Below are 70,101 nucleotides of genomic sequence, written 5' to 3'. Positions count from 1 at the left end.
ATGCTTTTATTTATTACTATCAAGACCAGAGCCAAACTGAACAATCTCTCTTTGTATACAGATACTTCTCTTAATTTGTTAGGGGGCTGATCCTTTTAAAATTGCTCATTAGCTGAGCTGTTATTAATGTGACTCAGATAACGAGAAAATCTCATAGTCTTATGATCACAGGGCTTTTCAACTGACTGGTCCACAAGCACCACTCATTCACCTTGTAAGTAAAGTGATGTTTAGCCCAGAAAAAGAAAAGTAAAGTAGTATAATTGACAATAAAAGGAGTGTTCTTCATACAGCATTTAACACTTCCCATACTTGAGTAAATGCTCAGTTAGTTTCTTCAGGTAAAAAAAAAAAAACCCCACAACCAACCACACCAAAACCAAACCCAAAACGCAAACACTTACTGCAAAACTAATAGATAATTTTTAAGCAGATGAGACTTTTTGTTCTTTTATTTTTCATTTCAAGTTTCTGGGGTTGTACTGAAGCATCTTACCTGCAATGGAGATCCTGCTACAGAACATCCATCCTTGTCTGTGTTTTGTGTACTAGTGATTTACACCAATAAGTCTTTCAGTTCCTTGATGTCTGTCAGCATACCTTTGTTTTCAGTGTGTAGTCATGGAGATAAAACCTAGGCTCACATTACATAGGTATTGTCTGTAATAATTTACAAACAAATAGTAGCATACTTTGCTCCAACTCCTCTTTATGTTAAATCTGTTTTCTTTTTTTGGAGGCTTATGCTAGAAACTATTGTCATTCCTTCTCTCTTTCTCCTCTGGAGAAACAAACCAAAGCACTGATCCTGTTTCAGTTGGTAACTGGCCAGCTGGGGAGCAGGGAGTTGTGAGAAGCCTTTCTTGCCTGCAAGTCACTTTGTTGTTTCATACAAGTCAGCTGAGTTGATCTTAAATCACCAGCTCTGCAGCTGGTAGTAACTGGTGTTTATCACTTTTTATCCTTGAATCCAGACCTTCTTTTAGTGGAAACAGTTGGAATTTGGTTGTTTTCTAGAAATGCCATCTGCTGAGAAGAGCTATCTAATTGGAGCAGAGGGCAATGGGAGAAATAGGACATGCAAATACAGCTTATTGGTAAATTATAGCTTCATAACAAAACTAACTTTTACAGATGTACAATTCAGTGAACAAGGAGAAATTCTCATATAAGTCAATTGCTTTAATGCGTGTCAATCCAGAATGAGCTCATACGTAAACAGATTTTAGCTAATAGAGGAGAGCTAAATTTTGTCATGTTGCCTGACCTGAACTAATTAGATTGTATGTTGTTGTGGTTTAAATCCAGCCAGAGAGCTCGTGCATTCACTCCCCCCCTTTCCTTCCCTCTTTCTTTCCTTCCTCCCCCCCCCGCCTTTCCCCACTCCCAGAGGGATGGGAAGGAGAATCAAAAGAATGCAACTCCTACGGGTTGAGACAAGAACAGTCCAGCAACCAATGTACAACACAAATCACCACTGCTACCACCGACAACAATGATAAGAGAAAATATCAAGGGAAGAGAATACAATACCACCCGCCAAGAAACGAGTCTGACCCAGAAAACCTTGTGTCCTTCTGGGTAACTCTCAGTTACCCCCCCGAGCATGATGTGCTGTGGTATGGAATATGTCTTTGGCTGGTTTGGGTCAAGTGTCCTGTCTCTGCTTCCTCCCGGCTTCCCCTCCTCCCTGGCAGAGCATGAGCCTCACAAAGTCCTTGGTCAGGGTAAACATTACTTAGCAAAAAGCTAAAAACATTGGTGTTATCAGCACTGTTCCCAGCCTGAAAGTCAAAACACAGCACTGCACCAGCTACCAAGAAGGAGAAAAACTGACTGCTACTGCTAAACCCAGGACATACGTCACAGTTTAAATGATCATCAACATAAAAGTTACAGAGTGAAAAGTTTATTGTATTGGCAGAACTATTAATTTTATTTCTATAAATATTAAATTACAAGACTTCAACTTGTGGATGTTCAGCATTAATAACATAACTTTGAAATGCTAAAAAGGAAAATTGGTATTTTGCTTCTTTTTTGAGAGTATCTATAATGAAAACATTGTTTAATAATAGCTGGTTTTTAATACAAAATTTATCAAAATATTTTTAAATTGACATCATGCATTTGCAGTCAGACTTCCCGTTACTGGAAGAAGCTGATACAATTGCTGAATTCTGTAAATCATTTTGAGTACAAGATTTTGGGGGTTTAATACAGAATTATTTTAAGCTTGGTTGCTAAGTGGACGTATTTCAGATTACAAATGAACTCAGTTGACACTTCATTCTTTAGAAGAAGAGTTGCCACCTAAGTAATTCATTAATATGTTGACATGAACAGAAAATGAAAAGGATGACCAGAAAATCCAACAGGAATTCTTATGAAGACATGTTGAGTTTTCTGGAGGCCAAATCTGCCCACAGACCAACCAATGCATTGGCTAAATACAATATAATAACTTATATTATTTTCCCTCCAAACCTCCAGAAACTGGCTCTGCTCATTCTTCATTGTTAAAGGTGGTGAAATAAAATCATGACTTCCACCTGTTTGATTTGATGTTAAGATTCCTTAGGCCAGCAGAGGTCCTTCTGCTGGCTGTAGTCTTGTTCAGCACAGGCTACCTGGGAACACTAATAAGGGCTACCTAGGGACACCTCCTAAACTGAAACCAAGTCCGTAGAGGTTTAAAGCAGGAGTCTGCCTTTAGCAAAGCTTTTTTTATGCACTTCTGTGGCAATATAGATTTTTTTCTTCAAACTTTAACTTCTTAGACCTTGGGGAAGCATGAGCTGTTTCAAGAGATGTGATTTCTTGAGTTTCTTTGGAAGCGTTAAAAATGTACAGCATGAAAGCTTTTCAATATAAAAAAAAGAAGAGATTTATGACAAAGTTTTCAGAGGTACCTAAAGGACTTTTTTTCTGCTCTGAGCCCTTTGTTTGCTTAGACATGTCTGAGAACTCATGCAGACTATGGTTTTGTATGTGCTTTGTTGTGGCATCATGTAGTTTTGAGAGGAGTGTGTAAATGACCTAAGGATATGTATATTCAAATAATACACCATTCAAAAGAGTTTAATGAAGCAATTTAAAAGCTACTTAAATCTAATATCTCAGTAGACAAGATTGCATAATATATATGTATACTCACATATGTATTCTGCATATTACATATACATATATAAAGCAAACCCCATGTCCTGGGCTGCATCAAAAGGAGCGTGACCAGCAGGTCAAAGGAGGTGATCCTGCCCCTCTTTTCTGCTCCTGAGAGACCCCCTGGAGTACTGTGTACAGTTCTGGTGTCCTCAGCGCAAGACGGATGTGGACCTGCTTGAGTGAGTGCAGAGGAGAGTGATGAAGATAATGAGAGGGCTGGAGCACCTCTCCTATGAAGAGAGGCTGAGAGAGTTGGGCTTGTTCAGTCTGGAGAAGAGAGGGCTCAGGGGAGACCTTAGAAGTAGCTTCTGGTACCTAAAGGGGGCTTACAAGAAATCTGCAGAGGGACTTTTTAGCAGGGCTTGTAGGGATAAGACAAGGGGGAATGGCTTTAAACTGAAAGAGGATGTGTTTAGGTTTAGATATGAAGAAATTCTTCCCTGTGAGGGTACTCAGGCACTGGCACAGGTTGCCCAGAGAAGCTGTGGATGCCCCATCCCTGGCAGTGTTCAAGGCCAGATTGGATGGGGCTTGGAGCAACCCGGTATATTGGAAGATATCTCTGCCTGTGGTAGGGGCTTGGAATTAGATGATCTTTAAGGTCCCTTCTAACCCAAACCATTCCGTGATTTTATGATTTTAGGAATTTAGGCATTTTTCTGTAATATGCTAGTATTTTTAGTAATTATTGAGCCTCTTGAGAAAAAGCTGAACAGTTTATATTATGCACTGGTATAGTAAGCTCAGTATTCTGTAGGGATGTGTGAGACTTACTAGTAAGCACAGAAAGAATGACTCTACATGCAATAGGGTTTCAGCAGGCCTTGTCTTGATGGTTATCCAATGCCCTGGGGGAATAAAACTCATTCTCAGTAGTCATAGAGGCTGCTGAGGCTGTGGTTGAAATTCGTAGTTTCATACTTTAAATATTTCACATACACAGTTTAGGTTTTAGGGAACTCTCATATGGTTTTAGAGTGAGGTAAGCATTGCATACGCTTGTAGGTGGTGTGAAAATCGGAGAGGTGAAACAGAAGTAATTAGATTTGTGGCATCAAGGCTCAGGTATTCTGTGGTTTTAATTTTTTCTTTTGTTTTTACAGGGGAACTGTAAACTAAAAAGTTAATGGGATGCTGGAGATGCAAGCATGGGTGTGGTAGAGTGTGTAAAACTCTATAATATAACTCTAATATAAAGAGAAACGAAAATGAGCTCCTGGCAGTTCAAAGCCACATGTGAACAGGAGCAAGATCAAAGACAAGGGATACTGTACCTGAAACAGAGAAAAGAAACCTGTGCAAAACAGCTGAAAGGAATTATTTTGTGGAGGAAAACTAATGCAGAAAATCTTGTGATCATACTGTGTTCACACTGATCAGTTTGGTGCCTTTTTCAAGACATGCCCCTCCTCACTGGTCAGATAGAGTTGGGGAGCTCATGACTGATGTCTCAAATACCCTGAGGAAGTGTGCAAAGTAGTCTTGAAAATACAATAGGTAATGCATGCCTCAAAGCTTTTATTTTAAGTTCCATGTCTTTATGGAGTGGAGCACTGCCACAGGCATTCTTGATCCTCTTTATATAACACCGACAATGCTGTGAAATTGCTTTTCCCTTTCCTATCAAGTACAACTGCAACTGGGTAGAAGATCGATGCTCAGTAAGTACACATACATGCTTATGTTGGAATTCAGCTTTCTGGTTGTTCTGAGTGTCCTTTAAAGAAGGCTGAAGAATGAATGTATGACTAAAACTCTGATGGATCCAAGCAGGAAGTCTGAATATATGTGTGAAGATAGCCCACATGCCTCTTTAAATAAGCATCTGATTCAAGGAAATAGATACTTGGGGAACAAGTCTCTGTTACACATTAAAGAATATATTAGTCAATGAAAGAAGTCTGATGTGATAGTCCGATATTACCTTTAGCAGATCAGGCATTTAATAAACTAATCTGATTATGTGAAACAGTCATCAGGTCTAGAACCCATTGAGGTTTATAATACCAGCTGAAGCTTGAGATTAAATTTTAACATTTCGTAACGGAAACTATGTGAAAACAGTGCATAAAAATCAGCTTTCTTAAGTTTCTCTTCCTGGTGCATAATTAGTAAAGATATTATTTCTGTTTCTCTTTGCTGTATGGTCTTGAATGGGGTTACAACACTGCCAGAGGAATCATCTTCCTCTCTCGCTGATCAAGCCGTGTGTCATTCCCCTCCATTTCCTTCACCAGGTCCTTTTGACCTATATCATGTTTCTAAGAGTCACTGTTTTTTGTGTCTTTATGGACATGTAGTCAAAATATTTGTATGTCTTTTATTTCCTCCCTTTTCCTTTCCCCTAGTGTGTACTGATTCAGACACTCCTGACAGGCTGCCTCTCTTGGCAGCTTTGTTTTGCTTAAGTCCTTTTTCACTCTATGCTTGTATTCTCCTGTGTTTGTTTTTCAAATATCTCCTCTTGTAACAGCTGAGTTTTCTGTTTCTCCTCAAAGACACTCCTGACAGATGTCAGCCTTTAAAAGAAGTAAAAAGAAACCTGAACACCTTACACACTCTATGTTCAATCAAGAATAGTATTCAGTTTAATTCAACATATTGTTTCCCACAAATAATAATCTATTAAATTCATGAGTTTATTTGAAATTTAGATGCCATTAGTTGAACTTAACTCTCTGTTGTCACCTTAGTCTGGTTCTGAATTTAATTTTTTAATTCAGGCATTTGCATATGTCTTTTGAAACCACAAGTTGCTTCACCCGTGCCCCTTTCACTGCCCACACACACTTTCTGTCTGAATTACAGCTCTGCTGTTTGGAGTACTATTTGTAGTGCTCTCTCCTTCTTTCTCTGAACCATCAATCTAAAAAAAACCCCAAACAGTGCCTGGTTTATTTCAGCTTTGTGCATCATGTATGGAAAGACAAAAAATAAAATATCTACTGATTGACTGTGTCACATTAAGAATAACATTGGCAGTGCTGTTGTTATGACAGCCTAAAGACATAATCAAGACAGATTTTGTTGTTAGAAGCAATATCTTTTATTAGACTAGCTTGTGTCACGGGCAAAATTAGACAAGTTTTGGGGCATGTGAGTCCTTCCTCAGGTCTGAAATAGAAGCAGCAGATTTGAAATCTAAGTGCAAGTTGGGAGCATTATCTTATAATTATGACACTAGTTGTGTCTCAAAGAGAAAGTACCTGATGTTTCTGAAGGAAAGAGGATGCTGGAGGACAGAACAGAGAGAGGAAGAGGAGTTTGAGGGAGAGAGTCATCAGGTTGGTGGTGGGAGATTTTAATTTCTCAAAAGCACTGTCTGTGAGTTGAAGTGTTTTGGTATCTAGCAGATTAGTGAAAGCACTCATTTTTTTTCTTTGGAAAATGTAGACTTCCTTAATTTTTCTTTGGAAAATGTAGGCCTAAGACATTTAAAATGCAGTGATTATTTTCTAGGAATGTTCCCTCCTTGATAGCTGTGTGCTTTGTCCTTTACTGCTCGTATATGTTTGTCCACACACACAGTAGTTGCTTAGTTTCACCTGCATAGTTACCCTGAGAGCACTTGATGCACTTGATGAAATTTATTATGTCCCCAGAAGTACAGGCATATGGTTTGATTGCTCTTTGTTAAGGGGTATTTATTGTGAGAGAAGCTGGTCACATTTTGTACTTGGGAAGGGCCTAAATACATTCAGTTTGTTTTGGCCGCAGGCAGCTTGCTTCTTGTAACGGGTTTAGTGAGGTTGGGGCCTGTGTAATTAGAGGGGTGGTTCTGGAAAGCCCTATTTTAGACCAGGATTGTCTTCTAATAAACCTTTCAATAATTGTGTGTGTAGATTCCAGCACATGAAATTGCAAGTGGGAAGGATGTGTAAGAGCTTGATGATACTCTGCTACCACTACACTATTTCAACACTCTGTGTATCCAGCAGTCTTGCTTTTCTGCTTGTGGCAGTCTGATAAAATGTATTAGATAAATATAAACAGAAAGAATATGCCCTTGCCTTTTAAGAACCGTGTCCTAGACAAGAAAAGATAAATGATGCTAATGTTAGCTTTGTATGGTCTGCGTCACCATGTGTCAAGTATGTTGGTTGCACTATAGTTAAAACAATATTTATGCAACTGATTGAATCACTCTGTGGGGGAGGATTTGCTAATAGTGTTGCATTTAACCTACTCCCTAAATCTTTCTGTTGAGTTAGGAGCCCAACACCGTCATCAGTGTATGATCATTATTAACGTTTGTTAACCTTATCTGCATCTTGACCTTTCACACTTCTGCTACAGTTGGTCATTCTTGGTGACTACTGGCAATGCTGAAATACAATGTCACCATTTAGGTGAACAGCCCACACTGTCCTGTTCACTGTAGGAAATCCAATCTGTGTCTAAATAACCAGACATCTGTATATAGCACATTGGCCGTTTCCAAGAAATCTCCTCTGTTTGGGTAATTATTTATAATCCAGTTCTCTGTGGCTTCTCATAAGGCTGTCCCATGATGTCTTCTCTTTCAGCCAGAAGTTTTCCTCAGATTCTCCCTGAATGTCCGGATGTACCTTCTGTCCTTACATGACCAAGTTCTCCACAAGAGGGAAATCTTTAGTTTCACTGAGTACCCAGTACAGGTGAGTACTTTGCCTTTGTGTTTCTAGTAACTTCATTATTAAACTAATTAATATTAATAATATTATTTAGTATTAACCCTTGGAAGATTTATTGAAGTGGTGCCCTTGTAATTCTTTGGGATCTGGGGATGACTGTGCTTTGTAGGAGAACTTCCCTAAAGATGTTGTATTAGTGGAACACAGAGGAAAGAGCCAAATTTCAGCAGCACTTTTTCCAAGGGTTAGTTGGCTAAGAACTTAGGGTGGTAAAGAGGAATAACATCTAGACAGTTTTGGAAGATAAAGGTGGACTTTGGGAAGATACCATTCCTCCACAATAAAATAAAGTAAAATAAAATCAAATACCAAAAATATAGCATCGGAGTTGCAGCAGTTCTTAATCTAGGGCTCCCTGACCTTGAAGCTGTGTAACTTCTTACCAGCAGTCATCTACATCTTAATCAATTCATACCATGAGCCTCCAGGTGGGACAATATGTTTCCAAAATGTGTTTCCTCCTTTTTTTCCATTTTACAGCAACATGAGAAGCATGGAAAAGCCTGAAGTATTTAATAATGATATTGTTGTGTGCTGGTGTTCTCAGCATTTAGGGAATACTCATTTAGGAATAAAAGCTCTTGTGACCTGTGCTTTATTGTCTGATTTCAAAACATTGAGCAGAAATATTTTGGTCCTCTTTCACAACAAAACTTCCCACAGTATTTCCTATATTTTTCCATCTGGCTCTACCAGATACCAATACATGTATCAGACATACATTGCTAAAAGCCATTTGTAAAGCTAGTGATGTATCTTTAATACAGAATATAACATGAGACTAATACTTAGTGTTCTTTGAAAGACAAAGTCTCTAGAAAAAAGCAGTCCCCATGGTTATAGCTACAGAGGCTGTCCCAGGGTGACACCCTCAAGGGTCCTCTCCTTCCCCTTGGACAGGCTCAGGGCCTGGGTTTATGCTGTGGGGGGTTGCTCAGATATCAGGCAGATCCCAGCCCCACCAGATATCCCAGATGATGTGGAAGTTGCTGCATTACATAGTTATGTCCTATGCAGGGCACCTGAACACACCTGCCAGGCATGCTCAGGAGGATGCAGGCAAATTTCTTTGTGCAGGACATGCACTGTGTGGTTTGTCCCTCTCAGTCACCACCTTGGCCAAAAGCTTTGAGGTAGCCCTTCCCAGGGCAACACAGGGCTGTTCCTGCTGAGGGTTTGGCTGAGAGTGGAGGAATAGCTTTCCTTGGGAGCTGTGGCATGTGGTAGAACCGCAGAGCACTGCTGCACTGGTGAGGCTTTATCTTGCCATGATATAATGAAATGGGTGGTACAATTACATTGGCCGTGAACTCGGCCTCTTTGACATCCCTGCGTTGATGTATGAAGCTATACTGATGTTTTTTAGCTGGGGTTTCTGGGTAGAAAATACTCAGTAGGGAGAATAAAACAGAATATAGGCATTTTTAATGCTACCATACAGCTTTTAGAATTTAATGTTGTCACTTAGGACTGTGGAAATATTACATAAAGAAATACAAATATTTGACTGAAGAAACACTTAATCTTTTTCTTTTGCAAATAATTTTTCTAATGCATCATTTAGCTTAGTGACAAAGTACATATTCTGTTCAATTAAGTTTTTTTTCCATCTCCTCCCTGACTCATATTTCTCTTTGGGCTCCAAAGTTATGATTCAGAATATGTCTGGGTGATTATATCCTACCTGCTATATATATAAAAATTTTTAATTCCAAATAACCCATAGGGTTATAAAGTATCCAGATTTGTAACCTAGAAAAAAGCCTGTTTTCCATGTTTAGAAAACAATAGAAAACATGTAATTTTTTTATTATCTGAGAATACTACACAGTTCTTCTCTGTTAAAGCAACAGCTAAAAATCTATTTACTGTAAAAGTGCAATTTACACTAGCCCTTTCCCTTTATTAAAAGGGAGAATTTATACCAATTCTGTATTAGAAAACGGAGTGTTAGCAGTATTTAAAGAGATGTCATGTGTTATAGCTGTATAGTAATTAAAAAAAGAAGAGAAAATTTCTTTACTATTTTGTTTATTGTGTATGTAACTTATATTCAAAGATAGGTCAAACTGCAAAAAGTCCTTGGTAACAAGATAACAGGATAAGATTTTCACTACAGAAACAAATCTACCAAATATTCTTAGACCCAGTTTAAACTTTGTTCATAAAAGAATGGGAAGGAGGTAGATGGCATAAACTTGAATGTGCCATTTCTGTTTAAGTAGGCACTTTCAGATTATTTAACAGAGGTTTATCTATTGCAGTCAGCATGGATCTTAGCATTCGTCTTCAGTATACGTGGCTCAGATAAAGCTCTTTAAAGGCAGAAATCCTGAAGTGCACTGCAGAAACACAATACTGTGAACCAATTACCTGAAGAACACAAGGGTGTTCAGACCTTTAAAGACATAGTAAGCCAAAGAAAACTTATTTGATCAGTATGTGTTAGGGGAAGATGATGATGCAGTACTTGACTTCTATTCGTGTACAGTCCTGTGCACCTCTATGTGCAAGTACTCCACTCTCTCTTTTTAATCAAGCAAGTCTGTATTGCCTGCCCACAACAGTATTACTGCTGGTACCTCAGTCATGTGGTTTTGGAGCACTTTTATCAGTTGTGTGTATACAGCTTAAAATCTGTTGCAGCACAAAGTCATTAGAGTACTTACCCACTCACCCTGTTTGTGCTCACAAACTGCTCAGAATAATGTCAGTGACTGAATAAATAAAACTAATCCCTTTTCCTCTGCCATCTTATTTTTCTAATACTAGGAAGTGAGCATCTGTGTGTCTCACAGGTGGGAAGTTCTTGCCTTCACATTTACAACCTGGCTAAGAAAGTCAAACAGATCATGTCTCTTGTGAAGGACAAACCAGGAGTGGTGAGGTAGCTGGAAAGAGCTATTTTCTGCTGTTGAGTCCCCGAGCTTTAACCCTGGCATCAGACGAATGCAGGCAGAAGTCTGACCTGAAAATAGCAGGTTTTCAGTTAAGATCACTAATGAGGATTTTAATTAGTTGAGTAAGCCAGTGTCAGTGCGATCAGTAAACCAAGCTCCATGACCTAGCAGCCTACTTCTTTCTGAAGGAAACTGTATTGTGGATGTGTGAATATCGGGCCTTTCTTAGCCATTTTTTACCATTTATTGGCACAAGTATGGCTTCATTCATTTGTATTTTGATTAATTTCAAATAACATTGCTCTTCTTGCAGTGTAGATAACATGTAAATAACACAGCTTTTCTCATCTGGGTCAGCTACCTATTTCCCACAAGGGCTGGTGTGGCCGCGTGGCTCACTTGTGGGGGACCTGCTAGCCCAGCATCTCCTTCACCCCAGGCAGCTGGGCTTTCCCTGCCCAGTTCTCTGGAAGCTGCCATTGCTTGCCTTTCATCTGGTTCCAGCAGTGGTGCTCCTGGGTTACAAAGGAAACTTTCCACTCAGTGGTGGTGGTTGTGGGAAAGCCCCTTCCCCAGTATCACTGAAGGTTTTCTGGGATGTTCCTGGGAAGTGACTGCCCCTTAGATAACAACTAAAATAAACTTTTCAGCAGACCTTGCGTCCTACTCAGATTTTTACTGTTTTAACGTGACATGTTATGAAAGGGTTGGCAATGGCTATAGCATTACAGCTTTAAATTAATCTAGATGATCTAGACAAATTCTGTGATGCAACAGGGTCTCTATCCTTTAAAACTAGCAAATCACCAGTGGAAACAGTTTGCTCCGTTGGGATGATTTGTTATTTCTGTGGTGTGAAGTCATGGTCACAGCAACAGTCAGCTAGAGCTGAAAGTTTATGGATATGAAGTAAAATAGGGAGCTTCTGAACTTGCAAATAGCTTAGGATGACTGTATGCATTATAAACAATAGCCTTGCAACAATCACCAGCAATCACAAGTGCAATACGTTGTGCAAGCACTGAGCAGGAGAATTCCACATACCACAGAGCTTATAAAAAAGACTGGGTGAAAGGGAGAAGGGAGGCTGAAGTATGGCAAGAGAGAGAATAGTGTGACATTATTAAAAGAAATTAATTTTTTAAATTAAAAAAAGAAACATAATTAAAAGAAAAGGGAAAACAGGTAAAGAAGTTTTCTTGCAATCTCCCTAGGATGGGAGGGAAAAGGAAGTGTAGAAGGGAGAAAATAGTACTGCTTTGCTGGACTCTGCTGGATGAGTTGCAGAATGTCCCTGCTATAACTGCACTGAGAAAGCTATACTAGCCTGGGAATACACTACATAAAATAGCCATAGAGCAGAGCTAGTCCTGGTACCAAGAACTGTTTCACCAGTTGGATTAACTGCCTTTCTCAATAGCAGTATGCAGGAAAAGCCCCATCTGAATAAAGCCTGCACCAAACTAAGTAATAGAATCCTGCTGCTGGAAACAATATGTTGGTGAGGGCTGTGTTTTTCTGAATACAGAAAGAAATATAAACCACAGAAATATTCTCAGGAATGAGAATGCAGAGCAAGATGTCAGGTCTGATAAAGAAAAAAGTTCAGAAATAAATCAGAGCAAGAGATCTACTGACTATTGACTTAGGTCAATAAAGGACTACAGGCACAGACTACTAACTCAATAACCTGTTAAAACCTTTAAGCTGGTTTCTACATGCTATTGGGAACAAAATGTTATATTCAGAAGAGATGCTGCAAGCAAAGACAAAAATAAAAACTATTGTAAATTACTTCCTCATGTCTTGGTTATATAGACCATTAAGTGGCAATAGAGCAGTGTCAATTTGTATTAACTTCTGCCATTAACAGCAGATGAAAATGTGGTTCTAATTTTACCCATCATTTATGATGTGCTGGTAATTAAGAAATACCATAGCTTAAAATAATTTTCTAATTCAGTAACTTTTTTTCTACCCTTTTATCTGAGTTCAGAGTGAATGAAAGAATTTAAATGGTCACCAATTAAAACTTTAACCAAGTTCTGTGAAGAGTATTAGATTTATTTTTCAAGTCTGAAACTTTTTACAGAAGCATGATCTTTCTGAAAAGGAAGTAGCAGTTTTTCATGGTGTTTGTCAAACAGCCTTGGAGGGCCGAGGAGCCCACATATATATCCAGGGTTTATGCACTTTCCTAAGCACAACCCACAAGCTTTTGGAGCCTATTTTGACTGTTCTAGAGCCTTCTTTCACTTTTCTGCTCACCCTTTCCTTCCTACAGCAAACTCAGATCAATTAGTTTTAAATTTTACCTGTGTTGCAGGGCATTCCTGCAAAATCATTACCTCAGGTCTCAAATGGCTCTCTTCATTAAATGAGATGCTGCAAGGAAGTTAAGTTAGTGCAAAGAAGCCTGTGCCACCTTTTCAGTGAAGAGGACTAGAATTACTAATGCATTGTGAGGCAGAACTGCCTCTTGAAAATACCTTCGGTCAATTTTTCAGCTAGAATAAATAATTTTGACCCCACAAACATTGTTTTTATTTTTAGTTAATTTCTAATATGCTCAGAAGTATTAGTTTTATTTCAGACTGTGGTATAATTCTCACCACACTTACCCAGATAATACTCGGCAGATTCTCTTTGTAAAAGTTAAAGACATTATATGAAAGCAATAGGCATTTGGAAGACAAACACGGTTCCTTTTAGGACAGTGTACCCTGTTTATTCCTAAAATTGAACTGTTAGCTTCCTTGCATGTGAAGCTATAATGACAACTAAAAAAGGAAGTAGCAGGTACCGATTATAATAATCAGTCTGCATGCATACCAAACCTGCAATTATAATTTGCAGGTTAAGTGATCACAACACAGAAAATCTGGAAACATTATAAAGAATTTGTTCAAACTTAATTAGGACAAGTCATTAAAGCAAGTTCTGAGGGGGAGGAGGGGAAAAAGGAGGAAATGAAAAGAAATTGCAGTCCTTCATACTGTTGTGTAAGGTAAAATCACTCTCAAGTGCATCTAATTATGGCAGTGAAATGGTAAAGAAAGGAAGAGTAGGGGAAAAAACAAGGGGTAAAATTGAAAAGAAGACGTAAACCATTGATATAGGAAGGGAAAAGGGAAAAAAACAGGTGTATGGCTTTCTTAAATCTTTGTGTTTTCTGCTAGCTGCTGCAGAAAGGTTGATGTTGTCCTTGGACAACCATTTCTGGTTTCTTCCCTGGTTCCACATCAGCTGTCTGCACTCCTGTAACAACATTTGGAAGGACTTTAATAAGGTGAATGAAGGGCAATGCTGAGAAGGTACAGCCAGAACTGGCACATCGGCCAGACCTGGAACTGCAGCATAACCACAGCTGCATGCTGATTGCCCTCATTTCTGGCTTTCACAGTAAATGTAATTGTTAAAATCTGTTAATTGTATTCCTCACTTTAAACTGTTCCATGGTTTCGGTTAAACCATAACTTGACTCTTTTGATTCTGTAGTACTCTGTCCTTTTAAAACCAAAAAGTAACTAATAAAAGAATAAACCTCCTCAAACAAATGCCTTTTCCATGCACCATTATTGCAGAGGAAGGTTAAAAATGCAACTAAAGTATAAACAGAGAATCTAAAAGGCCTGACAGAAAAGAATTCAACACTGCTCTGCTCTTTCAGATCTTGTGGGTTTTGTTTGTTCTATTAACTTGAGACCCTGATTTCTGCATTTTGAACCATGAACTAAGAGAGTGCTGTTAACAAAGTACTGCTGTCCTTCCTTGTTCCCCTCGCAGTGTGCTGCCCAGCCCTGCCGACTGTCTTAGAGCTGAACAGCCCAATCACATAGTTCACCTAAGGACTGTCAGCCTCCAGTCTATCAAATGCAGGAGTTAATTAGAATTATTTCTATTCTGGTAAGCGTCAGAGTGTGGGTATTCCTGTTCTGGCTCTAGGATGCTGAGTGTCTGATTTGTGCAGAAGGCTGCTTGTGCCCACCTTCATATCCTCAGCACAGGTGCTGCCTGGTCTACCCAGCTATTCCCCCTCTGTTCACGCCATTGTCATTTATTCTTGAATGGTTGTAGCACTGCAGGGCTGCTCTGGTGCCTGTAATTAGCCAGAGCACAGCATTTCCTCTATGGTGCACTAAAGGGGAAAAAAGTATATCCTGACCCTACTTCACACAGAGAAATCATTTCCAGCTAATTATTTCCTAGTGACCATGTCTGTGTCACAGTTCACTCCTCTGACATGTCTGACATGTCAGAGAGCACCAGCACTTCAGATGTTGTGGTAGGACTGTGCCACTGGGGAGAGTGACAGACCAGTGACAATCACTCAGCCTGTAACAAAAGCCCAAACCCTGAGAGAGGTGCTCGGCTGTTTACTCTCCTTTTATTACAGTCAATCAGAAAGTAAGTTAATAAACACAGAAAGACTTCAGAAAAAGCCCATTTTGTTTGTAAAATAAAAAGAGAAAGATGGATAATTCCACAGATAATAGTTACATATGTCCACTGACTAATACTTTTCATCCACTGTGAATTGGTCTGAGCAAATCTTGCCGTATTGATACATGAGGATCAGTTAACACGTTCACCCCTAACCTAAAATAGTGTTGCTCTGAGAGTATACATAACTGAAGAAGGCTGGAATAGTTGCAGTTAAAACCAGCATGATTTTTAGCAGTTTTCATGCTGTTTATTTGCAGGTTGCATTCAATACTATAGTACTATACTTCTTGTAATTACTCAATAAACCAGATACTTCATATAGGCAGCTCATGAAATGCCTTATAGCAAAAAGAAATAGTTTCCTAATCCTTTTCTCTGCCACACACTCCTAATCATTTTAAACCTGTTTCAGCAGTCATTTACTCCATGACTAGTCCCCAGTCAGCAGCTAGATTACTTGTGAAGCTCTTTGTGAAAGTTAATGTTTTCTGCATTCAAAGGCAAAATGTTGCCTTGTTTGTCTTGATAAATTGTAGGACAAGTCAGTCTTAACAGAGGAGAGGGAGTAAAATCATGGCCACATTTCTCCTTGTGCTTCCCTGAACCTCTTCTGGGTAATTCAGTCTTACCTGATTTCTAGTGCCCTGTCTTTTGGAGAAATAAACCTATGCCTTGAGTGTGCAAGGCACTCAGTTAATTTTCTTGTTTCAGCATTTTATTGTGAAAGAAAATAAGTGCTGTTTGCTGAACAGAATAAAAATCTTTATTCTTTTTAATCTAGAGAGGTTTTATTTCCTCATTCTTTGCTGCTCGTGGGACCCACCAGAAGAGGAGGTTTACAGCAACATCTAAGGCTGGTCAGACTCAGGTGGTGGTCCAGTGGTCTCTGAAAGTTTGTTGTACAGCCAAATTCTTACCTGGAACAAGAATTGGATTATATAGACATCAAAGCTTTTAGAAAGTTTGATCACTTCTTTTGCACCATAACACACATGAAGTCTGGTAATCTGCACTATTCCAGAAAAGCAGAAACACCTTAGTGACTCGTAGGTCTCAATTCAATATTTAGCGTATCTTCAATTTGATCTATTAATTACAATGGATGCTAGGGATAAGTCCTGCTCACTAGCATCTGTTGCTAAATAGGAGCCAATATAATATCTGAAGCCAGGGCTGATGTGCTTGTAGCTAAGATCATGCAGAAGGTGAGGAGGTACAGTTTGGGTCAACCGGAATACTTCAGCATCAGTTACCTCTTCCTCAGATGGCAGCAGGTCCCAAAAGTACTGGCTAAATGTGTGTCCCACAGAAGGAGGAAGAGGCAAAGCTCATGCAGTGCAAGGTGTAAGGTGATGCTATCATGACCCAAGTGCCACCACGCTGTTAGCCAAGCCTGGCAAGCTTGGCAAACAGGGCTGTTTCTGTGCTCAGCTGACAAACGAGGGCATGAATGGTAAGCAGGAACATTGTCAAGTCTCCTACTACTTAACATGTTTTGGGGAATGAACAGATGAGATATATGGGCCAATATAGTCTCTTTACTGTCTGGATTTGTGGCAAGAACTGCAACAAATTCACATGCTCTGAGGGAAAAAATAAGTAAAATGAAGAAAGGAATATGAAACCTACATGCTTTTCTTCACTTGCTACCTTTTGCTGGCATCTGCTTATAGAGATCTTGTCTACTCTGTGCATATTACTCACTTGCAGGAGATAATTCAGAGTACCTTAATGTGTCAAGAGAATTACTGGCAGCAGATGGATATCATAACCTGAGATGAAAGGCAACGATGGCCTGGTATTACACGAAGTGGGCAGAGCTAAGGGATTACACTAAAAGGCAGTTAAAGCAGAAGTGAATTCAACAGTGTGACATGAAGAAATAACAGAGAGAGAGAGAACAAAGGCCATAGCTGCCCATGTACTTACATCATACTGGCAGGAGGTCAACAGGCAACTGATTTGACCTAAGCACTGTATTTTCCAAAGGGTGTCTTTATAAGTAGCTCTTCACTACCAAATATCAGAGGGAAGTGTAGATTTCATAAGTTTTATCTGAGAAAAAAAATAAGAAAAATGGGAAATATGAGGGTGGGGAACTCCTTTTTTTTTCATTTCCATAAAATAGCTAATTTATTATCTATTAGATATTATTAGCTTATTATTCATGCTTAATGTGGAAGTTCTGAAAAGGATGTTCATAACCCTTTTGACTTAGGTACTCATATGTGCTGTTACATACTGGAAACAGCCAGGATAATAAACTCTTGTTTTCTGCTACAGATATGAGGGTAATCCTGTAAAGAAAGAGGAATGTTTGAACTGTGACTTCATCTTCATTTGAATTTGCAGCAGGCTGTTTTAAAGCATTATTCAGAACATGCAGCTGCCACTCTTTGCTGGACCTAAGCCTGTCCTTCTTAGGACTTTTGGTATGGGCAAGAACACACATACTGGTCTGATTCTGTTCTGAGCAGGTCACAAAACTGCTGTCTGCCTTTCCTTCCTGAGAGCATCAAGCAAAGGCATTCTCCCTTTCGTGGTGTCAAATGTAATTCCACTGAAAACTGAATTCTGTTTCAATGACTGCGCACTCGCTGAAACAGACAGGACATTTTTCCTAAGATAGCAAGTGAAAGGTACTTTAATTTGCAGGTGTCCTTATGTGAGGGCGTGGTACGGGAAAAAGCAATGGCTAATCAGAAATAAGGTAATGTCACCGTAATGAGTGTATTTTCACCTGGGCACTATGTCGTTGCCACCAGCTTCTGAAGTTCTTTTGTGGTATTGTAGAAGCACATCTAAAGGGGTCAGATGTTGTGTTCAGCAGCTTGTCCTTGAAATTCTGGTCATTACCATTAAATTTGTCTTTCTTCTATTTCACTGCCTCTTTGCATTTCCTCTCTAAAGAGGAAGGCTTTATTACAGTTTTAAAGCAGTTGCATGTTCCTTTCTTTTTTTTTCTGGTTTCTGCATGTAGGTTCTTACACAGCCCCAAGGAAGTTTATTTCCAGTTTAAACTCTCTTTGTTCTCCCTCCACCAGGTGTGGCTCACAGTTGGTTTGGCTCTGTAAAATGGACATTTCTGAGCACTATGTAAATATATTGCTGAATTAATCTTTGTTCTATTTGTATGCTGAAATGTATTCAGTTCCATCACTTGCCAGGCAGCACATTTTAGGTGATCAGCTCTTTAAACACCTACTAATTTTTACTGTGTTTTTTATTGCATCAACTGGTTAATTCTCATTTATTCTTTCTGTTAGAAGAGGCTTGACTTATGAACATTTGCTTTAATGTTGACTCCTTCTGTTTTAAAACCATGGTGATGTAAACCAGATTCCTCTCCCTTCCTTTGCCTCTAATATGGACCTTTCTAGGTAGCTAACAACCAGACATTTCAGTAGCCTACTCTTCTTTCATGTTTTTCAGTGACATCAATTACATTAAATGTGTGTTCCCAAAGAAGTATTTCTAATTCCTTGTGCTTATAACCCAGGCTCCTGATGTACAAAGAAGTTCTTCTCCCTTTACTGTGCAGCATCTTCTTTAGGCTTGCATTTTATTTTCCTCAATTGCCCTTGGCAATAAATAAATAAATAAATGACTTTAGAGCTTTTGAGCCGTTGTAAACTTGTAGCACTTCACATAGTTGCTTTGCTACCAGTCCTCATGAGTCAAAAATAAATCCTGCAGAAAAAGAAAAAAAAAAAGATTTACAAAATGTGGTAGCTTATCAGCTGAAAGAACACAGACTTGATAGATCTAGTACTACAGATTCAAAGACTGTGCAATAATACTTCTAAAGTTCCTCTTAAACAATGAAAGTAAATTTCAAGAGGAAGTATTTAGGAAGTATATTCAGTTTCAAGTCACAAGTGTGGCAAAGGCACTTTGTCCTGTAGCAGAGCTGTGACCTGGCACAGTGTCAGGTGCTACATCTCTCAGAGCTGTTTCAACACTTCAGTATCCTCCTCCTACCAAATGTGTGAAGGTGCTTCTTTACCTCTATAGCCAGGGAGCACAAACAGCCCTTACGGTTCTTCTGGCTCATACAAAGCCCAGACAGATTCAAATTTTCTGTGGCTGCTAGTCTTTCCTCTTTCAGTCCCAGCTCCTGTTTACTGACACAGAAATGGAAATCTTGATACCAGTTATTCATTTTTTATTCAAAAAACTGTGATTCTTCATAAAAATCAAGACTCCTGTATTTTCTTGATTCCTAAAAAAGAGCTAGTGCGAAGCCCAAGTACTATATTGCCCCAGCTCTTGGTCCTGAAAGACCCTCCCCCAGCTCTGCATGTGGGCTGTTCTCCATGGTCTCTTGTCCTTGCCTCCTGCCAGGCTCCCATTACACATTGCAGTGCAGCCTGCACCTCCACTTTCTCAGTCTTCCAAAGGCTTCCAGTGTTATCCATACCCCACTCCCTTCCACCATGGAGATGCCAGCTGGCAAACTAGGTGTCCTCTAACAGCCTCCTCTAACGTTTTGTTATGTAATGTCGAGATACTTAGCATGGATGCCAAAAACGCCTCTGAAAAAGTAAAACTGTTTATTGTTTGACTGCATGACTGAGCATCCATAAATAATGTGAAAAAAATGTGTTTAGCCAAACAGAAAGTGTTTGGGTAAAGAATTGCTCGTAACTGCAGTGAGAAAGAGTCCCACCTGGAATAACTAGAAACTTTTCCTTCCACAAATGCTTATTTTGTTGTGTTATAGAGAATAAATATAAGAGTTAGTTATATTCTCATTCCTCTCCTGGCAAACCAACTTGCGAAGGTAAGGCAGGGCTAATTGCATTCACAGTACTATTTTTATGTTTTAAAACCACACAACTACAGCATTTGTAGGATCAAATGTTAATTTATTTAAACACTTCAGCAGCTATGACTTGCTTTAGATATTTGACAACTTACAGGTATTATTTGTAAGGAGTGAAAAAATCAACAAACACATTAACATTTCTCATTCCATAGAGAATTTCAATAAAGTTATTTATATTTATAGCCTTGCATCTGACCACTACTTTCCTCCTGTCCAAAAAGAAAGAAAATGAATGAGTTGTGCATCATGCCCAGAGAGTTAACAGATTCATGCAAAAACAGATTTTAGCAAAAAAAAAAAAAAAAAACAGAGAAAGAAAGAAGTTGCTTAGCTCACAATTCTCTATGGAAATGGTCTTTATCTGTAGCTCTTATTATACTAATCACTTAGGAACTTTGGTCCTGCAAGGAAGAACTTCAGAGGATGATACTGTGCTGTCTTGGTGTGACACACAGCTCAGCACCAAGCATGATTTTGAATTCTGTGGAGGCAAAGACTGTCATGTTTATTTTGGTACTGACTTGCAGGGTTTGTACTCTTTGTGCCCTGATACAGTCTGGGACTGTGGCTCTGTTGTTAACTAGAGGTTTGTGAGAGATGGGGCAAAAAGGCAGTATTTCTGTACAGTCATAGAGCAGGATCAAAATGGTGCTTTACTGTAAAAGGCATGTGGTATGTGGGTGGAGTACATGCAGATGTTCTTATCTGGGCAAATTAAACTACACCCTAGGTTTCTTTCCTCTTTTTGTTTTGTGATTATGATACTGAAGTGATTTTAGACCTCGAAAGTGGTGGCTTTCAAAAAGCAAAGCATGCTTCTCTGATATCTTCGTGTTTAGCTTAATTTAGTGCATTTTTATTGTTCATATTTTGGGTCAAAAGAAAACCCCACTGAAAGGAAACTGCTACAGCAGATGACATTGAAATGCCCTGTCAGCAGCCACTGTGTTGGAGATGCATGAAATTACAATCCTGGAAATGACTTTGCAAAATAGGGAAGAAATGAAGGGAGGTTTAAGTAGCAACGATTACTTATTCCATTGCTCCTTTTCTGGGCAGACATCAGTAAAAGACAATAATGCTAGAAGCTACAGGGACTTGTACAAGATTAAATTACATTAATTGGTGTTAATTGAATAGGAATGTTGAAATTCAAATTAGAAACAATGTATGCTATACTCAAATATAATTACAGAAAGGAAGTACACCTTACCAACAAGGATAACAAACACTACTACATATCAGCAAACCATATTAGAGCTGGAGCAGCTGTTTTTTAATGGTCTAGGTTGCAGGGCTGATGGCTTTTTTAAATGACAGTTATTGTCTCTTCCATTTCAGGGCACTAAAAATTAGGACTCACTGCACATTCTTGTGTGCCACACTGAAAAACTCAGTGTTCAAGAGTTCGATCCTAGTTTTTAACTGCCTTTTTCTTCCACGGCACCCACTGGTGGGTGCACTTGTCCAGTGCACGTGCCTGTGCTGGGTGTTGGGCAACAGGCACTTAGGTGACAAAAAGACCGGGCAGCCAGTGCTGGAGGCTCTTTGCATGCTCAGTAGGAGACCTGCAGGTTACTTTGCCAGCAGGAGCTGGTGAGGCCTGAAAGGGTTGGGCAGGGGCTCAAGGGATTTTGTAAACATCAATAGTTTTTAATTTTACTTTGTGAATTCCATCAATAAGTTTCACTCTGGAAAAAATCAGTACATTCATGGGGTCATACCTTTGATACTTCTAGGCAAGCAGTGGACACTATGAAAAGGTGATTTCCCTGAATATACACTAGCTGGAACATGATTCAGTCACTTACAGTTTTCCATGACATGTTGTTCTCCTGGAAAGCAAAAGTGCTTCAGTTACTGTGGTATAATTTGTTTGTTCAAAATGCCACTTCTGCAAAAGGGTAATGAATGTGGGAGATCATCAAACAAGGATTTCTCACAGAATTTCAATGACCAAAAACTTTGGTTTTATCCTTTTGGTAAACTCTGTATACAAGGAATTATACATTAGAATAGTTTAACACTAATAATGAGTTGACTTAAAGCATGTCTACCGGTTTGAATTATGAAATTTTTCCATTTTCCAGTATTTAATGATATCTTTAGAAGTACACTGTGGCTTCTACTTCCGAACTCAGGTTTTGAATCTTGCAAACATATAGTCTGTGTTTTGTTAAATTTATCTATTTATTTGTTAGGATCATGACAAGACCTAATACTTTTTCTTATGATTTTGCAATTAATGTACTATCTAGCACTTATCTGCTGATAAATGTTTGTTCATACAGTGCTGTATAGTTTCAAAGTATTACATGATAAGTGACTATTAACAGTTTTTTTTTAAACATCCTGTAAAACACAGTGGTTTATAAAACAAGCACAAATTAATGGGCATCAAACTGATGCATAGTACAGTGGTTAGTGATTTAGTATAACTGAACACATGGGGAGACCTTCAGAAGATAAAAATTACTCCAGATAGGAAATGTCAAGGCACAACTCTCAATGTCAAGGCAGGTCTATTTATTCTTAGCTGTTGTAGGTTCCATGTCTATGTCCGACAGAGCACAGTAGCAGAGCATCTGAACATACTTTGTTGTTGTAGCTGTAATAGGAAAAATGTGTGAGACAAAGTTATAATGTATCTTAGACAAATACATGGATTTTGAGGATTTGAAAGCACTACACAGATATTAGGAAAATCTTGAAATACCGTAATCAATTGGATAAGGCGCGTTATAAATAGCTAAAGGCAAAAGAAACTCAATAATTAAACAGAAAGTTGTGTTTAATCAGACTTTCATCAACATCTCCATTGAACTGTTGGATTAATAGCTGAGTTTGAACTGCATAAAAATCTTAAAGTTTTGTTTCTCAAGATTGCCTGAATTTGAGGAGTGGAAACTACCCTTCAGGCCAACAATTAATTATTTCATAATTTACAAAAATACACGTACTCCACTGATGCAAATATTCCATTCCTTGGACAGGAAGTGAAGTGGTGGTGTTCTGGTATTTCTGCCTTCCGGGGTATCAACCTGCATGCATTTAGTACTCACAATCCTACCTGGCTTTTATCGAGCCAACATGTTGAAATGGCTCAACACCACAAATATTAGATGACCATATGACATCCACATATTGGATGGTTTTGAACAGGTATGGATGCTTTTGTTCTCAGGACCATGTGATGAAGCAAACAATCTCAGACATGCCATATGCAAAAGTCTAGCAAATCTTCATAAAGAAAAAGGATTCTAGGAAAAAACTATTCTTTCTTACTTTTGAGCAAGCATTCAAAGTCTCAGCACAGTGAGTAGGACAAGAAGATGTTATCCACTGAGTGGACAAGGACTTGGCTGGATGGTTGCATCAGAGTTGTGGTTAAAGGCTCAATGTTCAACTGGAGATGGGTAATAAGTGGTGTCCCTCAGGGGTCAGTGTTGGGACTAATCCTGTTCAATATCTTAGTGACTTAAACAGTGGGATTGAGTGCGCCCTCAGCAAATTTGCTGATGACACTAAGCAGTGTGGTGCAGTGAACACACTGGAGGGTGGGGATGCCATCCAGAGGGACGTGGAGAGGTTTGAGAAGTGGGCCTGTGCAAACCCCATGAAGCTCAACTAAGCGAAGTGCAAGGTCCTGCACCCGGGTTGGGGCAATACCAAGCACAAATACAGCCCAGCAGAAGACTGGATTGAGGGCAGCCTTGAGGTGAAGGACTTGAAGGTGTTCACTGATGAGAAACTGAACCTGACCCATTAAGTATACTTGCAGCCCAGAAAGCCAACCATGTCCTGGTTGCATCAAAAGGAGCGTGACCAGCAGGTCAAAGGAGGTGATCCTGCCCCTCCATTCTGCTCCTTGAGAGACCCCGTGGAGTACTGTGTACAGTTCTGGTGTCCTCAACACAAGACGGATGTGGACCTGCTTGAGTGAGTGCAGAAGAGGGTGATGAAGATGATGAGAGAGCTGGAGCACCTCTCCTGTGAAAACAGGCTGCGAGAGCTGAGCTTGTTCAGTCTGGAGAAGAGAAGGCTCCAGGGAAACGTTATAGCAGCTTCCAGTACCTAGAGACGGGCTACAAGAAATCTGCAGAGGGACTTTTTGCAAGGGCATGTAGGAATAAGAAAAGGGGGAGTGGCTTTAAACTGATAAGAGGATGTATTAAATTTAGATGTTATGAAGAAATTGTTCTCGGTGAGGGTGGTGAGCACTGGCACAGGTTGCCCAGAGAAGCTGTGGCTGCCCCATCCCTGGCAGTGTTCAAGGCCAGGTTGGAAGGGGCTTTGAGCAACCTGGTCTAGTGGAGGGTGTCCTTAGACACAGAGGGGTTGGAACTAGATGATCTTTAAGGTCCCTCCCAACCCAAACCATGCTATGATTCTGTGTTGCTTACCAGAGAGCCACTGTAGACATTTAGGTCGTTTTTCAACTGGCAGATAGACTCCTAAATAATATGCAGGAACGCCTGAGAGGGCAATACCAATGCCAATAAGGGAACTGATTGTGTCACTGTAGAGAGGAACTATGACCAGGAAAAGGGAACATAAACAGTATACTATGGGGAAAAAGAGGCTAAGCTGTGGAGACAAAAAAAAATTAAAAAAATCCAACATTCATTAAAAGATGCAGTAAACATGTTAGGTTTTGCAGATTAGACATGAAAATAATAAAAATATAGCTATTGACTGTATTATGTACTGAAATTTTTATTGCCTACAGTCAGTACAATTTGCAAGCTTATGTGTATGGTGCTGAGAGCATCTTATTTGGGACACCCCTGGGTATCTGACCATTTTGTTGCTTTCAGGCCTGCACAAGCTGAATTTCTTTCCAATTAGTGAGAGACTGATCTTTGAAAGCAGTGTTTTAAAACTGAGCAGTAATGGGTAGTTTTCCCTCTAACTTCAATTGTAAATCTTTAATTGTAATTTTTATTGGTTTTTATTTTATCAGTATTGGCATGTTGATGCTACAGATTTACAGCCATTTCTCCTGGGCACTTAACAAATATCATACCACAAGTAAGGAAAGTTGCAATAACCTCTATGGATTTGCTTTGCACTGAACTACTTTTCATTGCCTGTAGTAATGAGCCTTCTCAAGAGTCCAGGAGTTGACATTTGAACACTAGCTGAAACTCTTGAGTGTTTAATGGTATAAATAACTCTTTTTCCTTATACAGGTTAAAAATATAAGTCAATGAAAACCAACTGCTATGCTTCAGAAAAGCAAAAGGTGTATGCGGAGTTGGGACATGGACTAAGCTGGCAAATGCTGATAGGAATTAAACATTCATTGTCTATAATCTGACTGTAATCCTTGCCTTAGTAGAGTCAGTAGTAAAACTGCCAGTAAAGCAAGATTTAACCTCTATCTTAACCATATACTGGGGGAGAGTTGGGAAATGAAATATGAACATGCTTCAGGAAAATTTGGTCTGCTCTGGAAGACTGGAAGCTCGTAGCAGTAGGTGCTTAGGATATTTTATGCCTGTGAACCATGTGGGTTTTTTATAATCAGGATGCTACACTTAAATGGAAAAAAAATGTGTTGGTAATAATGATTCCCAAGGTTTGGAAGTGAGAGTGGCAAGGAAGAAATGTTTAGATTGCATATTAATTTGGATTTCCCATAAGTTTTGCTGCATCACTGCTGCATCGAAATGCAGGTCATGGAGCCAACAGAGTGCAGTGAAATGGAAGCCAGCATGTGATTTTGTGTGCCTGGGGCAAGCTGTGCATTTCCCTCCCTGCTTCCTGAACAATCACTGTATTAGAACTAGAAACAAGTTTTAGGCACACTTTGTTTCTGTGCCAGGTGCTCTTCTACACTCAGTCATAAAATTTGCATTTTACTGTCTATGACCACTACGCAGGGGTAGGGAACAATCAAAATATATTTGATTATTCAAGCTTTTGAACTTTTGCACGAGCAGAAATTTGGGCATTTATGGGCTTTGGATTTTGATAAATTTGTTAAGTCATGTAATTTTGATCAGAGTGTTAACCTCTCTAGAGCCCACATCAATAGCTCTACTGAGTTCCTCTATGAGCAATACAAAAGGGGGTTGTTTCAGGATGGGCTAAGAACCCCAGGCCTTATTTATTTTGACATAAAGATAGTTGTGAGGTTGAATGAAAGGAAAAGGAAATGGCAAATATCATTTCGACCACACAGCAAAAGTACCAGAACAGATGTTCTTCTGGAAACTCAAATGGGGTTTCTCCTTCATTTCTTATCTTCTATGTTGAAAGAATTTTTATGGCTGATAAATTGTCTGTAACTGAACTGGAAATGTTATAGTTGTGGTATTATAGGTCACATAAACATGTGCATTAACTGGCTTTTAGGGCTTGTTTCCTCTCTTGTTTACTTACTTTGATAGGCCGGGTTCGATGTGGCTGAGTGTATCTCAAATATATTAGTCCTGCAATAGACAGACCCACAAAAAGCCAGTAGTTGAAGCAGTAGTAATTAATGAGGAGGAAAACATCTTCCACAAGGAGATAAATCAAAGTCATTAAGCCCTAGAGATAATAAAAACAAAGACTTTTTAATGCGAAAATAAAGAGGTAGTAAAGTTATTAAAGGGCTGTTTCCAACATATTTTTCTGGACATAGGATATCAAGTCCTTGTACTTAAAACTCAGAAATCTGCAAATATTCTGTGTGAAACATGCTGGTATCTCTCCTTAAACACAGCAGTGACACCACCACATTTGGCTGAAGAGGTATCAGGTTTGTTACGTTTCAGCACCAACAGAAAACCCTCCTAAGAAGGCTGGATGAGGAGCCCCAGACTATGAGATTGAAACTTTTACTAAATTATGTGTTGTCAAATAGGACTGGTGTGGTAATGTATTCATTAGCCATATGTAACAGAGGGCAACAAAAGACACCAAATAATATGTATGTTCAAATAAACAGCAGTGAAATGCTTTGAAATGATTCTACCTTCTCTGTTTGCGCACATCATCCCCCTTATTTTAATCTGCTAGATTTATGAACCGTTTATTAAAATAATTTGCAGTAATTCTATACCTTATTATTCCTCAATTTGGTGTAATTTATTGTATAGTGACAGCAGGAAAAATGTCAATATGGCTACAGGTATCTGACAACAGGAATTTAATTTTAAGTACATTGTCACTCCTGTTGTAACAAGAGTTCTAGAAAACCAGCCTATGGCAGGGTCTGAGAGATATTCCTGTCATATTCTTCTCCAGAGGCACTGAAAACTCACATATACAACTCATGTGCTTACTGTTATATATCTAGCCTTTCTCTGTTTTCTAAATAATGCTATTGTACTTCCTCCTCACTAATCTTGTTCAGAGAGCATATGAATGTAAATCAAGCTGTTCAGTTTCCACTGGAAAAACCCTGCCAGATAAAATACCACCACTGCTACCACCCTCAGTGAGCTTTAGATACTGTGGGCATTTGAGGAAGGTGTCTCCAGTGCAGGAGAAGCCCAGGAAGAGAGGTGGTGTTATACTCCCTGTGTCCGAATGTCTGGCTGCCCCAGCCAGGCACAGGTCTGGGCTGTCACTTACATTGAAGAGGAGAGCAGGGACTGGTGTGAAGCACTTTACATGAATCAAGCTCAGACTGTCAGGGAGGTGTCCTTCTCTGGCCCCAACATAAAATAGCCTAAAAAAAAAGAAAGCAAGCTTCACCAGACAATGTTGCTTTCTGACAAAGGCAGCATTCATTCTTTTATTAATCTGTTGTAAATGCTGTTCTCAAGTGGCTTTAGTTCATCAGTTGGTGCTGACCATGAGAAGACGTATCAGATTGTAACAATCCTTCCATCATAAATTAACTACTTGACATGGCAAAAATTAACTGTTATTTTTACACTTTACTGTGTAGTAAAGAATGCAGATTAATAATAAATGATTCCTTTTCAATTAATTAAAATAAATCTTGTATTTCATACCTAGATGCTGCAATTATTGATGAGTTTAAGCCACTATAGCAAGACATGGCCACTGCTATAGGAATTATCCACTTAGCATAACTAAGGGTTTCACCACCAAACGTCTGTAAACAGAAAAAGGAAATAATAGTGAGGCCTCTCATATTAAGCATATGGGCAATACTAAAATACTCTCATGAAAACACACCACACCAAATACTGTGTCATAGTCCATCCTTTCTTATGACACCCAATAATGGCTTAGGAAATTAGAATTTGGAAAACCTGATCAGTATCAAGATAGAAATGGCAGATGTATTAAAAAAGGATTTAAACCCCCCAACATTTCTAAGCCCAGATCAAGTCGATGTAATAGAAGAAAATGTATTTGCTATAACCTATTCTGACAAATAATGGCTGTAGTAATCCATGAGTTATAACTGTACTTTTGTATAAAATATTGGTAAGGTTTTAAAAAGCATTTCATTGCACCTTTTTGTGTTGAAAATATTGCTGTGATCTTGCAGCATGAAACATCACACACTATACATTAGAATGATAGCAAAACCACCCAGACTTTGCATAGCTCTTTCCCTCTCTGGCCTTAGCGAAGCGTCTTCTACAATGAAGTACTGTTAGGAGCAGAATTTGCAGAGTATGCAAGAGGTTTTTTACAAGAGCAGACTTATCTTTACATGCCCCTGCCAATGTACTGGTACTCTTACATGAAAATGAAGTTTAAAACAAAGCAATAATCTTCAGCATAGAAATATTTCAATAGTTTTGACAAGAAGTGTGCTACCTGAGGTTTTTATGCAGTGTCATCCATACAGTAATTTTCTTAATTATTTTATATAACTTACCACAGCCACTGCATCACTTGTGAGGAGAGCTGACATGTCCAACACTATGTAGTATGCTATGTTAGTCAGCAAATAAATAACAGTCACAATAGGCATTGAAATTGCAATAGAAAGAGGTAGATTCCTGCAAAAGGAAAGTGGTAAAATTATTTCTTATTCTTTAAATAAAGATTATTTAAGTAAAATTGTTCCCAAATTCAAATATTTGTGAATGGATACCTCCATAACTTTTTGTACTACATCAGCTTGTAATCATGGGGTTACAAAATAATGTGCAGCCATGTGTGGAACAATTCCATAAGCAACATAGTTGGCTGCTGTGGGTCTGTCACAAGTTTCAGAGAAAGAAAAGTACATTTATACCTTTAAATTGCATATGAAGCAATTTAAGACCGCACTTAAGCAATGAGATTTAAATGCACACTTGAGGGGCAGAGATATTTCCAGTGCTACTTGTGGACTTCTTTTTTACTTAACCTTTCATACTTAGCAAAATTAAACATTTTGCCCATAAACAGTAATGATGAAGATCACATCATAAAAGAGACATAAAACAGACAGAGGCTTACTCTATTGGTGGCAAAACCAGTCCTGGAAAAATAATTGTTCTGTCTGACTGAAAAGAAGTAGGGAATTTCATGGGGCTGGATGGATCCATGATTTTCTCTGCTTTTCAAAGGGAGGAACTACAGTGCACCGAGTTCTGTCCAGGGACAGATGATGAGCGAGTTGAGAGTCTGTGGGTGAGAATTAAGGGGCAGGCTGGCAGGGGGGATACTGTTGTAGGTGTCTGTTACAGACCACCGGATCAGGGTGAGGAAGTTGACGAGGCCTTCTACAGGCAGCTGAGAGCGGCCTCACAGTCACAGGCCGTGGTCGTCGTGGGGGATTTTAACTTCCCTGATGTTTGCTGGAAGGACCACTCGGCAACCCAGCCGCAGTCCAGGAGGTTCCTCCAGTGTATGGATGATAACTTCCTCCTGCAAATGGTGGATGAGCCGACCAGGAGAGGAGCGCTGCTGGATCTCATCCTCACTAACAAGGTGGATCTGGTCGAAGCAGTAAGGGTTGAGGGCTGCCTTGGTTGCAGCGACCACGAGATGGTGGAGTTCAGGATCTTGTGTGGCAGGACTAGTAGAATACCAAGTAGAATTGCAACCCTGGACTTTAGCAGGGCAAACTTTGGCCTTTTCAAGCAATTGCTAGGGGAAATCCCATGGGCAAGGCTGCTTGAAGGTAAAGGGGCCCAAGATAGTTGGTTGACATTCAAGGACTGCTTTTTCCGTGCTCAAGATCGGAGCATCCCGACACGTAGGAAGTCAAGGAAGAGGGCCAAGAGACCTGCGTGGCTAAACAGGGAATTGCTGGGTATGCTCAAGTGGAAGAGGAGAGTTTACAGGTCATGGAAGGAGGGGCTGGCCACTTGGGAGGAATATAAGGCTGCTGCTAGAGGATGTAGGAAGGCAGCTAGGAGGACTAAGGCATCCTTAGAATTAAACCTGGCAAGAAGGGTCAAGGACAGCAAAAAGAGCTTTTTTAAATACATGGCAGACAAAACTAACACCAGAGGCAATGTAGGCCCACTGATGAACGGGATGGGTGCCCTGGTGACAGAAGATAAAGAGATGGCAGAGTTACTGAATGCCTTCTTTGTCTCTGTCTACTCTGCTGCGGGCAGTCCTGAAGAGCCCTGTACCCCTGAGACCTTAGATGAAGTCAGGTCGACGGAGCGGTTTGCCTTAGTCGATGAGGAATGGGTTAGAGACCAGTTGAGCAATCTGGACATCCATAAATCCATGGGTCCAGATGGGATGCACCCGCGGGTGCTGAGGGAACTGGCGGAAGTCATTGCTAGACCACTCTCCATCATCTTTACCAAGTCTTGGGAAACGGGAGAGGTGCCTGAGGACTGGAGGAAAGCAAATGTCACTCCAGTCTTCAAAAAGGGCAAGAAGGAGGACCCGGGTAACTACAGACCGGTCAGCCTCACCTCCATCCCTGGGAAAGTGATGGAACACCTTATCCTTGGTACCATCTTAAGGCATATCAAGGATAAGAAGGTTATGAGGGGCAGTCAACATGGCTTCACCAGGGGGAAATCATGTTTGACCAATCTCTTAGCCTTTTATGAGGAAATAACACGGTGGATGGATGATGGCAGAGCGGTGGATGTGGTCTACCTTGACCTCAGCAAAGCATTTGACACAGTCTCCCACAGCATCCTCGCGGCTAAAATGAGGAAGTGTGGACTGGATGATCAGGTAGTGAGGTGGACTGCGAACTGGCTGAAGGAGAGAAGCCAGAGAGTTGTAGTCTATGGGGCTGAGTCTAGTTGGAGGCCTGTAACTAGTGGAGTGCCTCAAGGGTCAGTACTGGGACCGGTATTATTTAATATATTCATCAATGATTTAGATGAGGGAATTGAGTGTACTATCAGCAAGTTTGCTGATGACACTAAGCTGGGAGGAGTGGCTGATACACCAGAAGGCTGTGCTGCCATCCAGCGAGACCTGGATAGGCTGGAGAGTTGGGCAGGGAGTAACTTGATGAAATATAACAAGGGAAAGTGTAGAGTCCTGCATCTGGGCAGGAACAACCCCAGGTTCCAGTATAGGTTGGGGAATGACCTGTTAGAGAGCAGTGTAGGGGAGAGGGACCTGGGGGTACTAGTGGACAACAGGATGACCATGAGCCAACACTGTGCCCTTGTGGCTAAGAAGGCCAATGGCATCCTGGGGTGTATTAGAAGGGCGGTGGTTAGTAGGTCGAGAGAGGTCCTCCTTCCCCTCTACTCTGAGAGGAGTATTGTGTCCAGTTCTGGGCCCCTCAGTTCAAGAAGGACCTGCTGGAGAGAGTCCAGCGCAGGGCTAGATGATTAAGGGAGTGGAACATCTGCCCTGTTTGGAGAAGAGGAGACTGAGACCCCATAAATATATAAAGGGGGAGTGTCTGGGCAAACAATGATATAATGGGTACAAACTGGAACACAAGAGGTTCCACTTAAACTTGAGAAGAAACTTCTTCTCAGTGAGGGTGACGGAACACTGGAACAGGCTGCCCAGGGAGGTTGTGGAGTCTCCTTCCCTGGAGACATTCAAAACCCGCCTGGACGCATTCCTGTGTAACATTATCTAGGTGTTCCTGCTCCGGCAGGGGGATTGGACTAGATGATACTGTGATTTGTTCTCTTTAAAAATTGCCATCTGAACTATAGGGTGTAAATACATATATGCAGACAAGTGATTTATTAGTGTGGTATAGCTGGTAAGTGAGGAAGTAATCAGAAAGTGTTCTTGTACTTCTTTTCAAAAGGAGAAGGTTTTTATAGAGAAAATAGTTTGAGAAATTTCCACTCAGAAACAAATAGAGAGCAGCTGGTCCTGCCATCTCACCAGTCTTACCAGGACACTTCAGCAATACAAAGGAAAAGCATGCTTTTACCTCTCAGGATTCTGCATTTCCTCGGTGACGTAGTTGAGTGTGTCCCATCCTGAGTAGGAGAAGAGGGCAGAGTGGAGAGCCAGAGCAATCATCCCTGGGTTTGTTGCCGAGCCCTCGAATGGGGCTCTCAGGTTTTCTGTTTCTCCTGTGTAAATGACAGGTGCCTCTTAGATTTCAAGGATTATGATATAGAAGGATGCTCCAGTAAAAGTCTCAGCTAACCAAAAGGAAATAAAAGCCCACTTCATCCAGGCTTCATTACTATTTGTAAAAGGGCACAGGTTGTATTTTCACTTGACATGTAGGAAATTTTCAGTCAGACTGTCAGACAGCTGCTCTTGCACAGGAAGACAGCAGAGGATATTTTCCCATGTTTTAATATTTGGATAATTCTACCAGAACTCAGCGCGTGCTCATCTCCTGGCATCACTGTCTAACCTACAGAAGGGGGGAGCCATATTGAAGTCATGCTATGCCCTGTCAGCCAGGCAGAGGCACTCCTGGAAACCCAGTTTCGGTTCCTGAATCTGTCATATTACTTTCTCATATCTGTGCTCATATCCTGAAGGCATAGTTCTCAGTGGCATGCTCTGTCCCACAAAGGTGCTTATAAAAATAAAGGTAGGAGACTTGATTTCCTTTCAAAATTCTCCTCTAGTTTAGCTCAATTGGTTGAGATGAAAACCTGCTGCAAAATAGACAAAATGTTAATGAATCTGTGTGAGCCTTCACTGTGATTCTGGAAAGGGGAGGAAAGGCTTTACTGAGTTTGCAAGAAGGAAAATCAACTATCTAATGTAACTGAAAGTGAGTTAAATATTAAGAAACACAGAAACATGCTTAAACCTATATTAAGGAAGAAAGTAAGGTCTTTGTTGTAAAATGAAACAACTTCACTTTGTGGTTAAACTAGGGAGGTTCTAGATACCATGAAAGCAATTCAGTCTTTGAAAAGCAGTAACTACAAGGAGACTGTTCAAACCGAGGAAGGTGAAGATGTACACACACTTTGCAGGAGAAAATAGTTGGAAGAAAAAAAAATCCAAAAGGACCAAGAAAACTGTTTGTTTGTTGTTTTTTTTTTCACTAAAGACAGTTCATATTCAACATCAGATACATTCAGTATAAATATTCAATGTTTAAAACGAGGTGTAACTGAGCACACCAGAAGGAATATGTCATGGCTAAAATGTCGTAACTGTTCTTTTCTTTAAAAAAGCTGCTGAGTTTCAGAGTGCATTGACCTGATCACAGCTTCCTCCAGAAGTCTACATCATTCCTCTTTCCAGTCCTTTCTGTATTTAAGTGCTCTGTTCTGCTTAAAGAAAGCAGAGATGAGACCTTGACTACCAGTAAAAACCCTCAGCATTTTGTGTTCCTCAGAGTAATGTTTCCTCTCTGCCTTTACCCTCCCTGATCGCATGAAGCAATGTGAAGGAGCTAGTGTGGGCTGTATGGATGCAGGAGCAGAGGGAATGGCCCCTTGGCCAAGCTGCATCCTGGCAGCTGCATGCCAGCTAGCAGGCTGGAAGTTTTGAAGGACACAATTTGGAAGCATAGGTAAATTTATGACTGTGGGGACAGGACATCATGGGCTCACACCTTTGTAAAACTGCAGCAGCTTCATGAGGGAAACTACTCCTTCATGGAACTGTGCATCTTCATGCCTTTAGGACTGAGTTCATTTGTTTGGGTGTCTTTAGACTTGAACAAACTGGTGACAACTGACATGCACAGATAATGGCTAAACAAAAAAGCTGTCTTAAAAGCTGTTGAAGCATTAAAGCATAACAGCTAATGCAACTGCAGCTAAGTAAAGGAGAAAGACAGCAAACATGGAAAAGTAAGCATGCTTATAAAGCTTTATAAGCTAGTTTCATCAGTAGAAAAAGATAATTCCTGATGTGAAGGGGGCAACCATCCTTATTTCAGTTGAATGGAGTGGCTATTTGGCAATTTCATGGGAAAGGAGAATGAAAAAACCTTAGTAGCTGAACAAGAGAGCTGGAGTTGGAAGAGACTTCCCTGTACCAGAGGCCCAAATCAATAAAAGCAAATCTAGTGTCATATGCAAAGATCAGAGGTAGCACAGGAATAAACTATTCTCAAGCGTTTCAGTTTATTCAGCTCAGTGCAGTTACGGCTGATATGAAGTGGCTCATCTGTCCTGTGATGTCTTACAATACCACAATGCTTCATATCACAGGCTTCTCCCTAGTTTCTAGAAACATGCACATCTCTTCACCAACAAAGGCAAGGACATGTGCCTGCCTTCCTTATGATCTCCCCTTGCAGGCTGCTGCAGTGCCTCTCTGCCATGGGTGCACCAGGGGCTGTGGTGAGAGGAGAAATGGAAAGGATGTGTCTGGCAACTTCTGCTGTGTTTTTCTGTCATAAGACAAGTAGCAACACTAGCCTTTAATCAGCACGAGTCAGAGACACCGAGGCTGACTTTAAACTAGTTAGCACTAAACTGATGTTAATTCAGCTGCTATTTGCTACTTAACTCGAGCAATGCAGAACTTGGTATGTGGTCTTCCATCCATGCAAAGGATAGAATAAAAATTAACACCCCATTGCTTAACAAGCCAAAACATTTCTGTAATCTTCCTATGACAGGCAGGGCTTTTTTTTTCCAGAAAAAAAAACCCAACATTTGATTATGTAAGTGTGAATGAGTCTGCTCTTCCTGCACTGATTTTGAAACTCATATACAGTTCATTTTTAAGAATTTAAGTAAATTAAAATGATTCTTACCTTTACCAATTTTGTAAAGGCCAACAGATATCACCAAGAAAAGGGCCATAACTTTTGCGTAAGTGAAAACATCTTGTACACGGGTTCCCCACTTTACATTGACACAATTAATAAATGTTAAGGAACCTGCAGAGAAAAAGAATATGCATGAGAGGAGCATATGCACCCGCTTGTGAAAAGGGTAAGAAGGTAAAGGACCCTGGGAGCTACCAACCTGTCAGACTCTCCTCTGTGCCCGGGGAGATCATGGAACAGACCCTCCTGGAAGCTATGCTAAGGCACATGAAGGATGGGGAGGTGATTTGCAACAGCCAGTGTGGCAGATGAGAGCTGGACATGAGCCAGCAATGTGCACTCACAACCTAGAAAGCCAATGTACCCTGGGCTGCATCAAAAGGAGTGTGACCAGCAGGTCAAGTGAGGTGACTCTGCCCCTCTACTCTGCTTTCATGAGACCCCACCTGGAGTACTGCCTCCATGGAAAATTACTTACCCTTTTGGAAGTTTTTGCTGTGTTGTACAGTTTAAGCCATTTTTAAGCACAGCCTTAAAGGAACTCATATCCTAGCTTGACAAATCCATATTTATAAGGAAAATACTTTGAGTGCAGTCCATCTACTAGGGGACATATTTGTAATGGTTATCCCTGTGTTCACCTAAAACATACAGTCGCGATAAAGTCAACTTTGTGGAGTGTCTGATTAAACTACACAATTTCTCTAGAGACAACACTCATATTAGGCAGATTATTTTTAATTCCATATGAATTTTATGATTTTTTTGTTCATTTTTTGTGATTTGCAAGAAATACAGGAGAGCATGGACCAAATGTGGGCTGCCAATTAGGCCAATGATCCATAGAGATATATGTATCTTTAATCAGCAGTCATAGTTTTCCCCAGCCAAATTGTTGTAATTCTCCTCTCTCCTCTCGTAATCACAGCTCCAAATACAATCTGTGTGAATAAAAGATTATTAGTTCCTAGGAATGTGTTTTAGAGGGGCAATAATTATTTTCCATAATAGCAGGTGAAGAAATTCAGAAAAATCTCCCTGAGTATCTCTGAGTACCTACAATTATAGCTCTTAACTTCTAGGAATCATAACTTTACTTACATATACAAGCAGCTGCAATCAACCTGACTGCATCATATGGTGGCTCACAATGAGGAAAAATTGGTTGAACAATATAGTTGGCAAACGTGATTGCTATCACTGCCTGAGTTGTTGGTTCAATAATTAGCAAGGAAGACCAGAGTCTGATGAAGGCCACAAAGCCACCAAATGCTTCCAAAATATAGGCATAACTGGCTCCAGATTTAACGATGGATGTTCCCAATTCAGCATAACACAAAGCTCCGAATAGTGAAAATATCCCACCAAGCGCCCAGATGACTAGAGAGAGTCCATAGGAAGCACTGTACATTAGAACACCTCTGGGTGATACAAATATCCCAGAGCCAATCATGTTCCCTACAATTAAAGAAACTCCATTTAGCAATGTGATTTCTTTTTTCATCTGCATTTTTTCACTTGTCTCTTCCATGCTGTCCATTTCAGCTCTTCCATGCTTAGTTTTGGATTTCTTATTGCAGCGCATTTGCCAAGGGGCTGGCATCCTCAATTATCATTACCTGAAAACAAGAGGAGAGAACATCTTTTGTAATGCACACAAATGAGATAATTAGCTTGCAAGGCAGAAAAAGTACAAAGAATAATTGTTTTGCCTGCTTTTATTTTGCAGTCCAGGAGCCACATACTAGTGAATTTACTTAACTTTCATTGTTCTGTACCTTTTGAAAGGCTAATTGTCCTTGATTATAGATCCTGAAGCTTTCATGAACTCTCAGTTCACTTTCACTGTTTACCTTGAATTGTAATTCTACCTTACGCTACTGAAGTTTCATCTTGGGGCATAAGGACACACTGTAACCCTGGAAGCATGTTCTAATAAAGCTGGAGTGTCCCCTACGGGCATCGTCTCATCCCAGGAAGAATTTTATTTCATTTTTATCTCGTTCATCAAACAACACCCATCTGAAAATTGTCTGCTGAGGAACACAAGAGAAAAGAGAGAAAAAGGTACTAAAGAGCTCTAGCCTCAGGAGGATAGCGTTAATACGGGGATAAAATGATAAAATCCATTTGCAGGTCCTGAGGGAGCGGGAAGGTAAAGTTCCTAAGCCACTGTCCATCATATTTGAAAAATCATGGCTGTCAGGTGAAATTCCCAATGTCAAGCTGTGTGGGTTGGTTGATACACTGCCTTCCAGTATCTGAAGGGAGCCTACAGGGATGCCAGAGAGGGACTCTTCATCACGGACTGTAGTGATAGGACAAGGGGCAATGGGTTAAAACTTAAACAAGGGAAGTTCAGGTTAAATGCAAGGAAAAAGGTTGTTACTATGAGGGTGGTGAGGCACTGGAACAGGCTGCCTGAAGAAGTGGAGAATGTTCCATGCCTGGCAGTCTTCAAGGCTAGTTTGGACACAGGCTTGGTCAACCTGGTCTAGTGTGAGGTAACCCTGCCCATGGCAGAGGGTTGGAACTAGATGATCATAAGGTTCTTTCTAACCCAAACCATAGAATCATAGAATAGTTAAGGTTGGAAAGGACCTTAAGATCATCCAGTTCCAACCTCCCTGCCATGGGCAGGGACACCTCACACTAGACCGTATCACCCAAGGCTCTGTCCAACCTGGCCTTGAACACCGTCAGGGATAGACCATTCACAACTTCCTTGGGCAACCCATTCCAGTGCCTCACCAACCTCACAGCAAAGAACTTCTTCCTTATATCCAATCTAAACTTCCCCCGTTTAAGTTTTAACCGTTGCCCCTTGTCCTATCACTACAGTCTCTAATGAAGAGTCCCTCTCCAGCATCCCTATAGGCCCCCTGCGGATATGGGAAGGCTGCTATGAGGTCTCCACACAGCCTTCTCTTCTCCAGGCTGAACAGCCCCAACTTTCTCAGCCTGTCTTCATACAGGAGGTGCTCCAGCCCCCTGATCATCCTGGTGGCCCTTCTCTGGACTTGTTCCAACAGCTCCATGTCCTTTTCATGTTGAGGACACCAGAACTGCACACAATACTCCAAGTGAGTTCTCACAAGAGCAGAGTAGAGGGGCAGGATCACCTCCTTCAACCTGCTGGTCCCGCTGCTCTTGATGCAGCCCAGGATTCGGTTGGCTTTATGGGCTGTGAGCGCACACTGAAGCTGGCTCATGTTCATTTTCTCATTGACCAACACCCCCAAGTCCTTCTCTGCAGGGCTGCTCTGAATCTCTTCTTTGCCCAACCTGTAGCTGTGCCTGGGATTGCTCCGACCCAGGTGTAGGACCTTGCACTTGGCATGGTTAAACTTCATGAGGTTGGCACCTGCCCACCTCACAAGCGCGTCAAGGTCCCTCTGGATGGCATTCCTTCCCTCCAGCGTATCAACCAAACCACACAGCTTGGTGTCATCAGCAAACTTGCTGAGGGCGCACTCAATCCCACTGTCCATGTCGCTGAGAAAGATGTCAACAAGACTGGTCCCAACACCCATCCCTGAGGGACACCACTCGTTACTGGTCTCCAGATGGACATTGAGCCATTGACCACAACTCTTTGCATGCAGCCATCCAGCCAGTTCTTTATCCACCAAGTGGTCCACCTATCAAATTGATGTCTCTCCAATTTAGAGACAAGGATATCGTGTGGGACAGTGTCAAATGATTTGCACAAGTCCAGGTAGATGACATCCAGTGCTCTACCCCTGTCCATCAGTTCCATAGCCCCATCATAGAAGGCTACCAAATTGGTCAGGCAGGATTTCCTCTTAGTGTAGCCATGCTGGCTGTCACCAAGCACCTTGTTGTTTTTCATGTGCTTTAGCATGCCTTCCAGGAGAATCTGCTCCAAGATTTTGCCAGGCACAGAGGTGAGACTGACTGGTCTGTAATTCCCCGGGTCATCCATTTTCCCCTTCATGAAAATGGGGGTTATATTTCCCTTTTTCCAGTCATCGGGATCTTCACCTGACTGCCATGATTTCTCAAATATGATGGACAGTGGATCAGCAACTTCCTTCGCCAGCTCCTTTGTTACCCATGGATGGATTTCATCAGGTCCCATGGACTTGTGTACATTCAAATTCTTAATATGGTCTCGAACCAGATCCTCTCCTACAGTGGGCCTAGGGTCTTCATTCTCACAGTCCCTGCGCCTGCCTTCCAAGACTTGGGTCAGAGCATTTGCCAGTGAAGACAGAGGCAAAGAAGTCATTCAGAACCTCAGCCTTCTCCAAATCCAGGGTAGCCAGTTTTCCTGAGAGCTTCCTGAGGGGGCCCATGTTGTCCGTAGTCTGTCTTTTATTTGCAATGTACCTATAGAATCCCTTCCTGTTATCTTTCACATCCCTAGCCAAGTTTAATTCTAACTGGGCCTTAGCTTTCCTAACCTGGTCCCTAGCTTCCCAGACAACATCCCTGTACTCTTCCCATGCCACCTGTCCTTGCTTCCACATTTTATAAGCCTCTTTTTTTTCCTCTGAGTTCCCTCAGCAGCTCCTTATCCATCCAAGGAGGTCTCCTGGTCCTCCTGCTGCACTTCCTTCTAGTCAGGAGACAACACTCCTGAGTTTGTAGCAGGTGATGTTTGAATATCAACCAACAGTCTTGCCCCCCCCCTGCCCTTTAGGGCTATAATTCTGTGACTCTAAGAAAAGAGTTTTGGCTGTTCCTAGAGATGACATTGCTGCTGCAGTGAATTATGCATGTTGATTATTAATCTCACTTGACCTCTGGGTAGGAGCCACTAGCATGCATAGGGATTGAGTTTTGAACACTCTGTCCTTGGAACACTTTTGTGTAAGAGTCCTGCAAACACAACTGTAAAAGCTTCCCACTCTGGTGCTTGCATGGCAGGATCCAATTATGCTGGGAGCTGGGAAAAACAATGTAACTGCCTAGCTGCATGGATAAATCATCCTTGTGCACACATCACACCCTGTGGGGCTGAGGTACTTAGGAATGGGGAAGGGAAATGCGACTGCCATGACTGCAGTGACTGTCTCGGTTCTTGGGTCCTGCTGACTCATAATGGTGCTTAGTTAGAACAAAGAATTTTTCTGGGGCCTGTCTCAAAAGAAATTTATTTCTCTTTTCCTTCTCTAGCTCCACATACACTCCACATACTTCCAAAAAACCTTCCTCAAAATCCTATGAATTAAAGCCAAGTTCTCTCAGTAGATCAAAGCTCCTCCATGCAACACTGGCCAAAAACATCTGGTCACAAATTTATGTTGTTAAAACATGTGTCAATGGTGAGTTTAAAATGAACAACCTCCCCTCCCCAAACTTTCTGAAAGGTTTGCTTTCCTTCATTAAACATGTCTGGTTTAGCAATCCTGAATAATTTATAATTACATGTGCTCTTTTCCAGCTTTTTTTTGGGGCAACTCAGTTTCCTAGTTGATCAAATAACTAAGGAAGTGTGATGAGAATTAAAGATTAAAAGATGTCAAACTATCTTTAAAGATTAAACACTTTTCTCATTCCAATGGCACTTTCTCTAACCACAGGAGCACTGTGGGAACATGGTAGTAAAGTTAAATATTAATTTGCCAGAGGTGTTCAAGCGTGATTAGTGAGTCTCCCGTGTTTTGCTGATGGATGCCACACACATGTGGCTCCTTTTACGTCTCACTTTGTCCCTTTAAGAAAAAATATGTCACCTTGGTCTGGGAGGGAGGAATTATAGGAGCTACTACTTCCAGAACCTCCTGGCTCTGTTTCTGCTTTTCATGGCTATGTGAAATGTTGGCAGAAACACCCTCTGGTGATTGTAGGTGTTCAGACAGCCTATCAGGACACAGCATGCTGGAAACTTGGGCAGAACTCTGTATTAATACTCCTTGGGCAGCTGGGCTAGTTTAAAATTAGCTCATGCTTTTTGTGCCTCATCTGGGATATTTAAATTTTTTATTTTATTTTTAATGTGGGTATTCAGAGCTTTGTCTCTGAGCCAGGATGAACAAATATTTAGGTGGGTACTGCTCAAAGGGAGTGAGAATTTAAAATGCAGCAGTTCTGGAGGGAATGTGAATGTGAAGCTATGCCAGTAGTGATCAAACCCAATGGCTACCATTTTTCCTCAGATGAAGTCTCAATGACAAATTAGATAAATATATGTTCCTGTAAAGTAGGATACATAAATACATAATGCAATTGACAGGTTGTAACTTGTAGAGGTAACTTGCATACGTGATATCCAACCTGAACTTTGATGTCTAGTTGGATAACCTGGTAGCTAAAGGGAATTTGAGCATTTAAAGTGGCAATGCTACTTACCAACTAGTAGAACTTTCACAATCTGTAGCTTTCGTGAGAGTACAAAGGTAAAGTTCAAATTATTGTCTTAACACTGTGTTTTGCGTTCTTTTTTATTCTCTATTTCAGATCTCTTATAGGAAATATTTTTTCACAAATAAGTGACTCTGGATAAGCCCATTTAAAAAGAAAAAGAAGAAAAAACAGTTAAAACTTCTATACTTTGTTGGATGTCACATTAGCAACACTTTTAACCAAACTCTGAATTAAGTCCATGAATAGGTACAGCCTAAGAATCAAAGGATAAGAGATTCAGTTTTCAGAACCAAGATGTGTAACTTCACTGTAGTTATGTTAGCCCAATTTACATCTGCTGAAAATATGCAAGAATGTAGCAACTGAGAACAAAATCTTTCAAACAGCTTCTGCCTCTCCCTTTGCTGCCCCTTTCCCCACTCCCTCCACCAAGCCAATAGCAATATTCCCCTTAGCTTTGACAGTGCACTGATTTTGTTCAGTGGAGTCACAATGTTGAAGCTTTTATTAATTTTCTCATTCAGGACTATGTCTTCCTTAAATAAATAAGATTTGACTGAGGCACGAATCATGCTAGTTCTCAGCAAAGTTTTCATGCAACAATCAGAGGACTGGAGTACCCCTCCTATGAAGACAGGCTGAGAGATTTGGGCATGTTCAGCCTGGAGAAAAGGCTCCAGGGAAACTTTATAGAAGCTTCCAGCACCTAAAGCGGGCCTACATAAAGAGTGCTGGAGAGAGGCTTTTTACAAGGGCATGTAGTGACAAGACAAGGGTGAATGGCTTTAAACTGGAAGAGGTGAGATTTAGATTGGGTATTAGGAAGGAATTCTTTACTGTGGGGGTAGTGAGGCACTGGCACAGGTTGCCCAGAGAAGCTGTGGCTGCCCCATCCCTGGCAGTGTTCAAGGCCAATTTGGATGGGGCTTTGAGCAACCCAGTGTAGTGGAAGGTGTCCCTGCCCATGGCAGGGGCGCTGGAACAAGATGATCTTTAAAAGTCCCTTCCAACCCAAACCATTCTATGATTCTATGATTAAACAGTTTCCTCTACAGGTCTTCCTGTATAATAGCAAAAAGAGAAGATTTTTTTGTGTAATGTGTAAGAAATTTACTGCTGTTACAATCCAGGCAGTGATGAAAACAATTTGAGGATATGCCTAATCTCTGTCACTATGGTTCCTTCATTTTGCTGTTCCGATTCTACTGAACCTGGGCTGTAGTCCTGCCCTACTGTCATCACTGTCACTTCATCCTCATGTTACCACCTCCGCTTTCTGAGGCCATCACTGCTGCTCCTGCTTTGAGCTTGTTTGCAAAAAAAACTAAGAAGCCTAGCTGTTCAAGCATGACTCTGTTTCTGTCACTTGGGCAACTCTGTAGGTCACATTTTGAAGGTGCACGTAATCCAAATGACAGTATGAGCTAAGGTCTGGGAAGGCTTATGTGCTGGGAGCAACCACCAGAGCTGTAACAAACTGACTTCTTGCAGGGGGGTTGCCATTTTTGGTTAGAAAATCCTGTATTATGATAGGTAACAAATCCCTACAGTGAATCCTCTATCAGACAGGAATGCAGAATGGCTTCCTGAGAATGGAAAAACTTAATTTATGCAGTAATTAAGAAAGGGAGGTTTGTTGCATCCTGGCATTCTGCTTTAGCATATTTGAGTACTTAGAGGCTAATTCTACTGCAAAAATAAAAAAAATATGGCAGCAAAAATATTAAGTACAGGTATTTTTCTGTGATTTTTGTAGCTCTTCTCTATGAAGTCTGAGGGTAATGACATAAAAGGTTCCTACATGAAGGAAGGTCCCTGCTCTGTTGGTCCCCCTGGCCTGAGACAAGCAGAAAGAGCTACCGCTTTCTGGAAATCAGAGATTCAGATAGGCATCAACATGCTGATGTGCCTCAGAGGCTGCAGCAGTCTAAACAAAACAGCTGCAAACACTTGCCTGTGCCTTGTGTCAGCCAGTGCTCTCTGCTACAGAACTTCAGAGCCCTGTTTTCATTCAGGTCCTCCTCTTCCTTAGGGGTTCCCTTAACTAATGCAGGAAAGTGTCTTAGCAAGAAAACAGAATGACTTGAGAGCACAAACAGCCATAATGGCCCTAAATCCTTTGCAGTCTTATGTTTACCTCCTACCTGTATGCACAAAGAGCATCAGAAAGGAACTTGTAGACCGACACCTGAGAAGTTAAAGAAAACAATTGCTCCACACACAGGTAATTCTCAATAGCTAATTTTTTAGTCAAGCCACTGCCAGAAAACACACATAAAAGTGAAGGAAGAAGGGACAGCTTGATAGTAGTTGAAAACCAGAGCTGAAATAAAAACCAGTTCTTCCATAAATTAGTGTAGGACTGGTTTGGTAGGGCACAATTGCTCAGACACTTTCCATCCTTTAGGGACTTACAGCCTCATGAGTGATTGCCTCCTTCTTTAGGAGGTAATTACCTTTGCTAAATGTTTCTACAAGGCTTGGCCAGGAGTTATGGAAGTGTGACATTCTCAGCTTTTAATTCAAGAAAACTGCCAAATAAATCAGAGGATCTCTCTTAGATAACACATATTGTTCTATTCAGCAGATTCCCTTCTAAACTGAGGGCATTCAAAAGTCATCTCCTATCAAAGATGCTGGAACATGCTGGACATCAAGCATACACCTTAATATTATTCCAGATAATTTCATGGCTCTTTCTTTAGGTGATTATTGTCTACTGCCACATAATGTTTAATAATGAAAGTCTGCTATGCCATCAATGAACATAGCAAATCAAACCAGGCAATAAAAGTGATAACTGGAGGCCATGATTGCAGGTAGGCAACAGGGAGATCAGATGCTGAGAACACCCTAGGTTTGCTTGATGCAGCAGAAAGGCCAAGCCCTGACCCCCAGAAAAGATGAAGTTGCAAATGCTCCATGCCTGGCGGTGTTCAAGGCCAGGTTGGACAGAACCTTGAGTGACATGGTTTAGTGTGAGGTGTCCCTGCCCATGGCAGGGGTATTGGAACTTGATGATCTTAAGGTCCTTTCCAACACAAACCAGTATGTGATTCTGTGATTCTGTAAAGCCCTAATATTTTCTTGTTTCAGTTAGAAAATTAATGACAATAAGGATGACATTTAAAAACAAAACCTAGCATATTTTAATTATGTTTATATTAGAAAGCAATATATGTATAGAAAGCTATTTTTAAAGGCATGAGCAATCTCTTATTTTCTCCATTTACACTCTGGGTAATTCTCTCCCACATGTAACAGATTAACTTAAAATAAAAACTCCTCCAATTATGGACATTTATATTAATCAAAAATGTGTAGATGATGTGTAGTCTTCAAAACATGCTTAGCATGAGAATCAACAGGTCTTAAAGTAGCAGATTATACTGCTGAACATTTTTCAGTGAGAAGGGAGATAAAGCAAACAAATCAAATTATACATTATGAAGGAGCAGCATAAAATAAAACACTGTTAGCAATAACAATAATGAAACCAACAAAAAATCCACTTTGATCTCCTCTGAAGAAAACATATCCCACTCAATAGGAAACAAGCATATTTCCTTTTGGTTTTTGAATTCTATGTTTATGATAATTTTCAGTGAATTAATGCTTCATATGCTCCAATTTCATTACTGTGCTCAGAGGATGGATTTCCCCTAGGAGAAACAGAGGATATTTGAGAGAAAAGCTACTGCAGTCCAAATATAAGAAAAGTATTTTAAAGAGAAGGTAGCAGCTTACCAGAGGGTAGGTGATATGCTTGCTTCCCTTAGCAGGAAGGCTACTGTAATCGAATAGTGACTGTCTAGCTGCTGCTCTAAATAGGCACACATTTGTTTCACCAGGGTGGGTGGGTGGATTAAGACTAACACGAATAGCCTCTTCTCTCACTTTCAGTTTAGCCTTGCCTTTAGTTGCTGTTTTTATTGCAGTAGCATGAATACTAAAATCAATGACAGCTTTAAAGAAAGAAGATCCCAGACTCTCCTGGAATGCGGTTTCTCCATACAGCCTCGACTGAGGTCATTAGCAGGCAAGAAGCATCAGTTTAAATATCCACTGCTCTATTTTCCTTAGAAAGTTGTGATAGAAATAAGACAAAAGGAATTTTTTGGAAAAAAATATCTTTCATCTATGCATCACTGAAACCTAGAGCATTTTCCTAGGTGTTAATGTGAAACAAATGCTGTCTAATTCCTTGTTAATTTAAAAAGTCACAATGAGACTTCTTACTAACACTGTACACAAAGAACACATCTATTCTCTTGGTGCAATTGGACAAAACAGAAAGATTTTCACTTGGGGAGACTAGTAAAGAGTGGTAGTTAACTGAAAATCACAGGTATTATTTAATTTCAAACAACCCAATATTTTTGTTTACTTTTTTTAAAATACAAATTTTCTTTGAAATTTAATCTACTTATTGTTAAATATTTATCAACTCAGTTATTTTTCTGAACTGGAGAATTATGTATCTGTGGCTTTTCTAATTTATGACATAATAATATACAAACCAGGCTGATCTGGTGTTAAGATCTTATTTTAAATAAAGAAACTTTAAAATAGTATTTATGATAACAAATAAGCAAAGAAAGAAATTACATACCCAGCGTAATCAGCTTTGTCTTCTGAAACAATGTGGTGCCCTTACTATGAAGTACTTTTGGAAAGCCAGTACGGTATACAGCACAGTATTTCCAAAACAAGTAAACATCCAGAAAATAAGGCTTTCTCGGCAGAGCAAAAAGTTAATGAATTCAAGAGCACTAACCTGGGATTTTCCTCTTCCATGAACGACAAGTCTAAATAGTAGGGCAAAAATTTGTACTTACGTGTCAAAGAGCATCTGGAAGGAGCTGATCCAGCAAGTCTTAAGTCACGGGACTGAGTAGAGGCACCAGATAACAGGACTTCATCAGAATGGGCGACTAATCCATGTAGGAAAGTGAAACAATTAAATTCAAGCACAAATATTCCTCCAGTTAGCCTCAGTAATCCAACTTGAAAACAAGCAGGAAAGTTGCATCATATTGCGCGTTCCATACTGTAACCCTCAATGACCCAAATGAATAATAGAAACAGCCCAAGTCTTTCTACTGAAAGTCAGTGCTCCTCCTATTTCTTCCTTTTAAAGTAACATCTTGTAAAAATACGCTTTCCTTCTAGAATGAGACAGGTCTACAGTTAATGTTTACACAGAAATGGCTGCCCTTTTTCGAAACACTATTCAAAGACAGGAACAACAAGTATTTTGAATAAATAGCTTCCAAGTTGCTTTAGTTTTATCTATGAAGGATGGTTATTTATTCCTGAGAGCTCTTTAAGTCTGCCTGAAAAGATTGCATAATTCCAGCTGCCTGCAAGTGTGTGGTTACGTACTTTATAATATATCAAGAACATTTTGGCAACAGAATTGTTTTGCAGGGCTGCTGGTCTCTGCTGGAAGAACAGAGAGGCTGAGAACAATGTTCCTTAATCAGGATCTCTGTCATTTTTAAATCTTTTTCTTTGGTCAGGGCAGTGTTAAGAAACTATATTCTAAAAACTAGAATGCATATTTTCAAGGAAGTATAACTACTTTCATTCTGAAATTCAAACTTGAATTTGTGCTGTTTCCAATCTGGGTCATGAAACTGTTTTTTTGATGGTGTGCTACGCTGTGCTGTCCTCAGACATTTGCCCCCTCTTAGAGCTTTAGTGCACCTTTATATTTTTCATATATCCTTCTACAGAGCCAGCCTCAGCCCTTTGTTTTAATTCTGTAAAGGCTGCATGCTAGAAGGTGAACCAAAATGTTTTCTTCATTAATATTACTTTGGTCTGACCCTGGTGGTTACGTCCTGCTTGACATTTCCCACAGATTTACAGTAACAGCACATAACTCAGCACTGAGCAATCACAAAGCATGCAGACTGCATGAAAACTTTCTTGATTGCACCTATCTTGCATTTTACATATGTAGGATGGATATCGTAAAGAAGTGAATATGACTTCCTTTATAACATATGCTTCTCATTCATTTTTACAGTCTTGCAGAACTTGGCTAGCACTTCTGCAGTGATGATTCTCCTGTGCCACCTTACTGCTCATAGCAATTCTTCTGTGTGTTACAGCTACACAAATAGGCATTTGCTTATGGAACAGCAAAGTGAGGTATGCTTGCCTGAATAAGCACGTGACATTTTCTGGTTTACTGCTTATACGTTCATAACTGTTCAGGAAGGTTTTTCATACTCTGCACCGGAAACAAGAGTACCTCAATTATTTCCAGAGCCCTCTTCATTCATACCATTTTCCATATGCAGCGAACAGTTCAGCTGCATGTCTGCCAAGTCCTCCACTCCCTCCTGTTCCTTACCACTGCTGGCTGCATCTTGCAGCTCAGCCAGCACAGGGTCCTTCAGTCCTCATCTATAACAGATGCATTTACAATTAATCCCAAGTGCACAAAATACTGTTTGTGTTGGAAGGTGTGTGTGGGAAACCAACCAGCTTTTCAAAGATTAGCCTTCCCAAGTGCTTGCAAGCCTTTCTCTCACAGACCAGGGTCCCATCTGCCACATCCACAGAACTGGCATGATTTCAGCACATGCCAGACTTGGGCTTCCTGTCAGAGTTGTGCATGCACTGTATGACTGTGCCTGGCTGTCCTCACTGACCCTGGACTTGCCACAGTCAAAATCAGTGCTGAGTGTTCCAGTTACACAGAAATTCCGTTCCTCTTTTATAGCACTGGAGTTAAACAACAGAAGAAGCATCAGACTTTGACGTGTTGGCTCATATGTCAGCTCCACACACCCTTCACACACCCTGTGTTGATCAGGCACACAGCCTTCATTTCCCCCCTCCATGGCTACCCCAAAGCTTCCTCCTTACCCCTTCTTCTGTGCCCCTCAAGTCCCGAGTGTGGCTGTCCCCTCCTCCATTTCACTCTTGAAGAAATGCGTGTGCCTAACATGTTGGAGAAGGCAGATTTATGGATTCTACTCCTTTGTGGAGGGAGGTTCAGGGTCCAAGGAAAGAAGAGGGAGATTGGACTGAGCTCTTCTATTGAGTGGCCTCAGGGTTTCCTTGGAGGAGTGGGCTTTGGCTAGAAATATTTTACCTATGCTGTGTTCTGATAAATTAAAACCTGGTTTTGGTTTTTCCATTTTTTTTTTTTTTTCACTAGTTTTGAAGCCACCTGGGTAAAAGTCACAAAAGCTTTCTGAAATGACCTGAAATAAATAGCACATACCTTTTCCTCTCAGGTGGCCCCATTTCTGCATCAACATGTTAACATCATCTTTCAGACAAAAACGGGTGGCAGAGATGTTGTCCAGAGGTTAGGCAGGTTAGACCCATTCACATCACTTCCAGCCTGGCAGGGCAGTGTATACTTGATCTTTGTATGTACCCAAACTACTGCTCATCATGTAAGTACTAAAAATAAAATTGAATTAGAAGTTTGATCCAGCAACATGAGATGAGAAGTATTTACAAAGATAAGGGAGGCATTAACTAAGAAAATGTAAAAGAGGTATGAACTAAGCATGCTTTTATATAAGATGTATGGGGATCTCATCCTACTATGACTTCAAGAAGAGTTGAAGTGGTTATAACCAAATAATGTAAAAGGTTACAGCTGCATTCTTTCTAATATATCAGTTCACAGCAGAACAAAGATGATCAGCATGATGCCCTTGGGCTCCTCTTTGGACTGACAATCTTCTTACACAGTGGTGTGAAGCGCTTGCCCTGGCAACAAAATGGGAAAACCAAACCAAAACAATAAAAAAAACCTATAAAAATGCAATGTAATCTTCTTCCCACCTTTCACTCTGCTATCTGAGAAGGACTAATCGATACAGGTGAAGGAAAATTTACTCTACACACAGCATACAAGCCCTGAAATACAGCACCTAGGTTTTTTTCCTCCTCTATTGGAAAGACAAGGTGCAGGGAGAAAAACCAATACTCCAGGCTGAGTTGGGTCATCTCAGTCCTGTGAGATGAAAGGAAAGGATATCTATAAACAGAAAATATGTAAACCAGGGAACATTTAATGTTTTTTTTTTTCTGTGTCATGTATAAACAAAATACTTTTATGAACTGAGTCAACAAGTGTCTAGTGTTTGGCATTACGGCTGCACTCCAACTAATGAATTGGTAACCCACCAAATGCAGTCTAGATGAACTCAGTGTCATTTCTGAGACTCTACAAAGGCATAGTAAAGACAAAGCAGTACATATATAAAACTACTACATAGAAACAAGAATCATGTTGTAAGAAATATTCACATGGTTTCATATAGAAAATAAATTTAAAGATGCAGTCTTAGGGAATTGGGAACAATGTCTGGATAAGGTTGAAGTCCTAGCTGTTTGTTATCTTTCAACTTTTGTATTATAATTCTGGCAAATTCCTCTCCTTGGCTATCTGAGGTATCAAGCAGTTGTCGCACTTTTGATGTCCTTGTAGGTTTGGTGCTTATAAGTTCATAGTCTTCTTTCATGAGTAAAAATCTTGCTAGAAGAGCATCCAGTGACTGATTCAAACATGCTTCAGTCATCTGATCAATAATTTCTTCTCTTTTGCTTTGGATCCATTGATGAGCTACATTCTGTTGTATGGTTTCCAAAACAAAAGCTGAGATTGGAGAGGATTAAAAAAGAAGTATTGTAACTGTCTGTCAATAAATAGTGCCATAGAACAAAGACAAAGCTGAGAAAGAACTGTTTAACACTTGTTTTTTTGGTCAGAAACACACTAGACTATTAAACATGCGTTTGACATTACACTATTATAATCCACATTTAAAATGTTCCATTTTTTCAAATTTGGCGGTTGAAGTATTTATTTTATCTGAATCACAGAATAACTTAGGTCAGAAGGAACCCTCAAGGAGGTTTTCTGGTCTAATGGCCTGCTCAAAGTGGGGATAACTTCAAGGATAACTCAGGTTGCTCAGTGCCTTGTCCAGCTGAATTTTTGTCCAGTCTCAAGTGATGGGACGTCTACAGACCCTGTGTGAACCTGTTCCAATGTTCAACCCAACCTGATACTAAAAAGAGAAAGGTGGGAACTTCACTTTGCAGTGGGATTTTTATTGAAGTTTACTGAAAACATCCTTTTCGTTCCTGTGTATTTTCCTCAAGCTGAGGATTCACATAGTGAAAAGGTGTCAGGTTCTGTTGTTTCTAGAAGAGAGATGATGTGGCAGATCTTTATAAAGTTGCATGCTATTGTGTGGCCCATTAAAAAAAATGAATCTCTGAATAATTCATCATGCACTAAAGCTTCTTTTTGTTATTTTTTTTTGGAAGCACACTTTTTAACAGTTATTTGATGCATAGGAATATAATGCAGTGGGCTGTCAGCTAACAGAAAATCATAAAAGGAATGATGCTGACACAGCTGCCATTTCTCTTTGCCCCATAATTACTAAGAGGAGGATTGACAAGATTAAAAAATGAGAAGTGACAATAAACAAGATGACTTAAGCTCAAACTAACTTTTTTTCTTGTTCTGCTGGATTGCAGCATTGCTACAGGAGTAGGAGAGAGGAGAAATAATACGAGGAAATGGAATGGGATAAGGAAGACTGATGGCAACATGAATTAAGTTTGCTTAAAAGGAATGAAAAAAGTAGTAGCTACAGGTACATGTACTTGGTCACATTTTACATTGGTTTTACCTTGTAGTGTAAAGCTACAAGGACAGAATTACTTGCGTTATTTGTAGAATGCTTTGTTTTCATTTTACAGATGAACAATAGTTAAAGTTCCCATTTCATACATATATATATCTGATACTAGGACAGTTATTGTGGGTCTTGGAATTAAATCAGTGTTTGCTGTACCTGAAGGAACTGGTGATGACCGCAGCATACATGATGCAGGATTTGTGGCATCTGAAATACTCTTGTCAGATGAAGGAGAACAACTGTATGGATGCACAAGAAGTTTGGCACTCTGAGTTACAGAGATATTTTCATCTGTGCTCTGACTGCTGAGAGACTGTAGACCCCCAGAACTTCCACCTGAAAAAAGGAAATAAGAAACAACGAAAGAGCCAGCTGTATTACTTCTATGTTCAAATAAAATACAGACATTGGAGACTACTTAGAACAATTCCATAAACCAGGTCATAAACAACCCAAATTCACTTCAAAATTCCTTACACTCAAGTTCTGAGTATATTTATGTCCCTTATCTTTTACCAGGGCTTGAACACGGGTTGGGAGGTTTTATGTTATTTTAAAAGACCCTATGCCAATATCTGCATCAGGTAGTTTTACAATGGAAAGCAAGACTGATATTCCTCATATTTTTGAAGTTTACTTCTGCGGTAAACACTTCTGCTGTTGTAGGGTTTTGTAGACACTATTTTCATAAGCTTTACAGGAGCTATACATACATACAACAAAGCCTAAGCAGGACCACCAACTGATCAGTCAGATTAATTGTACCACCACAGTCTCACTAATAACTTCCAATAAGCTCCACAGGCAGGTATGACAATTTTTAACAGGAACCAGGAGCAAGAAGGGCTGATGCTTATAATTATCTTATCTGATTACACTTACAGTCCATGCTTATATTCAAGCTAATATTTAATTTTCTAAAATTCATCACAACATTCCTATTAAGCTTGGTAACCTCAAGTTTTTCTTAACCTTTAAGATTTTATACTATGTGTATAGATAAATGCTTGGGTTGAGGTACAGCCAAACTATGCTACACTTGCTTTCTGCCATTTCTCCATTAATTGAAATTCCTTAAGCCTCCTGTAATTTATTTTCCCTGGAATTCCTGATGTATTTATATCTTTCTAGTACACTGAATACGAGCCCAGAATTGTGGATGTGTTCAAAAAGGAACTGGAAAAGAAACTGCCTGTGCCCTCCTACTTCTACCAGAATATCTCCCGTTTTGCAGCACCTCAGCATGCTTTTTGATGCCCCACCTTATAGCAGTGAACAGTTGTCTTGTCTGCTTTCACATCACTGGTCTTTAAAGGATACTCCATTCTTTTGAAATAATATATGTTTGCATTCTTTTGAAAGAAGAAACTTAAATGCAATTTTAGTTTCACAACGTACTGCTATTCCATCTGGGTCCCATCACTCTTTTCTGGCTTCTGATGTCACAACCTCAAAATTGAATTCTGTCTGGGAATTTTTCCAAATTTTAATCAGAAAAGGTGACAGCTACAAAAGGTCTGTGCAGATATTTTTGCAAGGCAATCTATTTATTAAAGCTGTTTTGTTTACTGAATTAAAAATGATTAATTGATAGGTTGGGCTGCATTAGAAACTTTCAGTTTACTTGGCTTTAAGAGGGCCTCAAAATGTTTGGTCCTTTTTATCTTTAGAAGTAGTTCACAAATTATTAACTGAACTGCCACGAGTCTGAAGGGACAAGTAAATGTTACCTTTGCACTCACAACCCTGAAGACAAAAACTGAAGCTGGAAGCTGGGGGGATTTCTCAAGTGACAACAGAAAATCAGAGCTCAGATATTCTATTTTTTTACCCAGAGCACTAAGTTTACAAAACACGTCTTTTCTGACATAAACGGAGATCCAACTTTCTACTGTGCAAATGTAATGTCACAGTGGGAGTGTAAAGCTGCAATGGCAACTTAAATTTACACAAAGTCATGAGTATCTCTACCTGATGAGAGGATATTACACATGGGAATAGACTTGAGTCTTGATATATCTGGAGAGATGCTTCGAAGGGGAAGTGCATCACATTGAATGGAGCCGGAATATGTTTCCTGAAATGATTCCAGTCGTGTATTGAAAAGGCACATTAAATAAATACAAATTTGCAATTTTTTACAGAGTACTTTCCCACCACTGCGTTTTCTGTGCTAAGTGCTCAACAGACAGCACAAACAAAATGCAGTAAACCAGAAGGAATTATGTAATTGTGTTTTTCCAAAGCAGTAAACCAGAAGGAATATGTATTTGTGTTTTTCCAAAGCTGACAGCAATTTTGTATGCAAGTTTAACTATCAGTAAGAACCAAAAGCAGCAGCATTAAGAATTAAAATATAAAAGCAAATCTGTATGAGCCTATATATGCAAGCTGTGTAGGGGTGTAAGGGAGCAGAAGAAAATCTCTTACAAGTTGCATTCTTTGTGTACTGCATTTCTCCTCAAGGGGATGGCTTTCCCACATTCAGAGGACATACCAAACATGCCCTTCTTATTTCTGCTTAACCACCCTTTACTATCTTTACCTATATGGCTATGTGTTTGTTACAGCCCGGCTCTACTAATGCATTTCATGCCTTTCCTAACTGCACAGGAAAGTAAACTGCAGAACAATTCTCTCTTACTAAGCTGACCCCCATTTTAAGCTCTCAGGATCTTTAATGATGCCGACATACCAAATACAATACGTAAAAAACTTACCTCGTGGGGATTCAGAGGTATATTTAGTGGTATCTGCTCCGCATCTGCTTGCTTTCCACTCTTGTAAATACATCGTGATTCATATAGTGACTGGAAAAGACATATTTACCTGTATTAAATTTCTGCTATAAGTCAAGATGACAGCTCTGTACAAACACATGCTTCAGCCAGATACAAGACTAGATAAATGACAAAGGAGGTTACATTTCTTTTACCAAGCAGAAGTTACTGACTTATTTGACCAAACCATAACTGTACCAACAGTCACTTACTTTTGATGTCTTTAACAGAATTACTGCTTCCAGCATAGCTATTTCATCAAATGTTCGAAGCACTGGCTCAAGGTCTATTAAACATTCTAAACAAAGAAAGAATACTTTAATGAATGGTTCAAAGTGGAAATTAAGTTTTTAATTTGATAAAGCTACATTTTATATTTACAAAAGTAATTTGTCTATTGATACATATCAAACCACTTATGCTGCTAAAGAGAAGTTTCTTCCTTTTACCGGTTGCAACATTTTCACAATGCCAGAAGAAACCCTGTCCTGATCTGGCCACCTTGGCACCCTATATCAAAAGAGACCCAGGACTGTACCAGACTGCAAGTCTCACATTCCTGGAATGGATAGATGGGTGAGTTTAGTATGTTTCCAGATAGATCCAACAACCCTCGTTGATTAGCTAAATGGGACCAAACAGCTGTCCTCTCATTCCAGCAGATGTGCTGAAGATTCATATGAGAAAAATAACAACAACCTCCCATCACAGCAATATCTAGAATAGATGCTGTGAGGCAGGGCCAGAAAAGATGAGATAGTCAAGTCACTGACCTATCACATCCAGTAAATCCAAATGATATTGTCCTCATTCCCAGCATAGGCGGCAAATCAAGAGAAGCTAAAATCATCTGCTCAGACAGGGAGGGACGTGACAGTTCAATGATCAGCTGTCAGCCTGTGCTATACATCCTTTCTTTCCAATGCTTAAAGGTTTACAAACTAAATATTTCAAATTTTCAGATGAATGTATTGTAAAAATGTTTCTCTGAAACTGTGCTGAAATACAGCAAAACCTCTGGAAAGGATGATGGCATGCCACAATTCCACTGCATTTCTATGAACTCCACAGATTCATCAAAGTCCATTAACCATACTAGAAATCCATCACACTACATCCTTATTAACATATTTCTAGTTTATTGTAATTTTACCACTGTTCTTCCATATTAACTTTTTTCCACTAGCATCTTCAAGACATACATTCAATACTGGGATTCTTATTGTTCTTGCATCAGCTAAAACAGAGTTTTAAAGGTTTGTCACTCCATTTTCCACAATGAAATATTAGCACTGTTTATCTTTGTTGATTATAATCAATAATGTAGGTGTACATTCCAAGTACATGCAGAAACATGGTGATAAGTAGTCTTTATCCCTTATTTATAAGGGGAACAGACAGGTTCCCCTTAACAGAACCAAGGTTAACAGAACCAAGATTTTCTATTTAAAGTTTACTTTATGAAAATGGGGCTTGGTTGTTTTGTTCTTCCCCCCCCTCCCCACCCCCCTGTGCTACAGTATTTGCAAAATTTCCCAATCAGCAAGCTTTACTTCCCTTAATTTTGCAACAATTCTGCTACTTCTACTTTCTTTTTATAATAGTAAAGTAGAGGAAAAAGCATTTTTTCTTCAAAGACCATCTTACACACACTTGGCACTAATAAAAGAACCAAAGTTAGCTCGTAATGTAGAACATATCCCAGATAATTACCCCTTCATTGTGACTGCAGACTTGATTGCTATTTTGTTTTGTTTAACTGGCACAGGAAAATACGAATACATAAAGAAATACCATGATCTGTACTCTTTTTGATTTTAGGAAATGTAAATGGCTATATTTCCTTGCTTGGGAAAATAAAAAAATAAATACAAAATTTAAAATCTCACAAATCAGACTCAAGCCAACATAAACTAGTATTTCAAAATATTCTTAATAAAAAAATAATTGCTTCAAGAAAGGGCACATAATTTTGGACTGTAAATTGAACATGAAGATACTCTATGTGTTTGGATGTGTCCCTTTTTGTCCTTTCCCAAAGTGATGCGAAAAGTTGAAGTTAGGAACATTTCTTTCTAAGCTATCTGAACAGCAATTTTCTAACACTTTCCAACTTGAAGTGTGCCTATAAAGGCTTTCAAGTAAACAAACTTCTGTTCACCAATGAAACATTTAGAACTGTGGACCTCTCTATCTGTAACATTACAAAACTCCCCAGGAAACCAAAACAAAACCCAAACCCAAAGAGCACCAGAAAAAAATAAAAATCCCCATGTACTTCAGGTCTGAGTCATTGCACTTTCAATTTAAGCACTGAGAAACTTACAGAATTGTTTAAGCCAGAGCTCTTTGTACTGTTCTACCTTTGTATACGTTCACTAACTCTCTTATTCTACTTTTCTGCCTCTCCAAAGTGATCCAGCTTTCCCTACAGAATTAGGATTGTGTTTTCTAAAGGAGCAGGGAGGAAATTTTGAAAGCACACACAAATTTAAATAAGCACTGCAAGGCATCAGCAGGAACTACTTTTAGTTTCACTACACTGACATTAGCAACCACAGCAACACTCACAAGAGGAAATTTCACAGTCGAAAACCGGTAAGCAGTTTCTGCCAATTTTGATGGAATTACCTTTCCACAACAGCCAAAGAACCAAAAGTCACCACAAAAATAAGCATGTTAAGAAGAAATTGCTAGGGGCGAGCGAATTTGGACTCAACATACACCAAGTATCTCAGTTAAGTGCAACAAACACAGGTTTGCAGAAATCAAAACTTTTCCAGTTCACACTCCAGCACTCTAATTTCTATAAACCTACACCTCAGTCTTTTTCTCTAAATTCTGCAATCTACTGTAAAAAGGGCTGAAAGTATCTATATTTAGTGTCATGGAAAAAAAGCGGGACAAAGTGAGGGTGGTTAAGAGCGTGGGTTCAACCAGTTTCTGCTTGATCTGGGAGTGGAACAAAGATAAAGTCTCAATCAAAAAGATTTATACTGAGATGCAAAAACAAGGTGAAGTCACTATAGCTTATCTGATGTACAATGGGTTTTGGTGTGTTTGTCAGCTTGCTCATAAATCCCACAGTACTCATTCTACACTTCTCCCCCCTTCTTAAAAAGTAAGATGTTCCCTTCAACAATAAACAAAAAAGCCAAGTGTAAGTAGTTACACAAAGCATGCTGCTTTTTTACAAGTAAATTAGAGATGGCAAATGCAAAACACTCCACCTAAAAATTTGTTTTAATGGTACATTTGATATTCCATTCATAAATTTTGTTTACAGACATGGTGGAAGCAAACAAGTACCTTAGCATATGCAACAATAATGAGCACATACATCTCTTGACATCTTGACAACTTCTCTTTTCTGACTATAACTTTGGTCTGTAAGTACCATGTTCAACAGAAAGCTGGCAATTTAAAAATAATGATGTAAAGCAAACTCACTTAAGAATGATGGTCTTTCATCTGGGTTTTGCGCCCATCCACTTTCTATCAATTTTATGATGATCACTCGATGAGGAATGTCCATTGATAAACTTTCTTCACTTAAGTCTAGTCGCTGTCCTTGTGACACACTATACATTATCTGCAAGGGGTTTATAACTTCTGTCAAAATAGACATTGTGAAGTCATTAGAAATACATATAATATAAATAGCTTATTATAGGAAAGGTAATTTAGTTTGCAGACAGTGCATTTATAGTTCACCAAAATAAGGTTATATTCCTCTTTTCATGAAGAAATATATTTTTAATTTATCATTGTAATTTAAAAAATATACAGAAAAAGAGTCTAATATTAAAAGTAACTCAAAGTCCTTTTTAATAAGCTTAAAAGTTGAGTCATTAAAAAGTAACTCCTAAAATGAAGTACTCAGGTACCCATTTCTCAGGTTAAGCCTTATGTAAAATAAGTCTGGAAAAATAAACAAAAACAAGACATGGTCTTACCTTCAAATGGCTGTTTCCTTGACATCACTTCCCACATAATAATTGCATAGCTGTTTAAAGTATAAAATGTACAGAAGATGTTATTTCAGATTACCAACACACTATGTGCTTGGCTTTACATTTTACTAAAAATTTTTTCCTAAAATGATCCCAAATGCACACACGGGACTGACTATAGCTAACTACAGTGATGACCTGAATATAGGAAAACTATCAGGAATTTTAAACAGTGACTTCGGCTAGAAACGGTTAATAATATTAAGAACAGAAAAGATACATGGCATATAATTTCCTGTTAGTGATAGCTCTGCTCTACTAATATGTTGTGAATTACCTACATACAGTTTAAATCTCAGTATGCAAATTACAGTGAGCACCAGAGTCCCAGCTGCTCTGTCTTAGCTGCAATACTGTGGCATCTCCACAGTCCAGACCAACACTCTGTGACATTCCCATGAGAAGCAGGGTTCTACCAGGGAGGATGGCTTTGAAAAGCTTTTTAAATTTTTCTTAAAAAAAATTGAAATCCATTTTCCACTGAAGCAATAAAAATAAAATTATGCAAAGATTTTTTTTCTGAAGAATTACACTTATCAGAATAAATGTTTGCTCACCCAGCTGTACACAAAGACAGTATTTTCCTGCATCACCAAAAAGTAACAAATTTTGCATTCAGTTTACATTTAACTGCCTCTCAGCATTACATCATATAACAGCTACCAACTAATAATAATAAGAAAAAAGAATGAAGTAACTGATGCTTAAAATCAATCAGATAAATTGAGCTTTCCTAACTGCTTATTTTGTTCACAACATAACATTCGTCAATGATAAAATTTATTCAAGTAAATTTTAATGAAACAATCCTCCCTGTTAGAAAGCCTGCTTTTGATGCATCCCTGAGAAATGAATGCAGGCTTTTATTCTGGCATGGCAAATCGTTCCCTTTATAAACGTTAATGCTGCTTGACTGTTGTTTAAATGATCTGTTTCTTTAAGAAAGATCTTTACTCACAAATTAGCTTTGATATCTCGACAACATTCAGCTGTATCTTCTGTGGTCAGTTAATCAGACACCCAGCCTTTCATTCAGTTTGGTATCTCTCTACAGGCTATTTTTTCAATTCTACAACACCGTAGCACCCAATTCCTGATGAATCTCCTTTACACTACTCACATTTTCCTTTCCTATTTCTGCTTCATAGCATCTCTTTCTGATCCTGAGCACAGACCTTCCTCTGTGACCTTTCTGGCGGTCATTTCTTTCACTGTTTTTCTACCTTCACGTCTTCCTGCCTTGAACTGCCATCACTCATGATATCATCTCAGTTTCTTTTCTGTCTTTTCAAACAATCCCTTCCCAATTTATCAGTTTTCTAAGCCCTTCTATGGATCTTTTCTTTCTTATTTTCTCCCGCTTGGTTGTTATTCCTCTGCATACTTTTTTATTTCTAAGAAACGTCTGCCTTCCTCATCTGCACTCATTAAACCTCCAGCCACTCTTTTTTTTCCCCATAATATGCCATTATTCCTTTCCAGTGTCTTCCTAGTCCAGCTTTTCCTAGCAAAGGGTGAAGAAAGCAGGTATGTTACCATCTCTATTCTTTAGACAGGAATGTCAAGGAACTTTATGTGCCCCGTAAGCATAAGGAATAATTAAGGGAAGTTGTGGTTTCCCTGGAAGTCAGTAAGACCCTGTGAGACTGATTCATCTTTCACCAAAATACAGTTATACTTCTAATATCCTAAGAGCAATTGCTGTTTCATTATAAGGGTTGCCACTACTACTTTCTATTCTATTACTTCTACTACTCAGAAGTGACTAACACAAATCTACCTGAACTTTCATAAAATAAGCTATTCCTTTAGGAAATCTCTCTAACTACATTCTCCAACCTCATTACCCTATTTTTTTTTCCTAACCCCTTTAAAAAAATACTTTCTTCTTTCCCTTGAGTACATTCTGCAAATTATTTTAATTGATCCACTCAAATTACAAAGGTACGTGCAATGAGATAATGGCGTGAACAGCTTTTTTTCTTCCCTACAATGTCTGTATGTATACCCTCATTTATAGAAACCAGTCTTCCCTGTTTCTGTAGTTCTAGCTTGATTTCTGGAGCATTACACTTGTCACAGTGTTTCCTAAAGAAACAATGAGTCATTAAATCCAGCTACCATTAATTTTTTCCCAATTCAATTTGCTTATACACCTATGATACTACTACTGAAAATAATAAAATTGCTGAAAATATGTTAAAATCTAGGTTCAGTAAATCAAATTTGAATTCAAATTGCAAAGCCTACTTGAGAACTACATGAGTTACCTGTAGATATCGTGTTTTACACTTGCACGAGTTTTCTGACTGGGATTGTAATCTTCAGGTGGCATATAGATAATTGTCCCTCCTTCTGGTAAAGAGGTTTCACTTCGTGATTGTGACATGGATATGACACGCCATTTTGACATGCCAAAATCTGCAATCTGGAAAGGACAGATCAGTTGTTCTGAGAAGAAAAATTGCATTTATCTGCTGACAGCTATTAGAAATTCCTGAAATATGCCCAAAAGAATGGGTCACTTACTTAAAGTCCTTAAACTGACACACAAAAAGTATGTGGTTATCCTAGCAACAGGAAACATCCGCTCCAGTTCAGAAAGCATTCCAAGGTCATGATGCATGTTATTCCTGTAGCACTGCCCTACCCTGGGGTTCTTTAAGGAAAGATATACTCTATGGCCAGGGAATTTGCTATGGAAGTGTGTCCCATATGAAGAACATCACTTTCTTTAGTTAAAAAAAAAAAAAAAAAGGCAGACAAAAAAAACCCCACTGAGTACTTCCAGCTCCCTGGTTGTGAAAAAGCACAAATTTAGTATAAATCATAACAGCTCTATGTAACAGGTTGCAGATAGCCCAAGACAGTTGTGCTCACAGAAAAATTTTAGGGCACTCCACCTCACCACCAAAACTATTAAATTCTTGGATTAATAGAATTAATACATTAGATATTAAAAGATTAATACATTAATAGATTTGACATTCTGATATCCTGTGCTGCAAAAGTTGCTGAATATTTTCTTGACTGTACAGTCTGGGGCCTTGTCCCTTCCTACAGAGTTTACAGTACATCTACATAAAAAATTAATTGACATTAGTTTACGTTCCCAGATATCCACAAGTCAGGGTGCAAGATCAGACTAGGTTACGGGTAAGGGGACAAATATCCAGCAGAATACACTGGCTGGCTGAGCTGCAAAGTGTATGGCATACAAGAGAGAAAAATAAGCAGCCAGCTAGGAGCTCTGCACTTGTCCAGCATTTGCCTAAGAGCAAAAACATTCTCAACAAAGATGCCTGTGTGAGCACTGTGGCAGCAAAGGTAACAGAAATAAGCTTTCTGGAGAGCACACAGTCAAAATCCACAGTAAAAAAATAACCTTGCTTTCCCTACAACTTCCTCTCATCAAGCCTTCCTCACTGTTGTGTTATCTTGCTCATTCAGCAGATCTGGGACAGTCAGCAGCACTCTATGAATGGTGTTACTGTTATACATATGCATTCTATTTTGCATGCATTGCATGGCAATTCCTTGTATTTCCTGCCCTAATTTGGAGAATCTTGCTTGTCTCCCCCAGACACTCAAAAACTGTGATGACAGTCTTCCAGACTCCTTACAGGATGTAGGGCAGGTATTCAAGAGTTAACCTCTTCCCTTCAATTGCCCCAGCAAGCAACTGTTTAGATGTGGTTAAGCAGAGCACCAGACCATACTAATGCTGTTAGGGATTAAAAAAAGAGTAGATAAAAATTACTTGCACCAGGTCCCCAATCAGGTTTAACAGGAAGCTCAAGAGATGGCAATACCAGCACAGCTGAGTGGGAGGAGGTATGACCTCCTGAGGGTGTGAGCAGAGACAAAGCTTGGCAGTAAGGCACCTTACTGCCAAGAAAAATGTTTTTGCAGAGGAGAAAGAAATCAGCACTGGATCTTTGATCTTTATCAAAGGACTTACAAAAAGATTAATCTCATGGTAACAGATGACACATTTGTCGTTCAAGTATAAATTAAGTGCAAAAAATCTCTTCATGTTTACTTGAATAGCATATTCTATCAATTTAAAAAGAGGATTTAAAAAACAAACAAACAAAAAGAGTTCTTGCAGTTATGGAAGCACATAACCATTTTGTCAGAAGTACTTTTAGTCTCTTTTTCACATCATGGCAGTGATATTTTAAATAAATGAATGTTACTTCTCTATGTATGCTTGCTTGGTCTAAGGTGTTTCAGAAAAGCCATCTTCCCACATGTTCAGATTTCATGGTTATCACAGAATCATACAACCAACTAGGCTGGAAAAGACCTTTAAGATCAAATCCAACCACTACCCTAGGACTGCCAAGACCACCACTAAAGCATATCACTGAGGGCCTTGTCTACATATTTTTTGAACACTTAATGTTTTTGAGCACTTAAAGTTATGTTTTATATGTTCTTATGCTACTCTAACAGAACACAGAGTCATAGAATAATTAGGGTTGGAAAGGAGCTTAAGATCATCTAGTTCTAACCCCCCTGGCATGGGCAGCGACACCTCGCACTAAACCATGCCACCCAAGACTCCATCCAACATATATTTACATATCACATGATAAATATCAAATGGGGTATGAACATTTGAATTTGACCTACTGTCCTCCAGAACTAACTTGTCTGAGCATCTTAGACAGGAACACTTTATATTTTCTTCTCAGAAGAGGCCAGACGTAGCTACAGCTGGGAGGTTGCCAATGAGAGTGTCACTGCTATTGAGCATCAGCTATTGCTCTAGCAGAAACAGCCCCAATTCTGGCTTTCTGGTCTTTTTAGATGGAGCATATCCACACCTGAGCAAAGCAGAGCTTTCAAAAGAAAAACTCAAAAGTTCTTTCTGCAAGGATAGAAGAAAGTGTCTGTCATATAATTACATCCCCTCTGTATGGCCACATCCTCACTCCTCCTCTTCTAAAATAATTAAAACACTTTAACTCAGTCTGGATGCTAAAGAACATAAGAATTAAATAAATCTACCTTGACATGAAACTCATCATCCAGCAAAATATTCTGGGTTTTCAAGTCATGGTGCAGCAATGGAGGATTCATGTTGTGCAAATAGTTTACTCCCAAAGCAATTTCATAAAGAATGCGAAATCTCAGGCACCAGGGAATGTCAGGATATAGATCTTTCTGCCAAGAAACCACAAAACCAGAATATAATCCTCTGGTCTGATCTAACAGCACATCACAAAGACTTTTGTAAGAAGAAGAAAGTGACTTGGACAAGCAGTAATCTTTTAAAACATATATTACATGAACTCCTGAGCATTAAGACTGGTTAGCTGTTAAAACAAATATATAAATGTTAATGATGCAGTGTTGTTTCTATTCCCTAACATTCATGTAATATTTCATGACTGCTATATGATGTAGGACATTTACTACATTATTCGTTCATATGGAAATATGATTTACAAATGAACTCCTGTATGAAACTTGTAACCCACAGTTTATGAGTACTACACAAAGGATGTCAAGAATCGTATTTTCAACTGACATTGAGGAAGGGGGGAAAGCTGAAGTGAAACCAAGCACAAAACACTACCGTTATAATTATTAATACACCAAGAATAAGGAGTAAACTGAAATCTTAAAAAAGTTACACTGCCATTAATGCCCTTATGAAAAGTAGCTGAGCATGAGATACACATTGATTAAAGGTACAGAAGAAACTGCAGTAGCTTTACAGTACCAACACTAGATGCTCAGACCAAGCTAATGGGAGCAGCTGAGAGTTCAGCACAGGAGAACTTACTCCTGAGAGCAGAATCTGGTAGAAATATCTCTGCCTGTTTAGATCAGCAATATTTGACTTCTTTTAACTAAAAGTCTTCAAATTTATTTATTTATTTTTTTTTTTAATAAGAATTCAAATTCAGGAAAAAAACTCCTCTGTGTGACATTTACATTGGCAATAATTCTGAAACCCAGGCTGAAGGAAGCAGAATTATTTCAGCTTCTAAGTAGACAACAGAGACTTTAAAGTGATAGTATATAATAATTAAACATGAAGCCAGTTATAGGTGATGACATCAAAGGAAAAAATGTAATAAAACTGAATTCTGATGAGTTTGGTTATCTTCTTGGGATGCAGAAAGTCTTTCTGAGCACCAAAAACTACCAGTTGAAACAATTCTCCTTTAATTTGAAATATTACTAATAATACACTTTACTACTTCCCGTAAGAATGGAAATCACAGTCTATTTGACACAACCAAAAACTGTATTTAAAGACTGTAAGTACACTTACCCCATGTAAAAGCTGGTTTAATGACCCATTTGTCATGTATTCTGTTACTATCCCCAGAAATTCAGGCTCGTTGCAAATTCCCAAAATTGGCAGAATGTAACTAAACCTGGCTTTGTGTAATATCTCTGCTTCTTTTAGAAGATGGTTCCTATCACTTAAAGAAAACAAACAAACAAACAACATTATCATAGCAATACTAGGAAAATTAAAGCAAAAGTTGGGTTCCCTATATTATCGTTAAAAGTATATACCTACATGTAGTACAACCACCTTTCACCATTTGATTCCCACAATGCTGTTTTGATAAAAAGATACTGCAAGAACAATTAGAATCTGCAAACGCGAATACAAAGATAGCTTGCCCAGTTTTGTTGTAACACTATTTCCATCAGACATTTAATCCATGATTCCAGTAAATAAAGATAACAGTCAGAACTCTTTCACCATCTTGTACAACCATAACAGTAATAACCAGCTACATTTGTCCTGCTTCACTGCCCATCTTCAAACCTGAGTTTTCATTGAGGGCTAATATTTACCTTCTACAGAGTGGAGATTTTAATATCACAATTCCCCAACCATTTAAATTTAGTGGACACTGATATGCACTAAAATAAAGGAATGCACCTTCTGTTTCTGAAGGAAAGGAATGACCAGCTATAGAATCATAGAATCATTGAATAGTTAGGGTTGGAAAGGACCTTAAGATCATCTAGTTCCAACCTCCCTGCCATGGGCAGGGACACCTTACGCTAAACCATATCACCCAAGGCTTCATCCAACCTGGTCTTGAACACTGCCAGGGATGGAGCATTCACAACCTCCCTGGGCAACCTATTCCAGTGCCTCACCACCCTAACAGGAAAGAATTTCCTTCTTATATCCAACCTAAACTTCCCCTGTTTAAGTTTTAACCCGTTACCCCTTGTCCTATCACTACAGTCTGTAATGAAGAGTCCCTCCCCAGCATCCCTATAGGCCCCCTTCAGATACTGGAAGGCTGCTATGAGGTCTCCACACAACCTTCTCTTCTCCAGGCTGAACAGCCCCAACTTCCTCAGCCTGTCTTCATACAGGAGGTGCTCCAGTCCCCTGATCATCCTCGTGGCCCCTCTCCGGACTTGTTCCAACAGTTGCATGCCTTTTTTATGTTGAGGACACCAGAACTGCACACAATACTCCAGGTAAGGTCTCACAAGAGCAGAGTAGAGGGACAGGATCACCTCCTTCGACCTGCTGGTCACGCTCCTTTTGATGCGGCCCAGGATACGGTTGGCTTTCTGGGCTGCAAGTGCACACTGCCAGCCCATGTTCATTTTCTCATCAACCAACACCCCCAAGTCCTTATCCGCAGGGCTGCTCTAAATCTCTTCTCTGCCCAACCTGTAGCTGTGCCTGGGATTGCTCTGACCCAGGCGTAGGACCTTGCACTTGGCATGGTATATGTTTTGTTTTCACATAAACTGCTCATTCAGTTGATTCACGGGTCAGTGAAGATACTTGGACCATGAAGGATAATCCTAATAAAAACCAACAATCAGATTTTATACCAATAGAGACTGATACAGGTACAGGTATGTGATGAGGATATCCAAATACAGGACTTTTACAACATATCTAAGATTGATCCTTTGGACGTGAGCCAGATTGATTCAGAAGCAATACAGCTGTGCTGGCGCATGGCTGTGTACATGCCAGGACTATGGCCATCACAATGTGCTCAGCACAGCGCCATGTTAATGCAGCTGTACAGTTCCCAGGTGAGAGCTGGCTTGTGTCCATCTAAGTCAGGGCATACACTGAAGTGCTCATGTCTGTCTGGACCCCTCAATGTAGATCTAGCCCTTACAAAGAAAATAAAGGACATCAGAGTAAATGGGGAAAAGAACCTGGAGAAGCCTGCTTTTATGACAGGAAAATTTCAAATTTAGGTGGATGTGAAATTAAGGGCAACTGCTGGTCCTTATCTATGATGGAAAAGGGCTTCTATTATAAGAAACTCTAGGTTATGATAGAAGTAAAAAGGTAGCCTTCATGAAATGTATGGGACAAAAGACACAACTACCCTTCTCCCTCTCTCTCAAAAAACTAGGTGTAAGAAAGCTAGGGGTCTTCCCAGACTGTGAGGCACATCTGCATGGGATTCAGCTGTCGCCAGGAAAGGAGCTGCAACATATCAAGGTCTATTCCTGTGTCTGTAGGTCACTTCACCTTTGTCTGTTCCTTACCAGAAGGACATTGAGTAATTCCTGAATTAGCACAGGCCCACAATAACTACCCAACTGGCATTGCTCTTTGGCTGGTCACACACCAAGTTCTGGGATTCATGGCACAGGCTTCCTGTTTGGGGAATTAACTACACTGTGAATGCTTCCCTTTTCTTGACAACATTTACAGGATGGCATTTTATGTTGCCTACTATAGAATCAACTTTCTGCAGAGACTTAGGTATAACAGATTGCTCACAGCTTCTGTCTTCTAATAGGACTTCCAAGCTTTGTATGATATATGGTAGGTAACTGAATTATTTTGATTACCTCAGTTGCCCTTTTCATCATGATTCCACAGGTTAGATGTCACACTAATCTAAATTCTTGCAAGGCTAAAATAATATTTGGTTTCTCCCAACTGAGTTCAGAGGATAAAAAAATGTACTTCTGATTAGCAGGGATTTAAGCAGACATTTAAATTAAAGAAAAACACTCAACAAAAATAACCAACAATAAACTTGTGAGAGAACACAATATTCCTGGTTAAACACATAACTGAGATTCCATTTATTTCTGGCAAGATTTCAGAGATAAAGCCTGTGTGTACACATCTGGGGAATAAGAGGTCAAATAGCTTAAACCGATTTATCTAGTCTAGCATACTGGGTCACAAGACTAGAAGTCTTGTTACTCTGACTGAAGCTATTCTGCCTAAATGCCCCATACTAGATCAAAGAAACCCAAGGCAGTAAAGTTTAACAACAATTAGATAAGATACAAGAGGCAAGTTTACAAGTTGGGTAGGCTTCAGACAGCCTAAAAGGCAAATTTGCATTGACGGGATAAAAAATAGACATTATAGGGAATAAACAGGTATTGATGGATAAAAAATTGTTACGTGCTGCCTCATTACATGGAGTAACAGCTCCTCTAATAAACACACTGTCACTTGGGCCCAGGAAAACTTGGAAGGCAAATGCTACAAGTTGAAGCGATAATGGAAAATATCAGTTGCACTTGGAGCCTACAAGGCTGTTATTTTAAACTAGCTTCTCTCATAACTCTGAGATCTGGAGCAAGGAAAAATATCAATTGTGTATGATCTCAGACTAGCTGCTTCTAGGAGCTAGAAGCAATCTTTAGTGGACACATATATGCCTTACGTTCTCTCTCCCTCTGTAAACAGATCTGTAGTAATCACTGGATTTTAATATCCTGCTGACACTTCAGCAAAATGGTTAGCAACCAACAGACCCAGACAGAAGCTGGACTGTGCAAATCCCACCTGCAGCAGGAACCGCGGTGCAGAAGGAAAAGCCTTCAAAATAGGCAAGCTGTTCAGCGTCTCACACGCAGAGACCGAAACCACCCATTTCCAACAACCGAAAGAGAGGAAGCTCTGGGGCTCCTCCGTGCTCTCCTTGGCTCAAGCTGAAATCTCTCTTCGTGGGATCTCCTTTGCCCTTGGATTTACAGGAGCGCCGCCGACCGAGACACACGCTCTCTGATCCATCAACCTGAGAAACCCAGCTTCGTCCCACGGGACCAGCTCACAGAGCGTCCCGGCAACGCAAGAGCGCGGGACCCCCTTCCTGGTTCAGGCAAAAGGCGGGTTCAGCTCTGTCCTTCCCCCCCGGGCCGCTCCCCACCCCGTGATGCCTCATCCCGGCGGTCCCCCCAGTTCCCGTTACCTGTCCAGCAGCGGCCCCTGCAGGCATTTGAGGGCCACCGGGACCCTCCAGTCGGCGTGGCGGGCGGCAGACACGGTACCATAAGCGCCACGGCTGATAAAACGCAAGTCTGGGAGTTTATTGGAAGGGATGGAGGGAAGGGCGTAACTGATGGCTCCCTCCCGGCCTCCACCATCGCCGCTGCTCATCCTCGCACTCCGCCGCCCGGGACGGCCACGCTGTTTTCCGGGCGCAGGGGAGCCTGGAGGGCCGCTCTTGCCTTTCTCCCCCGCGGCTCCTCCCAGGCCCGCCTCCCCTCCAGGTCGCCGCAACCCGCTCCTCCTTCGGCCCTACGGAGCAGCGACTTCCCTTCCTCGCAGAAGACAGCCTCCCACCGGCTCCCGGGAAGCGGGAGGCGGAGCCGCCACGATGAGTCTTGCGGGGAGGAGGAAGCCGAGAGGGAGTTGGTGGGCGCGGTGCCTTGTCCTGGCCGGCCCCCGAGAGAGCTGTGCCGGGGCAGCAGCTCGCTCCTTCGGAGAAGCCTGGGCACGGTGGCAGGGGGAACTAGCCCGGGCCAGGGATGGAGCATCCCCCCACCCAGTCCGGGGGCCGTCGTGCTGGGGAGTATCCGCCTGTCCGGAGGATGGGGATAGGACAGCAGCACCCCGCTCTGTGCAGGAGGCGGGCGGGGGGTGTATCATATCTGTTCCCGAAAGATGATGCGGGATGCCAGGCCAAGTCCGGCCACCGCCCTTCGGAGCTACGGTCTATGCGTTTCCGGGTGTACAGTCATAGCTCAGGTGAAGTGAGAGGAGCGTTAGCTCATGGATTCGCTTGTCTCCTCCCTGTCTGTCCTAGGAAGACTTCAGGATAACAGGCGTTTCAAAAAGGTGATTTCATAATTTCCAGAAAGTGCAAGTTCACCCTTGTCCCTGCTCAGAGTGAGTTGTGGGTCGGCTGATGTGTTTGTGATAGCTTCATGCCAGGGTTACACAGGAAGGTTTCGCAAGGCTCGTTCATCATGCCAAGTTCTCATAGACTGTGAAAAATGCTTTAATTTAAAATTAGAAGTCTGTAACTTTCCACAAGGAGTGACAGTTCTGCAGGATGAAATGGAGGTAAATAGAGCAAATCTCTCACCTTCCCGTGTGTGTAGATCTTGGGGTAAACCTCTGTGGCTTTTCACCTCTCCTCTTTTCTCCCAGTGATAATATGTATAGTAGAGAAAGGGGTAGGAGCTAAGCTTTCAGAGTATGATACGTGCAGTATTTCACATCATGCATTTTAAGGCATGGAATGGATTTTTAAGTTGTCTCTAGGTCCTAGTACTTTGGATAGCTTTGCTATTTTTTTTTTTTTCCAGATTTCTTATATCTTAGGTGATTTATATCCTCCAAGTGCTGCAGCATTACTAATGTACTGAGCAGCCATATAAAGCAAATGATGCCTTAGTCTAGTTTGAGTTTCATTTAGCCTCTGTTCTTCTCACACGAGTTGGTTTCCCAGAAGTGTAATTTTGATGCAGTGTTTGCAGTATGCAGGTTTTGGATATCTGTTTATGCATGTCCCTTTCTGTATTTACAATGTTGGTAGTGCAATTTGTCATACTATTTCAGCTTTTATGTATAAGAAAGATTTTGTTTATAATACACAATAAGCATATACTGTGAGCATGTACTACAAGCCATTATGTAAGCATGTACTTATGGTATTTCTCATTAAGAGATTATGAATGTCATTATACTAAAAATTTTAAGATACTATAAAAAAAATTATTTGCATCTCTTGTTGCTATGTGCTGTGTTGATTTCATGTATATTTATAGTTTTAAGTTTACTAACATAAACTGCAAGAAAATTATTGGAATTCTAAAAAGTGACAGATTGGTAACAGTGCCAAGACTATTATGAACGTCTTATTTAAGTAATTGTTTCACTGTAAAGTGTAGAGCTGTATGTTGTTATAACATATAATTTAAAGTGTTCTGTTAGATATCATCCATTTTCATTGATGTCAGTGGGTTTTGGGGTCAGTTCCTGCCGGTTGAGTGGAAGAAACATTGACATTTTCAGTGAAGTAGAGGAATACAGGA

The 70,101-nt window shown here is 40.0% G+C and overlaps 2 protein-coding genes and 1 long non-coding RNA gene across 8 annotated transcripts; all 3 read right to left on the bottom strand.

Moving 5' to 3' along the window:
* Nucleotides 1–15,950: 15,950 nt before the first annotated feature.
* LOC130595875 (uncharacterized) lies at nucleotides 15,951–18,775 on the bottom strand. Of its 2 annotated transcripts, none has more exons than XR_008971416.1 (3): nucleotides 18,173–18,775; nucleotides 17,114–17,239; nucleotides 15,951–16,101 (listed from the first exon to the last, which is right to left on the bottom strand). It is a non-coding gene; the product is annotated as an uncharacterized LOC130595875 (long non-coding RNA). The 2 variants fall into 2 exon arrangements; XR_008971415.1 differs by lacking the exon at nucleotides 18,173–18,775 and adding an exon at nucleotides 17,423–17,633.
* A 5-nt stretch (nucleotides 18,776–18,780) lies between these two features.
* LOC130595874 (Y+L amino acid transporter 2-like) lies at nucleotides 18,781–46,926 on the bottom strand. Of its 4 annotated transcripts, none has more exons than XM_057402962.1 (10): nucleotides 45,961–46,134; nucleotides 36,121–36,638; nucleotides 35,005–35,130; nucleotides 32,248–32,392; nucleotides 28,807–28,930; nucleotides 27,965–28,068; nucleotides 27,579–27,675; nucleotides 26,400–26,549; nucleotides 24,416–24,599; nucleotides 18,781–18,874 (listed from the first exon to the last, which is right to left on the bottom strand). In XM_057402962.1, the coding sequence occupies exons 2-10, from the start codon at nucleotides 36,620–36,622 to the stop codon at nucleotides 18,855–18,857; spliced, it is 1,452 nt and encodes a 483-aa protein (XP_057258945.1). In that variant the 5' UTR covers nucleotides 36,623–36,638; nucleotides 45,961–46,134; the 3' UTR covers nucleotides 18,781–18,854. The 4 variants fall into 4 exon arrangements, with proteins under 4 accessions (XP_057258945.1, XP_057258943.1, XP_057258941.1 ...); XM_057402960.1 differs by lacking the exons at nucleotides 18,781–18,874; nucleotides 45,961–46,134 and adding exons at nucleotides 22,518–22,620; nucleotides 46,191–46,926; XM_057402958.1 differs by lacking the exon at nucleotides 18,781–18,874 and adding an exon at nucleotides 22,518–22,620 and having other exon boundaries at nucleotides 45,961–46,130.
* Nucleotides 46,927–49,380: 2,454 nt separating this feature from the next.
* On the bottom strand, nucleotides 49,381–68,246 carry RIPK2 (receptor interacting serine/threonine kinase 2). 2 transcript variants are annotated; one of them, XM_057402956.1, is made up of 11 exons: nucleotides 68,031–68,246; nucleotides 64,130–64,283; nucleotides 62,854–63,009; nucleotides 60,108–60,265; nucleotides 57,781–57,830; nucleotides 57,275–57,436; nucleotides 54,037–54,122; nucleotides 53,765–53,854; nucleotides 53,016–53,121; nucleotides 51,201–51,380; nucleotides 49,381–49,987 (listed from the first exon to the last, which is right to left on the bottom strand). In XM_057402956.1, exons 1-11 carry the CDS (start codon nucleotides 68,216–68,218, stop codon nucleotides 49,662–49,664), a joined length of 1,656 nt encoding a protein of 551 aa, XP_057258939.1. In that variant the 5' UTR covers nucleotides 68,219–68,246; the 3' UTR covers nucleotides 49,381–49,661. The 2 variants fall into 2 exon arrangements, with proteins under 2 accessions (XP_057258939.1, XP_057258940.1); XM_057402957.1 differs by lacking the exon at nucleotides 68,031–68,246 and adding an exon at nucleotides 67,625–67,792.
* Between the last annotated feature and the right edge of the window lie 1,855 nt (nucleotides 68,247–70,101).

The sequence above is a fragment of the Pezoporus wallicus genome, unplaced genomic scaffold (assembly GCF_028554395.1).
Source record: "Pezoporus wallicus isolate ANWC-B61680 ecotype Strahan unplaced genomic scaffold, APGP_CSIRO_Pwel_v1 contig_2456, whole genome shotgun sequence".
NCBI lineage: Eukaryota > Metazoa > Chordata > Aves > Psittaciformes > Psittacidae > Pezoporus > Pezoporus wallicus.
This window is presented reverse-complemented; position numbering and strand designations above follow the sequence as displayed.

What these genes read in the sequence shown, in the direction of transcription:
- LOC130595874 (XM_057402960.1), bottom strand. Translation starts at nt 36,622, where the DNA reads ATGCCAGCCCCTTGGCAAATGCGCTGCAATAAGAAATCCAAAACTAAG. An exon ending in GAAATGCAGAATCCTGAGAG is followed by an intron (nt 28,931 to 32,247) that starts GTAAAAGCATGC and finishes TTCCTTTTGCAG; the next exon opens with GAATCTACCTCTTTCTATTG. An exon ending in CAAGTGATGCAGTGGCTGTG is followed by an intron (nt 28,069 to 28,806) that starts GTAAGTTATATA and finishes TTCTGTTTACAG; the next exon opens with ACGTTTGGTGGTGAAACCCT.
- RIPK2 (XM_057402956.1), bottom strand. Translation starts at nt 68,218, where the DNA reads ATGAGCAGCGGCGATGGTGGAGGCCGGGAGGGAGCCATCAGTTACGCC. An exon ending in ATGATGAGTTTCATGTCAAG is followed by an intron (nt 60,266 to 62,853) that starts GTAGATTTATTT and finishes TGTCCTTTCCAG; the next exon opens with ATTGCAGATTTTGGCATGTC. An exon ending in GTGTAATATCCTCTCATCAG is followed by an intron (nt 51,381 to 53,015) that starts GTAGAGATACTC and finishes TCCTTTTTTCAG; the next exon opens with GTGGAAGTTCTGGGGGTCTA.